The 72,089-nt window shown below is 34.9% G+C and overlaps 2 long non-coding RNA genes across 2 annotated transcripts; both read left to right on the top strand.

Annotated features, from left to right (window-relative positions):
- The first annotated feature begins 1,544 nt into the window (after positions 1-1,544).
- Positions 1,545-22,071, top strand: LOC119867281. Its single transcript, XR_005383030.1, has 3 exons — positions 1,545-1,919; positions 21,492-21,569; positions 21,906-22,071. It is a non-coding gene; the product is annotated as an uncharacterized LOC119867281 (long non-coding RNA).
- Positions 22,072-23,357: 1,286 nt separating this feature from the next.
- On the top strand, positions 23,358-27,892 carry LOC111093711. Its single transcript, XR_005383031.1, has 3 exons — positions 23,358-23,469; positions 24,992-25,086; positions 27,514-27,892. It is a non-coding gene; the product is annotated as an uncharacterized LOC111093711 (long non-coding RNA).
- Positions 27,893-72,089: the final 44,197 nt, after the last annotated feature.

Below are 72,089 nucleotides of genomic sequence, written 5' to 3' on the forward strand. Positions count from 1 at the left end.
CCAAACTCAAAGGAGATTTTTTCTGATGCCACAAAACTATTTCCAATAAAGAAAGCTAATTTAGCAAATCATGAACATTTATTTTTATAAATAAAAAATAAATTAAGAAGTTTATTCCATAGATTCTGAATCTTAATTTGGCAAACTTTGATTTGTATGTAAAACAGAATAAAGCAGTATACTGTAATATTATATATACTTATAGCTACTGTGTAAGATGCCAAGACAACGCAGCAGAAAAAGAAAAAAAAAAAAAACTAGGAAAACGGAATCAATTTAAAAAATTCTTGAGAATAAATGAGGCATTTTAAACTACTCTGTGAATGATAGAAGTTTTATTATTAATTTTTTCCAGATTTTGAAATAAGAATTACATATTTTAAGTGATAATGGTATGCTTATGAGATTTGACTTGTTTTAAATGTTCCTTTCTGATGAAACCTAGGACATATATTTGTTCAGGTAAGTTTAAGAAAATATGGGATTAAATATTCACAATAATGCTCTGCTGTAAATGTCTGTTATATGAAGTCATATTTTTAACTGATTAGACTGCACATCTAAAGCAATATTTTAAAGAATAGATATTAAATATTTAAAGCTTTTAAATAAAATTTAACTATGTGTTCATCCTTAATTTATAGTCTAAGGTATTTGCTATGTTCATATATTTCATATACTTAATGAATTGAAACACATAGTGATTTCTTAAAAACTTTCACAAGAGGCATGGGATGGCATGGAGGGACTTCATTAGGCAGGTATAAGAAATCAAAAGTTAAATATAAAATAGGAAAGACTGTGGTGATTTGGGTAAGTAATTCAGTTATCCAATATTGAATCTCTCCTCTTTGTCTTCTTACTCCTTCTCTTCCTTCTCCTTTTTTGGCATAGTTTTTTTAAATGTAAGAATCTGGGAAAAAACATTTACACTTTTTATGACAAGTGAAACCATGCAATCTCTGTAAGTGATAAATTAACTAAAAATAATACCAACAAGTATTTTGTTTTAGAAGCTACAATAACCTGAGGTATCTACTGTTTAGGAGATGTTCTACATTTTGACAAAAAAAGTCTATTTTTGTTTGCCAAAACTTACAGTTTATTTGGCTCAAAAATGCACACTCTTGGAGGAAGAAAAGAAATAAATTGAAGAGAAATAACAGCTTGCTAATCAAAGTAAAACATATTTAAAACCTAGTGAACAAAACTAAATGAAATGTTCTAAAGGACTTGATACTCATTCTGGCCAGAAACTTTTGTAGGTACCTGTAAGAACAAAGTCTATTAGGGCAGACACGATAAGCAAGCATTTATCCGCACTCTTATATGATTTCCAGGAACCTGGAGTTGTTCCATGAAATACAGAAATGAGATATGAAAATGTATTTTTAGATGGCATGAAAGAGGAAGACTCTGTCCAAGTGCGTGTTTCTTCTATGGGGGCATGGGCAGGTCATTTGTATTTTGGGGGAAGGAAATAATTGAAGTATAATAAAGACTTCTGTGATGGCACCAAAAACAGAACGATATGATTGTCCAGATTCTAAAGCTATCAAAGGGGTGGGGGACTAATCCATGGTAAATATAAGACATGGTTCTTTGACTCAGAAGAAAAGAGAAACACAACGTACCTGACCATGATTATTGAGATGTAAACTATTCCAGCAGTAACATTATCAAGTAGGGCAAAAGAAATATCAAGATGTTCATCAATGAAATATTTCCCAATGTTCTCTGAAGCCAGATAGCTATTTCAGAGACAGCATTTACATTATAAAAGTGGAAGAGAAAACCCACAGATCTAATTTACACCACTAGATACATCCATGGGTCAGGCCAAGGCAGCATGACGGCAACTGTTCACCAAAGATGCACCATCCTGACTAATATCAGAGGGAGATGTTTTCCCAGGCAATGTAAGTGTTTCCATATGAATTGGGGGGGAGCAAGGAAGATTCGTATACAATGACCACATCACTCTTTGGCATTTTTCTTGATTATAAGTAGAATAATTAGACCTCACAAGCCATTACATTACTGATATGGAATGGAATACTCTGGAGTATGTACCAAAAAAGAAAAAGACTGATCATTGTTCATTAATGAGGCTCCTCCAAAACCTAGAAAAATTCCAAAGCTCTTTTTTTAGATATTTCAAAAGCTCCCCTTGGAATAAAGGGAGGCCTTTATCCAACATTCAGATATCTTCTGGGGACATATTTTAGAACAAAACATTAGAATTGGGTTGAGCTTTAATACATAACAGCATTCACTCAAAGTGAATAGACAAAAAAAGGCATTGTGACAATATTCATCAAAGAAGCCTCAAATGACACAGATCAACGGCAACTGTGGTTCCAAATACCTCCCGAGAGTTCTTAAGAAATGGAGTAAACCTCCTGGATTTTCCTGATCAGTTCTTCACCCACCTTTCTAATTAAAAATAAAGTATCATGCCACGGTTGTGTTCCTTGTCAATAAAGAATGCAGATGTGGTCCCAAAGAGCCATTTGGCACAGAATTCAAGAATTCAATGGAAGATTCCAAACAGAATCTAACTTCAATGAAGCTGATTTCATTGAATTAGGTGAAAGTCCATTTGCAAATTTCACATATATTTGAATAAGAATAGACTTCATGGTCTTACATCCATTACCGGAGGAGGATGACTTTCTTTACATTTCATGGAGGGTTAGCTAAAAGAGGTCACTAGGACACTTTCTTGAATGGTGAAACTAAGAGCTAGAAGATGCTCAAATTCTTCCTTAAATACCTTTGTTGCTAGCACAGACCATTTAGAAACATATGTCTAAGTAGAAATTGGTTCGTAAAGCAAATCCGAAAAGAGTGTCTCATAACTGACAGAGGGGATGCCCCAACAGTTACAGAGAATGCACTGTTTTTTTTTTCCTAGCTAGCTTCTGTGTTTAAAAATGTTTAAAAGTCCAGTATAGTTAATATACAAGTGTTATATTAGTTTCAGGTGTACAATGTGTTTTGAACCGCTCATCATGAAGTAGAAAAGAACTCTAGAACACAGGTGGAATTTCTTTCTGCCTAGATCTCCTATAAGCCCCAACCTAACCAGCATCCACACGTTCCTGACCATGTTACATATTATTTTAAGTACATCTAGAAGAGAAGGATGTGATTATTGGATTCCCCGGGAGTGGAGAACAGGATTCCCAGGTGTTCAGATATTGGCTTTCCACTGTGTCAGGGTTCCAGCTCATCAGTGAGATAGAAAAGGGTTACTTAACAAAGATACAGATTTGTTTACTTTCCCAAATACTCAAACAGATCAGAAAAGAATCCTTTTGTGGGTTTTTTGTTTGTTTGTTTCAATTCTTCTGGGTTCTTAATAGTAAGAACAAAGTGAAGTAAACCCAAAGGATTGAGGGAGACATTATTTTAAATGTCTCCACTCTGTAAAAGGAAGATCTTTTGTCAGCGTTTTCATTATTCAAAAATTCTTCACTAAATACTTGCTTTTGAATATGTTCTTCAGGTAGAAGTTGCTTACATCCTATGTTCTGAGTACTTTTCCATTTCTTTGAGGGCTTGGCTCTTTTTCTGACTTCCTTGGAATCGTAATCTTTTTAAATGAATTCTCACAATTAACTAGTTGCCACTGCTTATGACATAATGATGTTCCAAACACATTATATGTTGATGCTTTTATCAAATACATTTTTACTATTTATTATATTCATAGTCGATTTTTTCTTTCCCTTATTGTGCTGAAGTAACTGAGAATGGAAATTATGATATATAGATATATATATATAACCATTGCAGTTGAAATAATGCTTCTTTTCTTCCTTATCTCCAGAATTGTACATATTTCTTAATATTTTATCCATTACACAAATAAACAATTTATAGCTCTATGTAATATAATAGAAAATAGAAACAGAATTTTCGTTCATACATGGGGTATTCATAATTTCCCCATTTCTCTAATATTTTCTAATCAAATCCTAGTGTAATTCTCACAACTAAGATTAATAAGGATACAGACACATTATGCACCTGCTTAAGTTTAAAAAAACCATTAGAGATACAATCAATGAAACGCGAATAACTTATATAACTTTGCTCACACTACACATTTGCTCTTTCTTAGAGTCAAACTAGTCTTCCTATGGTTACTTAACTGCACCAAACCCGTTTCTTATTTTAAAATGTCTTTGACAAATTGTAAAGTAACAACTGACAACATTGAGCATTAGTCCTTTTGAATAAAAGATCTTATTTGTTTCCTTTCTTCAATTTTATTTTTTTATATAATTGTATTTTTGAAGTATAGTTGACAAGCAATGCTATATTAATTTTAGGTGTAAAAATAGTGGTTTAAGGAGCAGTTCTATATGTCATGCTATTTTACAAGTGTCGCTACCATCTGTCACCATACAGCACTTTGACAATACCATTGTCTAGTTTCCCCATGCTGTATTTTTCATACTCATTATTCATTCCATTATTGGAAGCCTGAAGCTCCCACTCTCCTTCACCACTCTTACACATTCCCTTCTTTCCTTCACCTCTGGTAACCATCACTTTGTTCTCTATATTTGATTTTTTTTTAAGATTTTTAAATTTATTTATTCATGAGAGACACACAGAGAGAGACAGAGACACAGGCAGAGGGAGAAGCAGTCTCCACGCAAGGGGCCTGACTTGGAACTTGATCCTGGGTCTCCAGGATCAGGCCCTGGGATGAAGGCGCTGCTAAACCACTGAGCCACCAGGGCTGCCCCTCTATATTTGATTCTTTAAATCAATGGTCAGCCAGTGATGACCTAGGGACAAAAATCTAGCCAACAGCCTGCTTTCATACTACTCACAAGCTAAGAATGATTCTTATATTTACTTTAATAATTTTAAAAAATCAAAAAAGGATAATATTTTATGCCACATGAACATTATACAAAAATCCAAATTTCAGTGTTCAAAATGTTTTGTTGGAACCGAGTCATAATCAACCACTTACATATCATCTCTGTTCTTGGCTACAACAGTAGAATGGAGTAGTCATGAAAGCAACTGTGTGACCCTCAAAGCCAAAAGTATTTACCCCCTAACTCTTTACCTAAAATATTTTCTGAGCCCAGTTTAAGCCTATGCTGTCTCATTCAGGTAGAAGATATAGATAGGATTGACTAGTCTCATAAGCAGCCAAGATGGAAGCAGTGAAAAGGATTTTAGGTTGGAGCAAAAAAGCCAGTTAGAAAAGTTTCCACTAGATGAATTGTTTCTTTTGATTGAACAGAATTTGTTCCACTGTGTTGAATCACTGTAAGACGATTATCATTTTGCTCATAGTTAATTGAGTAACCCAGACCATTTAGCTGGAACTAGACAAGCCAAAAACCAACCACTTTTTATTTATAGGTTTAGTTTATCCTTTTTAGTGTGGAAAAGAGCAAAAAAAAAAATTCTGTATTTTATAAATCCTCAGTTTAACATCATTGGGAACCATAAGGCTGGGAGATAGAAAGAATGTAATTCTCAATCAAAGCCTTTCCTATTGTCATGCTTTTGGGGATCACACACTACGCACTCCCATTGGCTCATGGCTGATAAGTCTTATAAATATGTGAGTGGACTCATTCCTCTAACATGGCTCTGGTAATGGCATTTAGCAGCTCTTTCTTCTATGTTCATTGTCTTGCTGGATGATTGCCCAGCATCCAGTCTGTGGTTCCACCGCACTTCTTGAGCATGGAGACAAAAGGTAATGCCCAGAATAGCTGCATCCAGTGTAGATTCTTCTCATATTGGCAAAGCAGTAAAAGCTTAAGCATGTGGACATATTTTTTCCCCCTATTCTTCTTAATAGTACTGTTACTCTGGGAAATTTATTTTTTGGGTCTCATGTCCTTATCTCTAAAACGTGGAAAATACTGAGCAGGATCAAGGAAGGAGAGTTATATCTAATATGCCCAGCACACACTATTGTAGCTATTTCTCTTATAGAACTGATGTACTGGAAATGTAGCAGAATAAAAATCTGTATCTTTATCTATATGAAAAAAAACTTTTTATCACATTGCAGCAAAAAATAACATTTTTTTGTTATTGACATTGCGGTAAATATCTACGCAACATAAAAGTGAACCCAAGCTCTAAGTCAGATTTCCTGTGTTGAAATCCTCCTCTAACACTTTCTAGCTGTTTTAATGTAGACAAGTTCCTTCACAGAGTTGAGCATCTTTTTTTCTTTTCTTTCTTTCTTTCTTTCTTTCTTTCTTTCTTTCTTTCTTTCTTTCTTTCTTTCTTTCTTTCTTTTTTTTTTTTTTTTGCATTATAAAGCTGGGAAGATATCATCCAACACATACATTTGTTGAGAGAATTAAAATACAAAATGTGGAACAAAATAAGTGCTCCCCAAATGTGAGCTATATTAATATAAAAGTAGCAAAACATTCTACATCTTCACTAGACAGAGTTAGATTTCAGCATTTAAGTGTGTTAACTACTTGAGGTGACAACATCACAATTTATTCAGCAAAAGTCTGGCTCACTACAAGCATACAGGTGCTCATCAGGTACCTGATCTCAAGCTTGCATTGATCCTGGGGTGGGGGTGGGGGGACAAGCCTGGAGACTGACCGTGATCTTTTTTAGAACCTAAAAGGTCCCTTCCAGACAGCACTGTCCTTGCAGTTTTGAGATGCACCGTCAAAATGTGGCTTCTGACCAACTCTGTTCTTGCCTTGCCACGCCTTTGGCTTTCTGAACACTGAACCACTTCTTTGCTTCCAGTTGTTTGGCACCTGCAGTCCTTTGTGTTTAATTTTTTTTTTTTTTAAATTCCTCAACTAGAGAGTCTCTCTCCCAATTTTTTTTTTCCAATGCCTTTACAAGTTGCTTAGACTCCCTTTTCCTCAGTTAGGATTTACTAAGTGGATAAACCATCTGGCTAACTTGACCTTTCACGTGACATCCAGCTTATGATCTATCTTCATACTCTAGCATGCTACCAGAGTTAACTTTGTATATGGTTGTTAGAGGTATTTGTAAACAAATTCCCTATTATGAAGAGATAATAAAGACTCAACGGAGATCAAAGGCCAGATATCATACTCGCCACAATACATCCATATACGGTACATTAAAATAAGGAATTAAAACATTAGAAATAAAAAATGTCTTCTTTTTGGGAAAAGATACATGTCTCTACACAATATTTGGAACACAAAGGAATTATAATGGAATTCCAAATACAACTGTGACCAAAAACTACAACATAAAATTTTTAAAATGCAAGTAAAACACGATTTTAAGTAATATCTACTAGAGTGAATACAGGACAAAATTAATAGAATTTGTCCTACTAGTTCTCCTGCATTGTCTCCTGTAGAGTTTAGTGATATCCACATCAAGGGTTTGGTGATGGACTTAATTCAACTGGGGAAGGGATAATAGTCCCTGCAGGGGCATGAAGAGACCCGGGGCACTTCCCCATTGCTTCACATCTGCTTGGGCCTCATCCCTCATCGGATGTCAGCCACAGCTCTAGGACACAGTTTTGTGCGGCCTTTGTCCCATTTGGAGCTTTCATTGCCTCACCTCAAGTATGTACCATACACACTTTGCCCATGACCTGAGAAGTCTATGATTCCAGACAGGTGGATACCTGCTGGAGCTCACTTGACCTTCACGGATTTTTAAACTGGTTCTAAGAAGGATGAATTTCCTCCTCCCCTGCTCCAGGGCAATCCTTAATCAGTAAGAGTTAAGAGCCAATAGATAAATGATTCTCCCTTTCATTGCTCGGCAGACAATTCTGAAATGCATTTTGTAGGAGTACTCAGACGTTCCCAGTAGGATTGTACACCATTACCCACAGTGGTAGCCAACTTTATAATAATCCTTTATTGGCTTTTACTAATTGCCTTTTCCTCCTTCCCTATTTCGCTCTGCCTAGTTATGCAGGCCTGCTGCCTGTGATTGACTTCCAAATAAATTCCCCTCAGGTGAGCTCTTGCCTCGAGCTCTGGTTCTGTGGATTCCAGACATGGTTCATGGTATATGACTATTTTGTTCAGCAGTGTGCTAGCACTGCAATTATGCAATTACGGATAGAAACAACTCTGTCTTTCCTGTTTACAATTATGTTACTTAGTTTTGGGTATTATCATTTAGCTTTATTCAAGGGGTATAAAGTATAAATAAAATAGTCGCGATAACTACTTCAGTTAATACATGATCTAGGTATATTTCACTCATAAATCTATTTCTTCCCGGAAGAAGTCATTTTTCTTTTTAAGGAATCCATTATATCCTGCTTCATATTTACACATTAAATTTTATTTTTTATTTTTTCTTCTTTAACCAGATACTGTTTCCTATGTTACTAATAAGAGAAAAAATAATACTTAATGATATTGTATTTCTTTATTTTATTTATTTATTATTATTTTTTTTTTTCCCACTACACCCAACACTCTCCTAATGCTCTCACACAAGCTTTGCTTCTTCTCTCTTTTGGGTCTTGAAAATTCTCTTTGATGTGTTTTCTTTTAAGCAACACTTCAAATCTAAGAATAATATTGGCTGTATCCATGGGAAATACTTTCAGAAAAGTTGGACTTTTCTTAACTTTCTTTTGGAGAATGTCAAGTTAAACTTCACATTTACAAATACTTCCTATTTATAGACACAAAACAAAATTAAAATTGATTTTTCTCTTTTTTGCCAATAGTTGGAAATGTTATAGAGCTGTATTTTCCAGTCCAAAATACTTCTCTATATATATTACACCAAGACTTCAATAGCTACAACAGCAAACATGTCAAAAAAACAAAACAAAACAAAAAAAAAAACCCAAAAAACTGGGCTTTCACATGTTCACAAAGTTTGCACTTTGCTTTTAATCCAGATACAGATATTATATCCACAGCCCTCCTCTCAAATGTTATAAATTCAATAAAACAAATTAAAACAAACTATTTCAGATCAAAGAGTATCTTAAAAAGGCAATTAGATTAACATAGAATCTGGGATCCCTGGGTGGCGCAGCGGTTTGGCGCCTGCCTTTGGCCCAGGGCGCAATCCTGGAGACCCAGGATCAAATCCCACGTCGGGCTCCCGGTGCATGGAGCCTGCTTCTCCCTCTGCCTATGTCTCTGCCTCTTTCTCTCTCTCTCTCTGTGACTACCATAAATAAATAAAAAAAATTAAAAAAAAAAGAAATCTGTTAGATTAACATAGAATCTTACTGTATCAGAATTCCTTATTGTTGAGTTGACTATGCTTCAGGTCTAGAATGTTCTCTCTCTACTCACCCACCTGACACATCCCTATGTATAATCTGACTCCACCCAAACAGATAGAAAAGCCTCTTTCACTTTCTCAGTACTAGTCTCAGTTTATTTTTATTTTTTACATGTTTCTTTGAAATTTGCAAATAGTTCAATTATAGCAATCCCCAGAGACTACATCTTTTAAAACATCTAAACATGTTACCCACTGCCCAGTCATGCTTCACATACTCAGGATCTCTTGCTTAGAATATTGCAAGTCCTTTTCCCTTCCTATAATAGGACCAGAGCTATTTCCATGACACAGATACAATTCTATCGGTACTTGACTATCACATTGGGTCAAAAGTCCTAAGTTGGAAGTCGGCAGACATTACAAACATGTTAAAAGAACTCGATTACATTATTTTTTTTCTGCCACTTTGTAGTTGCAAAGTTTTATTTTTCTAAGAGTCCTTTCAAACACACACAAAAAAAATCTCCAAATGGAGATATTTATCTCACAGGGTTCTCATGAAGATCAAATGAAAAGACACCTGCTAAGTGGCTGGCATCCTGTCGGACACATTTCCACCACTAGCCTTCTACTTGCTACATGCCAGCAACTGCGCCTTATGTATGGTTTCCTAAGCAAGCTGTGTTGCTAGATGCTTCCTTTTTTTTTTTTCCCAACTATACTCACCAGCACTGAAGGCCTTGGATTTCACAGAAATATGAGTCACCGCAGCTTTCCTTGAACATTTCTGGCATTGCCCCATTACACTTTATCTTACTTTTTCCATTTTGCTAATACTCCACCCTCTAAGTTCAAAAACTCATTTGAAACCTATTTACTCCAGTAAGTCTCTGCTATTGGAAATAATATTTACGATTTATATTAGTTCTCTTTTTTTGGAGACCGAAAGACCAAAGAGAGCCATGGAAACATGCATGTTATGTAAGTATTTTAGGATGGAAAAAAAATTCCTATCGGGGAAGAAAAATGGGACCATCATAAATTCCAAATTTTAAATTAAAGGAAATCTTCTTCCTAATATATTTTAGCTTATTTTGCCCAAGTCACTGAAAATAAAGACCTTTGAATTTCTTAAAATCCAACAAATTATTAGGCCCTGGTGACATGGAAATGTGTCTGGGATAGTTATTTGACAGCACCGCAAAACACTTTCCCAGAAAAGGAAAACCTGAAACAGCTGATATCTATCCTCTGTGCCACCACATTTTACAGCATGAAATACTTTACATATACATAGGAAGAAAAAAACACCCATTTAGAATCATTCATCAAATGCTTAAAAGCAAAACAAATTAAAGAGTTGGGGTCATAGCATAGTCATAAAAACTGCTGCAGTCAATGTCTAAGGGATTGCTGCTTATTTTTCACACAATAAAAATGAACCAAAGCTCGAAAGGAAGGTTGATTAAGAAAAAGACAATTATTTGGTAAATGGAATAAAGAGAATGAAAAACAGCCTATTTATGCCATTTTCTGTTGGACAAAATGGAAAAAAATCTGCAATAGTATTTCAACATTCCCAGATCTTCGGAGAGCCACTCAACAGCTTAATACAGCAGCCAGGAAAGAAAGTGCACATGATTACAGGGATTTTTTTTTTTTTTTTTCTGCTGTAACTCTTCAGTCAAGAATACATGATTTGGGGATTAGTAAATAACAAATATTATACTTTATGTAAATTAGTGTCCATGACTGCATTCACAGGGGTAAAATACTGGTATGTATTTATGTGCTTTGAAATGAGCTATCTTTGGCTGATATCTACGGGAAAAAGCACATTCGCAGAGCACAGTCTTATCAACTCAAACCAAACTAGCCCAAGAATCTGAGAAGCCTGGAGCTCCCTGTGGCGGACCTGGGAGTATGCTGTTCAGAGGCACAAACTGGGAGGATGGGGCTGGTGGGAGTTCTGCTTCCTCACGTCCTACATCCATTTCCAAGTCAAGGCCCTGTTGTTATTCTTGGATCCTGCTCAAGCCAATGACTCAGCAAGGTATTAGTACTTGAGAGGTCAGTCTTCCTGGCCGGTGAATGACCTGCCAGCCACAGGGGGTGTGATAGATGGGAGGACACTGGCACTGGATGGTGGTACTAGGCTGTAGGAAGGTAATGAAGAGTTTAGGGTCATTATCACACAATTGAAAACCCATTAGTAGAGACTGAGAGTTGCCCTGAAGCTCCAGTGGCTTCCAAAGAAGCCCCCATCTTACAGGACAGAAGGCAGGAAGGGCTGAACCTTGACTCTAGGGTGTAGTGATCAGGATGTTGGAATTTCCAAGGCAGTTGAGTGTTCAAAGGTGATCTGTCAGAGTGAAGTCAGGGACTGAATTGTGAAAACCTGGAAACCGTACAAAAGACATTGGGAACATGTTGGCATGTTGGAACTGTTGTTATCGCTAAGGGCCCAGTAGCTCAGCTACTGAGAGGTCCCGGAGGACACTTCTGAATAAGAACACGTGAAGCAATGACCATGCCAAGGGGACATATAAACTACGAATACCCAGAGTTTGTAGGGCTAATCAGCGTTCTCTCTGCAAGATGACCCTTTGCAGTTTTAAATAGTTCTCCCAAGGAATTGAGGGCCGTGTTCTTCCAGGAGACTCTACGGGGCAGCCTGTTTGCTTTTTCCAGCTGCTAGAAGCTGACTGCATCCTTGGCTCGTGGTCCCTTCCTCCACCTTCAGAAAGCACCACTTACCCTTGCTTTAGGTGTCACGTCTCCACCCCTGACCCTCCTGCTTCCCTCAAAGAGGGATGATCATGGTGTCATTGGGCCCACTTGGAGAATCACCCCAACCCAAATTATTAACTTGATGTCATCTACAATGTTCCTTTTCCCAAGTAAGGTATCATATGTAGTTACGGGTTTCAGAGGATAGGGTAGGGACATCTCTGAAGGTGTTATTCTGACCCACCACAAAATTAAATTTTCTTCAGCCTGTTAATGATTTTTCAAGATGTTGCGGCTTTTACTGCCTCTCACAAATTTTGAGAAGGTGGGTTTTCATTTTCATTTAGTCTAGTTTTTAAATCACGTTTGAGATTTCTTTTTCGACTTTTCCGTCATACAGAAGTGTGTTGTTAATCGCCACATATTTCACGATTTTCCAATTCTTTTTCTGTTACTGATTTTTCGTTTAATTCCCTTGTGGCCTTAAAGTGGACACGGCATGATTTCTATTTTTAAAAATGTCAAAAGACATGTTTTATGGCCCAGAATGTGGTCTAGTTATTTCATGTACACCTGAGAAGAATGATTATTCTGGGGTTTTTGGACAAAGTATTATATAGATGCAAAGTGCATCCACTTCAGTGATGGTGTTGAGTTCAACGATGTCCTTACTAATTTTCTCCCTGCTGGGTCTGTCCAGCTCAGAGAGTCTCCAACTATACAGTCTCCAACTATGATCAGAGATTCATCTACTTCTCCTTGAGTCAGTTTTAGCCTCTCATAGTTTGATGCCCTATTGTTATGCACATACATGTTAAGAATTGTTATGTCTTCTTAGAGAAGTGACCCCTTGGTCATTACATCATGCCCTTCTTTATCGGTGACAACTTCCCTTGCTGTAAAATCGGCTCTGTCTGAAATTGATTAATTAATTGACAGAAGAACCAGGGTAGTGTAGGGTGATACTGTATCCATTATTCCTCAAAAGATCTCTTTATTTCTCCAGTTCCAGAAAAAAAAGGCTTTTTGGGGGGGATGAGGGAAATGTTGATCAGCTCATTGGGGGAGAAACTGGAGTCTCGGGCAGCGAAGTGTCTCTCATCAAAGGGTTTTGTCCTCTATATCATCATGTTCTCACATTTTAAGGAAATGTCTCAGATCTGTAAACTGGATTGAAGATCATGACTTCACAATGTAGCCACTGAGCTCAGCCTTTTGTTCATGAGGTCTCGACCCTTTCCCTTTATACAAGTCACATAAAATCACCACTGGTGGCAGTTTTCACTGCCTTTGGAATACTAGGGTCTATCAGCCACTGTCACAGGCCTTCGTGATTCAGAGCTTCTTGTTCACAATCACAGTGAGGAGTGTCCTTCACGAGGAACATATCCACCGTGCTTCACTGGTATTGCCAAGGGGCCTCAGTGGCCCTGGAGTTCTGTCACCATTCATTACAATAGAGAGCTTATCTCCCTTAAAATATCTCCTATGTACACTCAATCCAGATCTACAGTGGATTGATAGCACTGTCTTAATTATTTGTCCTTCCCCATCCACCAATAGGCCATTCCTTATTCCTTTAATAAATGAAATGTGTTCATCCCCCAGGGAAACACCGTCAGCCAGTGAGACATCATACAGCCACTAGGCAGTTGTACATTTGAGTTTGGATCTCACACAGGAGTACCAGTCTATCTCATCCTCCCTTGTAACTAAGCTACTCTAAAGTCATGGGTGGAAGGTTCAGACCAGTCTGTCTCCAATCATAGAAGTCTAGCTTTTCAAAAGCCTCCATACGTGCTTTCTGGTTTTCACCTCATGTCTTGCCTTGGTGGTTGGCCAACTGGAGTCTGTCATTCCCTGTCTTCACTGTTTGGGTTACACTGAACAAATAATCGTATTATGTAACTCAGAGAACTAGAGCTACTGCATGAACCAATATATCCCCCTGTTACCCGTATTCTACCCTAATTCCTCCACCTGGGAAAATCTTACTAATTTCAATGCTATTGCATGATAAATACTATTAACTCTCTACTTATCAACAGCAGTAGCTTTCTTGTTTCCATTTCAAAATCTTATGCTGGAGATCTGTTTTTTTCTAGGACCACTTCTGGTAATGACTGTATTAGTACGAGGCCACCCACATGCTGACCATGAGACGAGAATCCACGTGAATCTAGGTTTGGGGAAAATGACCCAGGGGAAGGAAGGGAGGAGGGATTTTTCATAAACCAGTTTATACCATAAACAACTAGAGATTTTTTCCACTGACTTTCTAGTACTTAGGTAAACACAAATGAGAACAGGGGAATAGTTACACACCAATTCTGTGAGTCATCGTGGAGGGTTGTTTGATTGATTACTAGCACACCCAGCATGCCACGCAGGAAGTAAGGAGGGCTTAGCCATTGAAAGCCACAAAGAGAACTGTAGGTGTAGCTTTGGAAGTTGAGCTTGTGTACACCACGTTGGTGGGGGTGGGGGGGGGTGGCAAAGTATAAAAGAAGAGTTTAAACAGCTTTAGCTATGAGGTGTTTTACATTTTAAACCTAAAAAAGAATCCCAAGAGATGGGTACTTCTGTAATCCTTAGAAATTAGATCCAGCTGGGTTAGAAAATTTTCCTAAAAGTAATTACTAAATAGTGGGGGTGTAATTCGAAATCTAGAAGCGTCAGGCCAGATTTCTGAATGTAATCTCCACAGCTAATATCATTTCTATAGATTTTTGAGATGCAAAATATATCTCTGGTAATTGTAAATTACAAATAAACAGTACAATGCTACAGAGTAAATGTTAAAGTATATTCTTATTGTGATCAGGGTTAGCTTTTGAATAATGTATTTAACACCCGGAAACCAATAGAAATGATTTATTCTTAGTTGTTATTTAAATATTCTTAAAAATTGAAGTAATCAATATTTTAAAAATACGCATTACTCTTCATCAAAATACAGTTCTCTCCATGAGAGAAGTCCCTCTAGCAATATTGTAGTATTTAAAATATATCACTGGCAGAAATTGCTCTATTGTACAATAATATTAATAGGATAGCTTCTTTAGATAGAAAAATACCACATCTCAGTAATTCTGCTACAGATTAGGCATTCTCAGTGTGTGGCCACCTCATGAACCAATCATGAAATGGCAGTATTTTAGGCAAGTTAAATGGACAAACAGAACGAGTTTTGTTTTGTTGTTTTCTGTTGTTGATGTTGTTGTTTTTTTTTTATCTAATCGATGCCCTGATCTTAGAATTCTTATGTATGTCATATGAGTGTATAAAATCTGCTTTTACTGTTGCTGATTGATTTAATATTAGCTTGTTGACTAAAATGCCGATCTTTGAAAATGACAAATATTATAAATTCTTGCAATAGTTATACTTGGTCAAGTGAAAAATTGTTTATAACTAAAATCTTTTTTAATTTCCATTGCTAATGGCCGTGCTTCTTCATCTCATAGTGCCTTTGTTCAAGGAATGGTTTTCATTTTAATTAGCTCTGTTTCCATTTGCTGAATATCTTGCTATCCAGAACCAATTGGATTTATGCTTTAGCATTTCCTCACAGCACTGCTCCAATCTATACTAATTAATAATTTAAAAAAAAAAAAACTTTAAAATTTAACCTCTAATTTTATATAGAGCAGCACTTGCACATTTTTTATTCTTTCTCCCAGGGCACTTATTAGGAAAAATGGCCACTAGTTCTTTAAATGATGCTAAATTGCCAATTGATTCAAAGGAGATTGGCTTTCTTTTCACATTTTCCTAGCTATCTTCCTTTTAACTGATATTTAATGTATGATTTCACACCTTTATTTACATATATTCCTTTGTGTTGCTTTGAAGAGTAAGAAAGATCAGCTGATGGATCCATAAGAATGGAATAATGGACTTAAGTTGACTTTTCTTGACTACTCTATTTAAGATAGGTCTGTCTGCGGATGTAGGATTTATTATTATTCAGGTATGGTGAAGCCAGCAGGTCAGGAAATGATTGCCATTGATGACTCACAGTTCGGAGGAGCAGGAGATCGCTCCACTCCACGCAGGGCCCTGCAAGAGAACACCAGTATTAGTCACAGGCTGAGAGAGAGTAGGGAATTTCCAGGGAAAGACTTTATAATGGTTTTCCTGGGAAGGAATGGGCAGGGCAGGGTAAGCAATCCAATCAGATTCGGGATTAACAAATTTGAAAAATTTTGCCAGGCTCTAGAGTGAGGGGATTGCCTTTAGCTGTCTCAGACCAGCCCTGTGAGGAGATTAGGGCCAGGGATAGAGGCCCCAAGTGAAAGTCCAATAAAGAAGGAAGGAGAAGGAACGCCCGGTGGATGGCTTACTTTGCGTATGAATGGCACGCCCGCTGGAGAGTCTGATGCTGTCTGTAGGAGTTAGGTTAACCTTTTGTGGTCTGGAGGGCCCAGGTATCAGAGACAGTAGAAAATGCGGTTCATACAAGGTCTACACTCTATTTTTTAGCAGTTTCTGTGTGAAATTCAAGCAGAAATTTTCACACACTGCCTTAAGTTTTACAAATGTTCTTGAGTACATCTGTCCTATTTTTATGGCTATATTTGTGTGTGTATGTGTCTGAGTGCTTGTGCCAGTGTGTGTGTGTGTGTGTGTGTGTGTGTGTGTGTGTGTTTTAATACATCTGTCCACTGGACAATGAAATTTGTTTTGGTGTTAAATATAAATATTTATCTCACATGTTTTTAATATTTTTCATAAATAATTCTTTATTAATAAATTATATGCAGAACATGTGAGTGCTTTTAAATTCATTTATAACTCCAGTATCCCCATGTGTTCCAATCTTTCATGGTGATCTTTACATCCAGTATCTTAATAACTTATTTAAGAACCCATTTTCATTTCCTCCCTTACTAATGTCTTTGAGGTCTTGAAGGCAGGAGAGAAGGGGAGCTGTGTTACTCTACCCTCCTTTCTCACCACAATCCTGCTTCCTTTGTATGTTTGATCCTTCCTTACTCTAAACTGAGTATGGGACTCAGCTTCCTTTTTATTACCCGAAATAAGAGATACACAATACTCTTATGATCGTCTCTATTGAAAGTTTGGTGATACACAAGGGTGAGTACTCCACATAATCAGAAACCACTTTGGGCTAAAAGGCAGATAACGTTGTTTTTCAAATTTAACTGGTCATTTAAACATAGGACAGCTTAGGAAATTTCTCTTTTCTTATCTCCAAAGAGTCTTTAATTGGACTCTGAATTGTCCATGTCTTCAAATTTCTGTCCTTTTCTCCTCCCCACTTGCTTATTTTAGAAGCACAATATTCTATCATTTTATCATGCAGATCAAATTAATTATTATTATTATTTTTCTTTTTTGCTAAAGCCTCTCCCAAGGTAATTGGCCATTTGAACTCTTTACCAACAATAAGACTGTCAACAACAACACAATAACAAGGACGGTAACAAAAGTCAAAATGTTTTCATAAAGCCAAGGCCTATCTCTTCCAAGCTGGTGATTATAAACACCTAACCAAACTCCAGCTAGTTTGTAAAAACCCTCTCACTCCCATCACAGTATATATTACATAAAATTTGCCCCTGAAATGCAATATCTAGTACTAGAGCACAAAGTTAACCTAGAAAGGATTCACAAATGCCACTTTATCACTGTTCAGGGACTTGAACAGGAAAAACTTAATTATTAATAAGTTTATCAAATGAATCTGGTCCTCGAAGTCCTGGAGCACTTATCCAGATTTGATCTAGTATTCCCTCTTGGAGAGCATCTTGTAATCTTTTCCTTTCAGGACTTTCTGTGGCTGTGCAAATATAATTTTGTGTTAATATTTTTTAAATGTCTCTCATTTGTTAACTCTAAGCTCTATAGAGCAGAGGTAGCTTGTCCTATCCGCTGCTGTATCCCCTCGTGTCTGGGGAGTGTGTGGCACTGGGAGGACTCTCTTATTAAATGAATAAATGTAAGTCTGTGGTTTGAAGGATGAATATACTCATTCAACTACAGTTTGTTTTTTTAAAGGTTTATTAATTTATTCATGAGAGAGACAGAGAGACATACAGAGACACAGGCAGAGGGAGAAGCAGGCTCCATGCAGGGACGCTCCACCACTGAGCCACCCGGACACCCCTCAACTACAGTTTTAATCAAAGTTACTATATACTGAGGCCATAATGCATGCCAAGAAATATGTTAAGTTCTTTACACTCATAATGCGTTTTAATTTTGACAACCTCATAATTATTAGCTCAATGTGTAGCCAGAACACAAGTAGAGTTAATACAATATTTTCCAGGTAGTGACCAGGCTGAGACTTGAACCATATTGGCAGAATCCAAAGCCCATTCCCTATATTTTCTCTTGCTTTATGTATATGTTTTTTAAAGTTACGTACATACTGTTGTAAGAATTTGGATATTAAGTCTTCTTTTTACTCTCCACAACAGAAGAGAGAGAATATTTCCTATTTCTTTTTTTTTTTTAAAGATTTTATTTATTTATTCATGAGAGACACAGAGAGAGAGGCAGAGACACAGCAGAGGGAGAAGCAGGCTCCATGCAGGAAACCCGACGCAGGACTCGATCCCAGGACCCCAAGGTCACGAAGTGAACCAAAGGCAGACACTCCACCACTGAGCCCCCCAGGTGCCCCAATATTTCCTGTTTCTCATGGAAAGTCCCCCAGTATAAGCTGAACTCCCAATCAGTCTATGAAGACTCTTTACAAACTCTACAAAGCTTAACATCATTTGTTACACATGCTTCTGACTCCCTCTAAAATCCTCTCTGCAATTCATTGGTAGAGCAAGCAGACAGTGAGTCCACCACCTGGTCCTTTTATTTTCTTTGTACTCAGAATAGGACTCTCATCATTACTCTTGTGATCTCGTGGCTTTGGGAAAGTAATAAATAGGTGATTTCCCCAGAAAGACCAGAATCACTGACAAAGAAGAACCGCATTGGGTAACTTTGACCAAAGTTTCAGTAAGGGTATCCTGTACTCAGTGGTGCTGTCAATAATGTCATAATGTCACGTCCTAACATGGATTTCAGACTTAAGGAGCCTTGGATATCCTCTGGGAAATGCTAAAGTGAGGGGTTAATTTACCCAGCTCCAAGGAGGATGGGGTCTTCAACATTGTACTTTCTCTCCTGAATAATTTATATGATTAGGTTTCAATTCTCTTTTCTTGACTAGAATACGGTTACCAGTAGTGGTTAATTTGAAGACTCTTATTTTATTACTATATAAGTGTATTTTATTTAAAGATAAAATGAAATTTTATTTTGATTTTTTCCTATTATTAGAGACCATTATCCTAAATTCAGTCAGTATCTCCTAATAGTTTTTGGATGGTGTAAACATTTGACTCTTTGAAAACTCTCTGTGGTCTGGTAAATACTGGTGAGGATCCTGAATAAACAATATTAATTTGTTTCTTTTAAATTACATTAAATTAATATTTACTCCACTTAATTTATTAATATTAAATTTCATTTAAGTTTGCCATGCTCTTATGTTTGCATTATGAATGATGGCACAGTGTGACTTACATTCTTAGCATTAATAGCCTATATTGTCTTATAAGAAAACATTATAAGATGGAACACTTACTATTTAAAATGGATTTACAAATTCAGTAAAACTTTTTAACAATAAAGCATGTGATCTTCATAAAGATAGGCTGTTCTGATATATTAAAGAATCCCTCAGCAGCCATATGGCATAAATCATTCATATCATTTGGCAAAGTACATTATTCCTAAGTAATTAGCTTGAATGGCCATATGATGCTACACAATCTATTTTTGCTCATTTTCAATCTCAGTGGCTTTATTAAACATTGTCACTTTAAAAACTATTATAAATCCAGTTTTGAGAAGCCAGATTACTTGATGATGCCATAGTAAAGCTATTTCAGAAAAAAAATTACTGAAATATTTGGTTACCAAGAATACATTATTTTGATCAATGTCTGTTGTTACCCCCTCACTATTCTTCCAGTCTCTGAAATATTCATTTGTTTTCTTTTCTACCATAGAAACAATCTTAAATATTTTTAAGCCAAGATGTTTGAGACTACAGAAATATTTAATCTCACCAATTTAATACTTAAGTATTACCTTAATATTCCTCAATTTTTATGACAAAAATCTGCCACCTGCACAAATCTGGCCTGAGGTAGGCACTAAATAGTCTTGGGTTTCAGCTATTACTCCCTATTGTAAAGATTGGCCCATCAGAGCTAGGACAAAACTTTGTCACATGAACTATGTGCCTTTAATGAGCTTTAGATGAATCATGCCAAGATACCACACGGAGATTTTGTTTCAAAACCCCATAAGAAATTCGTGAGGAAAGGATGGATTCTTAGACCCTTATGAATCTCATCTCTACAAACATTCCTCTTCATGGAAGGGAGATAGTAAATGTCTCGTATACACATATACTTCCTTGCTCACTTGCTCCATCTTAATCTGTGTACTTTCATTTCCTTTGTTTCATTCAGTCATACATGGATCACTCCTGAAAACTGAGTAGGCATTGGGTCAACAAAGAAAAACCTAATTAATTCCACAAATTTCAAACAATAAAAATAACATTTCTGTGATCATGAAGCCATGAAATAATGTTAATAATAACAACAAAAGTCTTCCTATTTGAAATTTATGATCTCTTTACTAAGTGACTGGAACAAACATTAAACATAAACGAGATAGAAGAATTCCTAAATATATATCTATATCTATATCTATATCTATATCTAGATATAGATATAGATAAAAAGGAAGCTACATGTCAGAATTTATTAGGAACATATAAGGGAATGATGTGAAAATTCATGATGTTAGATAATTTTTGATAATTAAATTTATATGTGGAATAAAGAAATTAATTTGAATAGTTCTATGCAAATAAATGTTAAAACCTAGATGAAATGATTTAGTAATATCACCCCCAATGGATGACATATTAATTATAAGAGTAAAATTATATCTTTGAAATGGAGAGACTTGTGGATATCACCTTAACCAAGTGATCAAAATTTAGCGTTGCTGGTAACAGAAACCATCTGACATTCGTGTGCCTTCTAATATGATGCAATGGAAAACACAAAACACCTTGTTTAGAATAGTCTTGCAAAATGCATTTGTGTGTGTGTGTGTGTGTGTGAGTGTGTATTCTGAATTTAATGTTGAAACAATCAAGTAAGATGAAATATGCTACTTTCTGTAAGGCAACTGACCTAGATTCTTTAATATTGTTAATGTCATGAAAGACATTAGAAAAAGAAAAAAAATGAATATAGACATATATATTAACCATATACTGAACGATTATATAAATATATATATCATACATACATACGTATGTGTGTGTGTATTTATTTATTTATTTATTTATTTATTTATCATTCTTAAATTTGGGAAGAGTGACCATGGTATTGTGGTAATGGAGAAATGTATTCAAATTTTAGTGGAGAAATATAATGAGATCTGCAACTTAATCTCAATTTTTTTTTACTAAGGAAAGAAAACAGAGAGATAAACATGAAATGCAGCAAAAAATCTGACAAATTGTTAACAATTTGTGAACTACGTGAAAGGTACAAGTGTTCAATGGTACTATTCCTCCAACATTTTTGTAGGTATAGAAAAATTTCAATTTAAAACGTTGGGAAAAACTGAACTGTCTAAAATAAGTAAAAAGTCAACTATTGATTCCATTTTTACGCTATATTGAAGTATTTTTCTTAAAGCATACATTACTTCTTAGAACCATAATCACGATATAATTTATGGACTTAATTGGCCGTATTCTCTTTTTCTCTCTCACTCTCTCTTTCTGTATACACGCTCGTGCACACACACACACACACACACACACACACCATAAGACAACCTGAAATATGCAGCACTGTAATCTTGTTTTCCTTTCTCAGTCTTAGGGATATTGATTGGTCCTGATTGGAGAGCAGAAAAAAACTGAATGATTTTTTACCTTAATAAAGAACTCCTACGGAGTAAAAAAAATGTGTACTATCAGAAAGCTAAGCAGCACATCTAAAGGCAATCAACGGGATTTAAACTAACAACCTTCAAATATAACTAATGGTATAATCAACGTTCTGAAAAGTAGGTTCATTACGGAGTGTTTGGATTAAGGTCAATGAGTATAGGGCAGCATTTGTGTTATTGTGACAATGTGCAATCCTGTCACTCAACCATTCCATTAGAAACAAAAAGTATGCAGGGGTTCCCTCCACTTACTTTTTATAGTTGGAGTTATTATCGGTCCATATTGAGGCTAAATGCTTACCCACTTGAGTTGTTCGTTTCAATTCCCAAATGCCCACACAAACCTTGCAGTTAGCAGCATGATTTGACATTGAAATGCAAAGATCTCAGAAGTCTTCTGAGAGAATTGATCTTACAGAAAATAATTTTTGATGAATTTAATACATAGCACTTATTCTTTCTGGAACCCATTTTGCCTCTCTTAGGGTTCATGGGGTGGCACCATTATGCAAAAACATCACATTCTAGACCTCAAATTGTGTCAACGTATGTCACAATACTTAAAACCAAAAACACGGGTCATTTAAAAATATTGCACAGCAACTGAGGACATTATAAATATTTTAAATGCTGTCATCTCCCCTATTGTATGCAATTTCTCTTTATTCTGAGGTAAATATTCTGCCTAGATGATGCCTATCAATAAATAAAAAGGAACTACCAAGGAAAAGGGATATAGAATTAGATGAGGTCAGTGTAGATGATTAAAAATTTCTTTCAATCATAATACCTTGAATTATAGTGAGATTTTTTTCCACTAAATATTTTAGAGTATTTCTGGTTAAATAATGAAACTTTTCAAAGATATTAAATGCCAGAAAATACAGCTATAGTGAGACTCAACAACATTCTTTTTACTACTATGTTGCAGCTTAGAGCCTTTTCTGATTTTATTTTTTATTTTTTTTAAAGATTTCTGATTTTAAATCATGTCTAATTTTCAATAAAGAAGTCTAGGGGGATCCCTGGGTGGCTCAGCAGTTAGGCACCTGCCTTCAGCCCAGGGCGTGATCCCGGAGTCCTGAGATCAAGTCCCACATTGGGCACCCTCCGTGGAGCCTGCTTCTCCCTCTGCCTGTGTCTCTACCTCTCTCGGTGTATCTCTCATAAATAAATAAATAAAATCTTAACAAAACAAAGGATGAACTCTAGGTATCTAGTAAACTCTATGTTTACTGTGATATTACAGAAAGAGAGGAAAAAAGAAAGAAAAAAGAAAGAAAAAGAAAGAAGAAAGAAAGAAAGAAAGAAGAAAGAAGAAAGAAAGAAAGAAAGAAAGAAAGAAAGAAAGAAAGAAAGAAAGAAAGAAAGAAAGAAGAAAAGTAACTTTGATAGGCCCTAACATCAGCATTTCCAAGATGAGGAAGCCAAAGTTCACAACAAAAGAACAGCCGGCATTACTTCCTATTTGAAGAAACCCTACTACAGGTATATAATAAGTATTGTCCAAATCATGCAAAGAAATCAAACGTCACTAAAAGATTTAGTAGTTCTGATTCAATGTGCTCCATTTTGATGGGTCTAAGAACTGGGAGATCTAGAAATATTGTAGCAGACTTAATGAAATGCATCCAATATCTTTGATTGAATCTTCAGGTTTCAAATCACTTGACCAGATACATGCAACATGCTCTAAATGGTACTATATTCATAATGCTTAATTAAAATCATATGAAATTCTAGTAGTCCATTATTATCATACTAGTGACTCCTGAGCTGTTGATGCCAACTTTGTTTTACATTCAGCTACCTCTCTTTCTTTCAAATTTTAATTATCTTTCTTAGAGGACAAGTCAATTAGTCAATTCAGCTGTAAAATTCACTAGAGAGCGTCTTGTGTTAGCTGTAATTTCTGAAGGTTTATGTGATCAGTGATGATAAAGCATCTAGGATCTACATTCTTTTTATCCTTCCCCCCAAGAAAACTACAAATTTTATCCTCTGCATTTATTTGACACTTTGAACATATGAGCATATCTTTTTAAATTTTTTTTAAAGTTTTTATTCATTTATTATGAGAAACACAGGGAGAGAGAGAGAGAGAGGCAGAGACACAGGCAGAGGGAGAAGCAGGCTCCATGCAGGGAGCCCGACGTGGGACTCGATCTGGGGTCTCCAGGATCAGGCCCTAGGTTGAAGGCAGTGCTAAACCGCTGAGCCACCCTGGCTGCCCATGAGCATATCTTTTGACTTATCAGTTTAAAAGTCATTGCAAAATAAATAAATAAATAAATAAATAAATAAATAAATAAATAAATAAATAAATGTCATTGCAACACTAGTTGTATTTCAAAAATGAAATGCTGCAATTTTTATTTTGATAGATTCTAAAATTACTTCCTCCCTTAATTATGTCTCTGCACTGCCTCTTTTTCTTTAAGTTATCAAGTGAATGATTTCTGTCAAACGAAGTATAAAAATATATCTATTCATTTTTTATTATTTTTATTTTTTTAATATTTTATTTATTTGTGGGAGACACAGAGACACAGGTAGAGGGGGAAGCAGGCTCCCTGAGGGGAGCCCAATGCAGGACTCAATCCCAGGACCCCAGGACCATGACCTGTGTAATCAATTTTTTATTCACATCATCTAGTTTTGTGCCTGCTACATATGAGACACTAAACACATGTTGGATAAACAATGGACTAATGTTTTCTCTGATTTCCTGATAACTCCCACCCAGAACTTTCCCCTTTTTTATAAGCACTTATTTTTACCACTTACAACATTTTAATATGTTGCTTTGCACTAACTTTAAGCATATATTTTACTATTATTCCTACGGTCATTATGTTTACCTCAGAGTGTAAGATCCACAATCATCACTCAATATCACTTTATAAATCATAGTTGATAGTTATGTGCACAAAGAAATAATAGAATCTGAGTTTAATAAATTGCCTCTATTTCTTTATAGAATAATAAATATGTATTCTTATAAAACCAGGCTCCTGAGTCAGAGTTTATCTGGATAGAGATCCCAGAAAGCACTGGTGGGGATGACGCAAAGTGAGTTGGGGAATGGAAGGAAGACAACGAAAGGTATATTATTAGCAGATTACTACTATATGCATCTGAAGCCTGACTTAATACGAACATTTGGGAGACACGTAAAAGATGCCTTAGCATCATGCTACCCTGAAGGAGAAAATTGGTATATTCGTCCTCCAAATGTGGCACACACTAGACTAAAGAATTGTAAAGGGGTATTATGGGTGGAGCACCAAATGCTATCTGGAATAATACCTAAAGAATGAAGAACAAACACTTCATGCTTTCTGAAGTCAATACAAAGTACACTAATTTAAAAATAGAGGAAAAGAAAAAAGCTGTGGTTCCAATGGTCCCCCAACAATGAGGACCTTCTAGTCCATAGCAGTAGAGCCAACCTGCTTTATCCACAAAGATAAACAATCAATGTAGAAAGTTAATTGCGATTAATAGCAGCTAAAATGGGTAAAACTTACTCCTGTCTGATCATCTTTGTATTTGCCTATTTCTGTCTTGAGACAAATTCCATTAGAATTTAATTAATTGAATATTAATTAATAGTAATTTGATTTCAATATTAAATTAATCATTTCATTTATCCTCAAAAGTTTCCCCTTGATGATAATGGATTAAAATACAGAAAGAAGTTGACCACTGCTCTGAGTTACATTGATTTTAATTGCTTTAAAACCACAAATCTGCATAATAATAATATTGAAATAAGTGTCAGTTAACCATCTTCTATGGTTAATCTTATCTGCTTATGTGATTTATTAAAAGTGACTTCTTTTTCCCCAAATCTTGCTAATTTTTATGGCTTCACTTTAGAACGTCTCTGAATGATTGTACACATTTTGTTCTGAGCTCTGAATGCTTTTCACAATTAATTTAAAAATATGTGTTTTAATAAATAAAACAATAAAAATGAATGAGCTAGTTTTTTCCATATTTCTATTTTATAATTTTTACAAATGCTTGTATTATTATCATATAATACCACATAGCATTATAATTATCTCTTTATCTACCATCCATTTTTACTTGACAGCAGGTGTCTTTAGATCAACATCATTTATTATTATTCTTTGCAACACCAGCTTCTGAAGTAGTTACATTTTTCAAATAGGTAATGGATAAATAATTGTTAAATGATATAAAGAACAAATAACTAATGGCCACTGTAAATCATTATTTGCCAGTTAAGTATTTTATGCTTTTATAAAAATAGAGTAAAACATCTGTGAAATTGGTTTGAGAATTATTGCCTGTCTGTGACCAAAACACACAGCCTAGCATCTATGGTGAAAAATAAATCATTTTCCTGTTTAAAACACAATTTAAATATATAGACTGTCCAGAGAAGCCAACTCAAAGACAATGCAAAGCATCTAATTGAACACAATGGTTTTATGGTCCCCTGTAGACAAAATTATTTAGGAGTGTAAAGTAGCAGCACACACACACACACACACACACACACACACGTATAGCCTGTAGAGTGCTTACTATTCTTTGGATTTAAATATTCTTTGGATTTAAAAGTCTTCTTTGGGATGATGTACTTCAGGTTATTTCCAATGTACCAGTCTTTATTGGAATAGAAATTCTAAAAGCTGTTTCATAGGCTTCTTTCCCTACTTGGTCATTGCTATCAGTTTGTAATTTTATAAACAACTGAATACTATCAGATGCCAAACAATTATTTACTACTTTGCTTCAGTCTTTCTTTTTAACAGACTTCACCTGTGGTTTTCATGTCACATAAAAAAAGACTTACTCTACAGCATTTTCTTGCAAGTTTTGTTTGAAGCTTATTTCATGTCATGTTATAGAAAGCAATTTCACAGTTCAAAATAAAATATATGTGCTGCAAAAGTAACTGCAATACAGAAAATATTTACCAAATACAACTGAAAACCAAAAACAGGAAGGTGAAATTCCTCGTTTTTAATGTATCTTACTTATCCAAATATTTATAGATATTTTGTTTCTCAACTGGAATGAGTTTGCCCCCAAGAGGACTTTTGGAAGGTCTGGAGACTTTTTGATTGTCCTATCTGAGAGGAAGATGCTACTGGCATCTAATAGGTGGACACCAATAATTCTCCTAAATACCCTAAAATGCACAGGACAGACCCTTTTCCCACCCTAAAAAAGAATTATTCAGCTCAAAATGTCAGTAGTGTGGAAGTGAAGAAACCCTGCTGTAGAATAAACAATATCAAGTTATTTGTTATATTTGCCAAGTGTCTAACCCTCCACACAGTGTTTTGAACCAGCAAAACTAAACCAAAAGTATCTCCTTAAAACGACCATGTTTCCCAGAATAAACCCATAGGCAGAAAACCATAAGGCAATCATTCAATGCAAACCAAGCAGTTATGTTGAATCAGTAAGGTAGAGTTAGCTGGCAACAAAGCAAAGCTAATGTTGAGAACCTTTAAACACATTGCATCTTTTTCTCTTTCTTAATAATAGGAAGCAGGAAAGAAGAAACTGCTGGTATTGTCTTAGCTGCTCAACCATGCCAGCACTTGGGCACCGCCCTGCACCTTTGCTTCACGGACTCAGGATTGCTGATGCTTCTTCAGGCAGGAAGAACGATGGGGGTGGGGAGAAGGCAGAGGTGGTGGTGGTGGTTGTGCCAATAGTAACCATTTTCTTTTCACAAGAAAAACAAACAGTTTTCCAAGAGCCCCGAGCGCACTTCTGCTCACAGTGATCAGCCATGTGTGTCCTGCCTGATGATAAGGGAGGTTGGGGTTGCCATCACTCCCATTTTCAACCTCAATAGTGAAGCCAATAGCGGAGATTGTGTGGAGTCAATCACCCACAAATCTCTGCTACAAATAAAAATATGTGCACCACCATTCATAGAAGGAACTGAGATTATTGCTTTCAACTGAAAAAGAAAGTGAATTTGAATTATATTAAAATGCTTATCCCAAATGGATAATATTGTGGATAAACACAAGGCCACTTCCCACACAAGGACTACAGCCTCTGCTTGACAAATTTGTAATCATAGAGAACACTGTGGCTTTGTTCTTAATCTAAAGCAAAAGTAAAATGCTACATATTTACCTTAAAGTGAGTCCTGGAATTGACTTAATCAATTTAACTTTCAAGCAATGTTTTCATTTTCCATCATAAGCCACAGAAACATATATTTTACAGTAAGATTCCATCAGCTGCCAATCAATCTTAATCAATCTCTTAATCAACTGATTATTTCCTGTAACTTATATGAACTATGTATGTGAATTCTATTGCCTAGCATATTCTCTTGATTAGAAAAAAAAATCAACCCAAAAGGTTCTAGGGCAGCATATAATTCTCTATCAAGTCCTTTGCTTATAAGAACCAACAAAATCTTATGTGTGCATTTTGCTGTACATCTGTTTCCTGTTTTCTATATCCCGGGAAAAAAAAATCTTGTCTCAGGATCCCACTGGCATGGTTTACAACTCAGTGGAAAAACAGCTGTAATGACTTCAAAGAAAAATAAAAAAAGAAGATGATAAAGGTCACAGCCACTGTTAGGAGTCCTACTCCTACAGGCAATGCAGGTTCTATAATGTCAATCAAAATTCCCTGAGAGAGTCTGCATTACTGATGCCTCCTTTGGTGTTGCTATGGCCTTTGTTGCTAGGGAACTACCCAGTCAAAACCATTTCCTGAAGGAATGGCTTGCTATCAGTGCTGAATCATGACCTGAAAAGAGTAGTAATATTATTTAATACTTCCCAAAGGCTCCAAGTCCATGTTCTTTCAGCTCAGTCAGATTAAAAAAAAAAAAAAAAAGTTTTCAGAATAGGAGATGTCAATTTAAGATGGCCTCAAATAAAGAATTTGTGTGCCAAGTTATTACAACAGTTTGTATTTTTAGCACTGTCAATCCTTGTAAATCTTATCAAGAGACAATTGTCATACTCAAAGATCTGAGGTCATAATACTTATTTCAAGAAGTACAAAATCTCTTCTCAGAACCTTATCTAAAGGAAACTTATATCAAAACTAGAAGCAGGGGCACCTGGGTAACTCAGTGGGTGACGCACCTGCCTTCAGCTCAGGTCATGGTATCAGGGTCCCGGAATTGAGGCCTGGGATTGAGCCCTGCATCAGGCTCCCTGCTCAGTGGGTTGTCTGCTTCTCTCTCTGCCTCTCCCCACCACTTGTGCACGTGTCCCTCTGCCTCTCACAAATAAACAGATCACATCTTTAAAAAAGAAAAAAAAAACATAAATGGACAAATAAAATTAAAACTGTAATTAGTTACCTTATAAAAATTTAGGTAAGGGGCGCCTGGGTGGCTCAGTTGGTTAATCATTTGACTCTTGATTTTGGTTCAGGTCATGATCTCAAGGTCCTGGGATCCAGCCTTGCATGGGGCACCTTGCTCATTGGGGAATCTCCCTGCTTGAGACTCTCTCTCTCTCTCTCTCTCTCCTTCTGCCCTTCCTCCCCACTCACACTCTCTCTCTGTAAAACAAAAAAACAAAAATTAAAAAAAAATATATATATATAAATTTGGTAAAATTTGTTGATTATAGATCCATTCATTTTAGGTATAAGAACTTTTTCACTGACCCTCCATAATATAAACATTAAAAAACTAAAATCACATTTAAGAAATCTATGCTCTCTGATCATATAACATTTTCGAATGAAACATGGTTCCATCTCATGTTTTATATTTTACCGTGAAATTGTCCACTGTGTATCCTTTCCCAGCAGAGAAATAAATAATCATAGCCCTAAGGAATCATTAACAATTGGTCATCTGATAACCAGAATTCAAAATAACATAGCACACTTGGTAGTACTGAAATTCAAACACTTTTTCATATAAATCATGAACATTAGCATCTCAACTAATAATTCTTCACATTTGATTACATTTAATGACATTTTAAAAATCCCATTTGGATTTATATAATAGTCACAAAGCAACCTCAAAGACCAAGGTATTCTGATTAAAAGGCATCTGTCATCAGAGCCTCTGAATTTTATTATAGTTTCTACAACCAGGAGACTTTTAATTAACAAGGCCATAAATTTACAAGAGCACAAAATTAGTTTTTTCTATATCTTAAAAAAACCCCAATATGATATCTGAAAATCATGGCTATTTAGTGCTTTTTTTTTTCATTAATATAGTTGAAAAACTAAGCTATTTCATGGAGGGATAATATCAGAAAAAAAACTCACAACTGACCAGCTTTTAGCATATGAATAAAATGTAAAAATGATGAATATTCTAATAACTCTAATAGTATAAAAATTCTGTGTTTCAGAACAGATTGAAAATTATTTAATAGAATGAACCAGTTCCTGTGTTTTGTTTGTGTTTATGATTTCAATGTCTATTTTTCTTTCACCTTCTTTTTCAAAGTTTCTAAAGAAATGGAAAAGTTCATTTTCCCCAAAAAGAATGTTAAATAATAAAAGGAAGGTTATATATTTAAATAATTTACAGGGAATTTAATATTTGTGAAAGATCCCCAAACCCGGGGAAATAAAAAATGTTTTCAATAAAATTCAAATATTAACTAAATTGCTGGTATATGTTCTTTGTTAATGTTCACTCGTAAGTTACAGTAATACTATGGTATTGTTATGTTAGAGGAAGCACCAGTAAAATATTTTGCCCAGAAAAGGTATTGTACAAATGAATTTATAATTCAAAATTTAAAAATGTTATCATTAAGCTTAAATTACAGTGTCAGTCTCCTGACAAAGTTGCTTAGAAAAATGCCACAAAAATCTTTTTAAAGTAAACTAGAAATAGACCCAAGAAGTTTAAGTTCAACTTTGAAGTGGTTTTTGTTTTGCAAATGTTCTTCTATGCTTACCTTGCTATATTAATGTTAATCCCACTCTTAATTTCTCTTGTGATGCTAATAAAATTCTCAAGTTAGGTAACTTTAATAAAAATGTGCTTATATAGCATCAGCTCTTCCCAATTTCTCACTGCACTGCTCTTAATGAAACAAACCTAACTTTTTTTTACACAAATCACAATGGTGGCAAGACTGTCACCAAAAATGCTTCGTACAGCAGAAATGCTAAATGTGTATCTTCCTGTGAAATAAATGATTTCAAATGATTTATTTTTTAACTTAATTTTTTTATCACTATGTTTTTTTTTGTTTTTTTTTTTTGTTTGTTTGTTTTGTTTTTTTTCTTTCCTGTATCCTAAAACCCTAATTCATCTCCTGGGTAAAAACTGTTCCTGTTTAATTATGCACGACTATCATTTTGTATAAAGTGTGTATCACCACAACATAATTTTATAATATGCCACAATTTTTTCCTATGGTATTTATCATGAAAGTAGTCATTTGTAGAGATATAATTCCCAATCAGTAGTTCTTCTGCATACTTCTGGTAATTTGGGTGGTGCCAGAAGGAGAATAATCAGCCCCAAACAAGAGATTTCTCTTTTTCAGATAAGTCCTTATAAAGAAGGGAATAGATCACATCTATATATCAGCATAAAGTATATTGTGCTTTAATGGGTTTCTTCCATATCCCACTTGCTGAGGGACCCACGTCTCCCTTTTTAGAGGTTTGTGAGTTGGAAGAGATTTATACCATAATCAACTAGGCTTCTTGGGTAAAAAACTTTTAGATCCAGTGATTAGTAATGTACATTTATATACATACATGATTGGATGACAGATATATTGTACTGAAATTCTTAATTCAATAACTTTTTAAAAAGGTGTCATTGAATGGGATCCCTGGGAAGATCAGTCTGTTAAGCTCCTGACTGGGTTTCGGCTCAGGTCATGACCTCAGGGTCCTGAGATCCAGCCCTGCATTGAGTGGTGAGTGGAGGCCATCAGGAGCCCTACTAGGACCCCCTTCTAGAGCTCCTGGGTGGCTTTGAGCTCAGCATGGAGTCCACTTGGGGGCCGTTTCCTCTCCCCCTCCATCTCCCTCTGCCCCTCCTCCTCTCTCTGAAATAAATAAATCAAACCTTAAAAAAAAAGGTGTCACCGAGTGACTGTGCAAGTAATAAAATACTAATTCTTTGAAAATTTATAAATTGACTTCAGTCAACACCTATTCATTTCTTTTCTTTAGAAAATAGTACTATTTTTATTATTATTTTTTTTAATGCACTGCTTCATGATACACATATATGTACTGTTATAGACATATTTTTCTCTATGGTTATTTCCCTGCAAAGGAAATTTTGTCAAGAGAGGAACACAAATGATTAGTTGATATTTTATATTAAAAATCATTTTATGATACATATTTTATAGAACATTCAAATGTATCCCAAAGTATCATGTAGGAAATACTGATATAAAAATATATTTGAATGTGGCAGCTTAGTCATTTTATAGTGATAGAGTATATTAGCAAACATTTATTTTTAACTTGGCCAATTTGAAATTAAAAAGGAAAAAAGGAAATGTTATCCTATCTTACACTGAATAACAACAACTACCATACATAGCAAATGAAGTAGAATCAATAGGTGAAACTTCTTTATTAGTTGCAAGTGGTACAGCATGTTGTAAAACCTCCAAGCTACATGACATCTAAATCATGAAGTTACCTTCGCATTCAGAAATTTAGTAATATTTAAGGCATAAGTAAAGATATTAAGCTTTGGTAAAGGTAATTTGTATTAATTCAGTAAGCTTACCTAGCGTGATTAATCTTGACAATATATTTTTCCAACACGCTATTTGTGAGAGAATAATCAGCCTAGTGATTGGATTAGAAAACACTAATAGCTGAGCTTAAGATGCCTTCCTGTTCCATTTCTAGCCCTCCAAGCCAACAGCCCCTATATACATGATCAGGAAGGTGTTTCCTGATAATGTAACATTACTGTCTTTTGACAACAAACTTGCTCAACATTATATCTGGGTCTGCAGGATAAGAGTAGCATTTGAATTGTAGGACCCAGGAGTTTGCCCTGCCCTGTGGAGGGGCATCATCCTATCCTTTGAAGGCCTGAATAAAACAAAAGGCAGAGGAACCCGCTTCTTTTTCCTCCCTTACTGAGCACTGACTGCTGTTGTTTCAAGTACTACCTCTTAACCTTCTGTTTTTTCATTTCATCTTATATAATCCAATTTTCCAAAATAAAACACAGTCTTATTCCAAATGTCACCTTTTTACCAATATTTTTTTTTTTTATTAAATGATGAACGCTGCTAACAAAATACTTCCCGCACATTGTTTACTGATTGACAGGACAATCCGTCGTGTCTTCTGCTGCTCTCAGTTGAGAAGTGCATCACCTCCTCCCTTGGTTCTCAGGCTCTGGAATCCAGCTGACTTATCTCTGGCTTTCCTGGGTCTCCAGCTTGGGGACTTATCAGCCTCCTTAACTGTGTGAGTCATTTCTTCAAAATAAATTTCCTTTTGTGTGTGTGCGTGTGTGTGTGAATATATATCCTATCGGTCCTGTTTCTCTGGAGAACTCTAATACATAATATGATACAGGAATCCGGATACATTTATTTATTTTTTTCATATGGCTATCCAATTGACTCATCATCATTTATTTTTTTAAAGATTTATTTATTTATTTATTTATTTATTTATTTATGATAGAGGAGGTGGGGCAGAGGCACAGGCAGAGGGAGAAGCAGGCTCCATGCAGGGAGCCCCACGTGGGACTCGATCCCGGGTCTCCAGGATCACGCCCTGGGCTGAAGGCAGCGCTAGACCACTGAGCCCCCCAGGGATCCCCATCATTATTTATTTAAATAACAACAACACATCCTTTCCTATTACACACCAATGTTGACTCTCCAAAATCTCCAAATCTGGAGATTACATATACATGGGTCTGTTTCTGGACTCTCATTTATATTTCATTATTCAGTTTTGGACCACCTTTTTAAATCTCTTATATCCCTCTGTTTCCTCATCAAAAAAAAAAGAAAAAAGTGGATGATAGGTAGCACTTATCTCCTAACTTGTTATGAGGCACTAATCAGTTTAAACCACAATTAAGATTTCCTGAAGTAATTGTTAAATGTGTTAGTAAGATTTGATAATGATGATGATTACCATCATTATCATCATCCTCATCTGTTTTCTCTCAATCTCTCTTCCTGGGCTCTTGAAGGTATTCCTTGTATCTGCTATCATAGAAGCAATTACTTAATTATATAAATTTAATTCATGGCAAAGTTTACCTCACGTTTAATCTACTCTGTAAAATTGCATTTTCTTCCTGTCTGGGGAAACTTTTTCTGCCATATACTTATTTCTTTTGTTGGACTATCTTCTTTGTCTAGACCTTGTACTGTTTCCTTTTTAATGCCTCATCATTGCATGATCACTTGGCTTTTAACCGGCTGATAGGAAGATGTCCACTGGGGGAGGGATCAGCACATTATTTCAAGCCACCTTAAAATTTTTCTTATAATCTAGGCTAAGGTATGATTAAAATTAGCTTTCAAAGGTTTCTTCCCAGATAAAGGGCACCAGCAGCTGAGCACCTAGGGATTGTTTGCAATGTAAATACTCTCTTATTTTCTGCTTTCAAGAGACAGAGTTCTTATACATACATGGATATATGTGTGATTCCTGGTTTATTACTCCTAGGAGCCGAGCTGGATCCAAGAAACTCCAGGTATAACCCTGTTCCTTCTATTCCAAACAGGGGATTTAATGTCCATCTCAGGAATCAACACATCATAATGACATTTGTTCTGAACACAAAAATCAAAACAAAACAAAACACAGATAGTGGGCTACCACCAAATCCCCTTTCCATGACTTCTTATTTTAAACTTCTGCGTGCTTTCAACACTACTACTGCTTTAATATTTTGTGGGATATTTATACGTATATATTTATCTAGGTATTTTATTTTGTTTAGTTAAATTGTGTTTTGTTTTCTGTTTGATTTCTAGACAGAAAAGGAGCATGTTAATTTTAGGATCCCATGTTCAGAAATATAACTAATTTTACATATTCTAACCAGAGTAAAAAGAAAACATAGTTTTTCTCTCTTTTTTAAATTTATTTATTCACAAAAGACACAGAGAGAGAGAGAGAGAGAGAGAGAGAGGCAGAGACACAGGCAGAGGGAGAAGCAGGCTCCATGCAGGGAGCCCGATGTGGGACTCGAACCCAGGTCTCCAGGATCACACCCTGGGTGGAAGGCGGTGCTAAATCGCTGAGCCACCCGGGCTGCCCAAAACATAGTTTTTCAACTTGAGTGAGATGATGCCATTTTAAAGGTTTATACTGAAACAGGTACTCACTTTTTCATCAAATGCCATCATCTAAATATCTAAGTTATTTTTGTATCTGAGTTTACTGTTCAAAAAGATGCCATAAGTTATGGATGGGTATACATACATTGTGACACCTGGCACCACCTGTAGGTTAAGATGTAGACACTCTGCATGAGCTTAATTTGTTCCCCGTCCCTTATATATTCATGAAATCAACTGGAAATGCAAAAAGGAGCAAATTATACTTTATACTACATCCCTGTTAAATTATGTACAGTGTAAGCATATTATAGATTTTGAGATTAAGCTACTTATTTTCTGTAGGAGACCTTGCATAATTTTTCTGAATTTCAACACCTTGTCTCACACAGCTTATCAGAAGGAGCTGCCCTTGCCTAAGATCATGTAAGACACATCACAAACCCGAGACACTTCTCTATTTCACCAGAATGAAAACTTTTGAAACTCATTCTCCTTGTGATAATGGAATTTTAGTCTGACTTACCCAGTTCTCTGATGGTTCACAATGCTGAAAATTTACAGTGGTTGATTGAATTCACTAGAATTAGAAACAGTGTAAAAGTAACTGGCCCCAAAAGGGACCCAGGGTTCCACCATGGTCTCTGCACCAAAAGCCTTTCTCTCCAGAGTTGGAGAGACTGATAAAACAAACTAAAAAAATATGGCCTATGTCTTTTACATGCAAGCAAACTATACGATACTTGAGGTGGTTTAAACTGTGTAATGCAACAATCTACTACCTGGTGCAGATAGTGTGACCCCAAAAATTCTAGGACTATATTAATAACCTAATTAGGTTTCTGGGAGATATGCAGTAAGTAGCTCAGTGGTCACTCATTGGACCATTAGGCCTCAAAATCTATAACCTCTCATCTTTCTGTATCAGATTACTACAGAAACAAAACAAAGTAGATTCAGTTGAATTGTGAAGCAAAGAATCCTTTCTTTAAAAACGGAGCCCACAAAAATATTCATAATTGCTTATAAACTTAGGTGGAAGGAAAACAGTGTAAATCAGTGAACCATCGGGGAGAAAACTGTCCCTTCAGTAATACCAGAGAGGGCGAGAACATTCCATCTTGTAGATCTATCAGCTCTAGAATTAAACAACAATAACAACAACAACAAACCAATGAAAACTAAAGCAATGTAAACACATTGCTATTTATGTAAGTATTTTATTATTAAGGATTCATTGTTTTTATTAGAAGCATAATGTTAGGAAGGAAATACAAGAAATACTAGAATTAGGGACAGGAGTAAGTCTGTAATACTAAGCCACATCTGACATCCGTTACATCATAACACATAAGTGATAAGTAATTCTCAAAGTTGTTTTTATATCAAAGTACAGTCATCTGTGTCAAATAAAGCACCATGTTTTTCTTCAAGACACATTTGCATCAGGTTTCACTCTGATTTTTAATTTAAATTTACATTTCTGAAACTTAATTTGAATTTTCACTAAAACTTATTCTTCAAAGGGAATTCATTTTTTCCTTATTGCATAAAAGATAAAACAATCAGCACTAAATCTTTAGATATTTAGAGAAGAACACTTAAGTAATTACTTCTAATTCTTTACCTAAAGTGAAAAGGTAAGAGTTGTGATGGGAATCACTATACTTCTAGAATTCTGTTAACGTTATTTGTTCAGATTGAGTTTATTTTAAGCATGAGATTTTTTTACATTGAAAGTTATTTTGCTGAAAAGTCAAGGTAAAGCAATGAATCTAAGAACTGAAAATATAGTACGTTAAGCACACTGAATATTTTAATTACTTTGATATAAAGACATAATGGGAAATAAAGATTTTAAAATAAAGTGTAATAAAACGCTGTGAAGGTGAGTGCTAAATACAATTCAGGAAAAAAACCACACAAATCTTTATAAAATTCTCCATTTAACATCTTTCAGAAAATTTTTTTCTAAGGTTGTAGGAAATGAATTTTCAAAACAACACTGGGTACTTGATATTAAGTAGTCTGTACTCTTGATTTTGCCATGAACAGACTGAAACCTAAAGCAGGTAAATCACTGGTGTCAACTGCCCACATTGTAAATTCTATTTTGCTTCTATGATTTACTGGCTCATTTCAATTACTATCTTGCTACTGAATACTTTTATTTTCACTTTATAATGAGTGTCCTGATTTCTTGTTTTAGCTCCAACACGTGAAGAGCTTAGAAGCTGTTACTCAGGTTCTTACAAGAAAAAAATATTTTGAGAATTGAGACCATAGGGCGAATCACCATGTGTCCTCCTGACCTCGAACAAAAGCATTAGAGCTGTATAAATGGGTAGGATCCCTTAAGAGGTTACTTGGAGGAATTGCTGGAAGCTGAATGTGGACTAGCTTTAGAGTGAGAAACTCCTGGGGGCCACTTCCAAAGTCTAGGTTCTAAACCAATGGGACACCTCTCTGAGTTCAAAGAGACCTCATCAAAGCAGTTATACCTTCTCCTAGACAGAGTTTGAACTCCATGGAGCCCTTAAGTTCCTAAATTTTATTTTTTTAAAGATTTTATTTATTTATTTGATGCAAAGAGAGCAAGCACAGGTGGGACGGGGGGTAGTGACCAGCAGAGGGAGAGGGAGAAGTCGACTCCCCGTTGAGCAGGGAGCCTGATGAGGGGCTCCATCCCAGGACCTTGGGCTCATGACTTGAGCTGAAGGCAGTGGCTCAACCGACTAAGCCACCCAGGTGCCCCAAATTCCTAAATTTTAATAATTCCCTCCTTTTAACCTTTTTTTTTTTTTTTTTTTTAGATCTAGGAGGTTATCTACTCTCTGCAGTTGCCATCTCTATGATACCTTAGAGTTCTTTTCTCATTCTTGAAGTTACCTGGTTAACAAAACTATACCTAATTAACATTTAAAAAAAATACTAACTTGTGTTGTCTCCTTTTCCGTGCTATCCGTGACCACAGAGCACGCTCTTATGGCAAGAGACTGTGCAGCTGAGAATTAAAATTGGATCTGACTCACTCTACGACTGAATTCTTTAAACCATACACTATCACATGAGTCATTGCAAAGACAGGGAACCTAGACTAACAGTATTTGTGCAAGACAAAGCAACCAGGTATTTGACATTGTAGGAGTTTATTCGGAGATGTCTGGATGCTAGCTACCCAACCACGGTTGGGCATTTAAAACAAGCGAAGTAAAATACAAACAAAGAAACATTAATGAAAGAAGCTCATGTTAGAGCCTTTATTATAAGAATTGGGGTGCTCATAAATGTGTTAATATCCAACAATCATTTTTGAGGCCTTTGTGAATGCTGAAGAGAGCACTGTTTTGAGACATTACACAAAGAGAACCAAAGGCCAAGCCCGACAGTGTGACTGAAGAGTATTAAATACCTGCCATTTAAGTCAATATCATTGCAAAACCTAGACATGGAACCGTGAGTGCAAGTTGCGTAGGATGCAGAATGTCAAAGCCATCTAAGTTTTGAGAAGTATTTTTTAGGGAGATGGAAACCTTATTGGAAATCTGAAAGTTTACTTACAAATAGTTCAAAGAAACCAAATTTGTTGTATCCTTAATTTATTTTATCTTTGGGTTACTTCTTATCTGCAGAAAAGATAGATCCCCCTTAGGAAAAAAAATAAGTTAAATAAGCATCATCCTTTCTTACAAATACACACAGGGAGTATGTTTAATTTTAATAATTTAATAAATGATGTTAGTATTAGCTTATATATGCAAGAGAATAATAAAGAAGCCAAAATGAGACTCTGAGTCCTTTCACATGGAGGAGAGTCTGACAGCTAATTAAAGATCTGTGAGGTCTTTTGAGGGTCTGTAACCAGCCACAGCTTTGCTGCTTTATCTTAGATGCCAACCCCTTCATCAGTACTTGCTGAATAAAATTATTTCTTCTCATTTCTTCTCAGGCTCTGCTTGTTGATGGCAAATTTTAGTCATCACACACATTGGAAAACACTTATTTCATTTAGTGGTCTATTAAATTTTCCAATTTTGCAGGCCATGTATTTCTTATGTTAGAAGCAATCATGGCTTACTTAGCACAGAACTTTGCACACAGTCAGACTCAATGTATATTAATTGAAATTTTTCTTTTTGAGGGGAGATGGTGGCTGTGAGTGAGCTTGAAGGAATCAGTGAGATAATTTGCTAAACTATATAATCCTATGGGACAAGAAGTGCATTTTAAAGAAAATATTGTGGTATATAGTATGTAGTTTGTAATTCCTTTTCAGAAAATATTGGCTGGCTGACCACGTATTATTTTTTAAATTTTTTTTTTATTTATGATAGTCACAGAGAGAGACAGGCAGAGACAGAAGCAGGCTCCATGCACCGGGAGCCCGACGTGGGATTCGATCCCGGGTCTCCAGGATCACGCCCTGGGCCAAAGGCAGGCGCCAAACCGCTGCGCCACCCAGGGATCCCTGGCCTCATAGTCTTAATCCCAGTCCAATGACATGCAGATTCAGTCAACCGTTATCATTAGCGTGTACACTACAATAAAGCTCACCTATGGGCCTATGTAAATTTTTACATTTACAGTTTAGTGTATCCTTCCTCCTTAATCAGGTAACTCTACAGTGATTGTAAGTGAAAATGAGTTAGAATTTCAGATTATGTATCTCTTAGTACTCTATTTTAAGATAGATTTTCAATATTCATACCTTCTTGAAACAGTGGAAACAATTTCAAACCTGTGAACCCTATTGTTGTATGCCGGTCCCAACTAGGAATATTTATACAACAGAAAGACTACTTAATGGAATTAAAACCTATTTGCAGCATGTGTGTTAATAGTAACCACATTTATATTTTTCTCTTTTCAAAATTTTCTTATTTGTAATTAAAATAATGTACCCTTGGGGCGCCTGAGTGACTCAGTTGAGCCTGAGTCTTTGGTTCAGGTCATGATCCGGGGGTTCGGAGGATGGAGCCCTGCATCAGGCTCCTTGCCTCAGCGTGGAGCCTGCTTCTCCCTTTCCCTCTGCCTGCTGCTCCACCTGCTTGTTCTCTCTCTCTGTCCTTCTCTCTGGGTCAAATATATAAATAAAATATTTTAAAAATAAATAAAACAAAATAATATATGCATATTGCTTTAATGGCACTCAAACTTCACTAAGGAAAAAAAATGTTAAAATTGATGTTTATGTCATATACATTATTTTTAGTTCCAGAAAAACAAGATCAGCTTTACATGTTATTTTACAACTGGATTCTTTAAGCTAAAATATAACTACTTTCCAGATCAACAACTGGAGGTAAATTATTTTCTGAAAATCAAGTCTCTTTTAATTGTATTTTTCTCCTTGATTTAAAATCTGTTTCAGTAAATATCTTAGAAACTGCAATCTTATTACCACTACTTTTTCTCTGATAAATTCCTTTCAGGGAAATTTCTAGGTCAAAGTGTTTTCCTGTTTTAAATTTAATAAATTCCACCACACTTCATTTCATTAATATTATCAATTCACACGTTTGTACCGGGATTTTTGATACACACTCATTAAAGTTATATCAATCTTTGCAACTTTATAAGCAATTTATACTTTTATACTCTATTACCAAGATGTTTGCACATCTTTTCTTATGTTTACTACGTATTTCTTTTCTATGAATATTGTTTATATAACTTTCCCAGTCTTAATTGATTTTAATGGTTTTATCAATTTGTAAAATTTATTTAGGTACAAAGCACTCACACAGTCATGCACCCACTCTCTTTTCCCTATACAGGCTTGAGGCGGAGGAGTTCAGTGACTTTGAAATCCTCTAAGATGAAAGGAGCCTACACCCTTAATCACTGCTTGAGGGAAAATCATCCACTAGTCAGGCATATCTGCACTGGGATCAATGTGTACAAGGATACATTTTGTTGTTTTAAAGCACTAAATATTGAGCTTTTTTGTTACTGGAGCTCAATGTCCTGCCTGACATATTCAAAGTGCAGAATTTTAAAAATCAATCTGCCAATGCTTTGCTTTATGGCATCTGGGTTCCTGATTAAGTTTTTCACTTCTGTGAGATCCTAAAGAATGTTCTCCAATAATATCTTCTATTTGCATAATTTTAATCTTTCATATTGATTCCTAATAAAACCAGATTTAGGTTTCTTTTTAATATGATATGAACATGAGTCTTATTATTTTCCTTAGAGAAAGAGTCAGTCATGCCAACTCCATGTACAACTAATCAAATCTACTTCCAAGTAACACTATAACACTTTATGGGTAGTATGAGTACCTAAGAGTAAAAAACATATTCCTGATTTCTTCCTTCTCTCTTGGTAGCAATTCACTTATATATAAGCACACATAAGCATATATACATATATATATATTATTCATAAACATACATAGTTGAATACATTTTTGTTATTATTTTGAACAAAATAATTAGATCAGTTAAAGATAAATAAAACTTTTGTTTTTGCAAATATATCACTAAAATTTGGGAGATCTCATCCACATGTTATTTATAAATGATATAAATGATATACTAATACTAATATTATCTACATTATAAAGAAGAACTTAAAATAGAAAATAAAACAAAGATAAAAAATAACTCTAAGTTGTGTCATCAAAATATATAAATACACATATATAGACATGAGTAAATATGTAATTTTATGTGTTCAATCATATTTTACAATCAAATTTACAGAGAGATGCAAATACATATTGCTTTTACTTAAGACTAAAAATACAAATAAATATGAAAAGGAGGAACTCAGTTCAGAAAGAATTTACTTTTGTTATTTTGTAAAAAGGCAGAAACAGTTGAGGTAAAAGACTTCAATATTGTATGCAAATGCTTTAATCTTTCTTTTTCAAAAATCATTACTATTGAATGATGGATTGTTTAAGCTGTAAAATAGCTTGGAGGTCACAGAGCCCAACACTCACTGAGATTCAGAAATTTTATGTAACTTTTGCAAGTCACAATTAGTTAATTTAGTTGTTCTATAAATCTAGTGATCAGTAGAAGCTAACTAAACAATTTGGTTTTTATTTGATCATTACAAATCTCTATCTGTATTTACATGTGGATGGGTGTGTGTGTGTGTGTGTGTGTGTGTGTGTATGTGCTTATGTGTATGTTTTAAATAACCTGTTTCCATGAGACTTAAAAATACAAATCATATCTTAGGTGATGATTAAAATTTAAGTCATCTATGATGTGCAAATAAATATACTTTACTGGAGGAAGGCAAAACTGTGATAAATGTTACCAAATATTTGCTACAGGGAAATCAGTTTTAAAATATTGATGACTAAAGATATATTGTAAATACACACTATTTAAAGGTTTGCTATGTTTTTTCTTGGTATAATTTTACGAAAGGATTATTGAGGATTATTTGTCATCTACATGAAATGACAGATTGGCAAATTTGCTCTGAAATATCTGTTCAACAAATAACATATTCGTTGACTATCATAAACCATAGTCATTCATCTTTAAAATATTGAGCACCTAGAATATATATAAATACACTAGGTTTGAAACTAAGAATGATGTGCTAATAAAAAGGCACGATTACTGTCCTTATGAGTTTACAGCTATAATTCTAATCACAAAAATGAGCTTAAAATTGCAATTTAAACATGAACTTATTGTTTAATTTGCATTTCCATGTTGAGCACATTTTTATATGCCCATTGTCCACTTGGAAGCCATCTTTTGAAAATTGCCTACTCATATCATTGGCCCAGTGAGTTTTAGTGTCCCCTGGTCTTTTTCCTGTTGATTTATAAACTTTCCCATGCATATACTCAATAAAATCTATTGTTGGTTACGTATGTTTCTGTAACTATACTAAATTTTTGTTTTTTTATAAAACATGTTTTATAACATGCCTCTCTCTCTCTCTCATCTCTCATGAATAAAAAAATGAAATCTTAAAAAGAAAAAATGCCAGACAACCTCCAAAGCATCTCACCACCATCAAGGGGCACCTCTTGGGATCTCTGATAACCAAAAACTGTCCAGGAAAAGAGTGTGGGGAAGAATCTGTCTCCACCGGTCTGAAACTTCTCCTGCTCACCACGAGCCACATGGGTGTCTAGGCAGCACAGGAAAGAGAAACTCACCACAAGTCGCCCTGCGTGGGTAGCCTCTTTGTCCTTATAGGCAGACTCAGAACTCTCCTCTCCAATGGGGTAACACCAGAGATCTGGTCAGCCTTGACAAAGAAGACTGGGCCCAAATAAGGAAGGAACCCTGCCCACGATGCCTTTTTGTCTTTATAGGCATATAAAAACCTCCTCTCCCCTGCCCAGAGATAGAGAGTGGCTGGGATACTAGTAGGGACAATCTTGTCACAACAAGTGCCTGGCACAGCGAGCACTGTCTCCCCCACAGACAAGGGAATTCATCATGACTAGAGACTTCATAGGGAAGCCTTTTCATTCCTGCCTGCTTGGAACTCAACCCACCGAGAAAAGAGATAGTCCTTCCCCCTTGGGACAACCACAGCAGTACCAGATAAACCAAGGAGACCAAAATAACACTGCAAGTTTCTGAAAATTGAATGTTGTTGGAACCAGGGCCTACAAAAGTAGACCAGGAGCTGTATATTAAATTTAAGCAGGGTATGTGCATGATAAAATAATGAATGTAAGTAGAACAGAAGGTCTCTTGCATTAGAATAGATAAAATGTCCCAGAATATTATAGAAAATCACTCAGAACCAGAAAAATCACAACTTGGAGGAAAAAATAAAAACAACTGATACCGACACCAAGATATATCAAATGGAATTAATCAATAAGGGTATTTCAGCAGCCTTCATAAAAATGCCTTACCAATCAATCAGAACTTCTCTTGAAACAAACAAAAATAATGAAAATCTTAGCACAGAAATAAAAGTTATAAAAATAGAAGCAAATGTAAATTATGGAACTAAGAAGCATATTAAAAGCATGCTGGACTGAATAGTACAATTAGACAGTACAGACTCAATAGTCAAGAGACGATGGGATGAAGGAAGTTGAGGACAGATGAATAGATTTACCCAATCTCAATAACTGAGAGGAAAACAAAATGGAATTAAAAATGAATAGAGACAAAAAGATCAGTGGGATAATAAAAGATCTTATACTGTGTCATCAAAGTCCCAGAAAGAGAAGAGAAAGGGAATTGGGTTAAAAAAGAATCTGAAGAAAATTGCTCCAAACTTCTAAATTTGGCAAAAGATGCAACAGACTTAAGAAACTGATCAAACCACAAACAGGATAAATACAAATAATTCTATGCCAAAACACAGCATAATTGAGCTTTTGTTAAAAAAAAAAAAAAGACAAAAAACACCTTGAAATGGAACATTTAAGTATAAGGGACACCAATTCTAATGACAGAGGGTTTCTCATCTGAAAGCAAGGAAGCCAGAAGGAAGTGACACACCAGTTGTTCAAGTCATGAAAGAAAAGAACTTTCAAACTAGAATTATCTACCCAGCAAAATAATCCTCTGGAAATGAAGGTGAAATAAAGACATTCTCAGATGAAAGAAAGCTAAAAGAATTTGTCACTAGCAATGTAAAAGTTGACTATTGGAAGTTGTTCAAACAGAAAGGAAATGATAAAAAGCAATCTTAGATGATCAGGAGAGAAGAAAGACGAATTAAAAGAAGAGAAGTACGAACACATGTATATAATCATCTGCCTTTTTCTTCATGAGTCATCCTTAAGGGTGGAAACAAAAATAATAAGTCAACACGCAATCACAAGACCCACAGATATGTGATATTTGACCTGAATGTGTAAAACAATAGGAAGCATGCGACATCCTCCATTTGTCCAAGATCCCACATTTCCAAAACCTCCTGTTTCACACCAAGCCTAATTCACCCAATCCCAGGGTCAACTTTTATTTAAAAGAAGACTTAAAGGATTGGTAGAATTTGCATGAGTGGACTGTTGGACAGTACTGGGACTCCAGAGAACCGAGTTGTATAAATGGCACTTGGTTTTTCAGAGCAGTGATTTCTTGTTGTCCTACTTCTGAACGTTATAGAAACATCTATAACATTTTCTCTGTGTTTTAGGAGCTACAGTGTTTTAGAAAACATAAAAATGTACCTTATAATATGCAAAATGTGCTAATAAAACCAGTGCCTTGTTGTATATCAAGTTAAAAGCAAATACGTTTATGGGAAATTGAATATTTTTGCTTTCTCCTTTTCTTTGGAATATGACCAAAAAAAAAAAAAAAGGTAGTAGCATTGTATTTTTGCAGAATTGAAGAGTGCAGACATAAATATTTTTGTAAAGGACGATAGACTGTGAAAATACTGCCATTTTCTCTTGATCTTATAAATAGCTACAACACAGAAGGAAATAAATTATTCCTTTCTTACTGGAGCTTTTTTGCCCGTTCACAGCAGATGTTGTTTCCACAAATTAGTTTATAATTCCTTTCATAACTCAGACAGAACAACCCTTCAATTTATAGTCAGGAAATAGATATAGTGCTGCATGTAATTCCGGTAATTATGTAACAAAACTGCACTTTGCTATATGAAAACCTTGGCCATCGATCATTCCCTTTAGTGTTGGGGCAACTTCATCTTCTGTTGCAACAGCTGCGCCAGACAGCCACAAACACAACAGATTCGCCAGCCTTCACTGAGTGAGACGTAAACGATCAGTGTGGACGATAATGGATAGCTAGACACCTAGCCAGCTAGTTAGATAGAGCTGGTCTGTACGCAGGCGATGAATACAAACCAGGGTTTTGTGTGTTTTTTTGGAGAGTAAGGAGGGATGGGTACATAATCCATTTTTACACGGCCCAGCACTCCCATATACTTGTCACCTGGCTCACAGAGAAACAACAACTGTGATGAAAGTGAGGCATAAGGACAATATTTGAATTCGATGCCCTGACTTCGAGTCCCGGATTAAGTGGACTTTATTTAAGACAACCACGGCTGAGAATAAAAGTCATAGCTTCTAAACAGTGGGGAGATCCTACATGAAGCATCATGTTCAGGGAAGTTATAACCCCTAATTTTAGAGCCCAGGGTTACTTTCCATGGTTTCTCAGTCTATTCAGTATAATGTTCATTTTACGTCCTGTAGATACGTAATAGGATTTCATGAATGAAAAAATGATTGCGTAGAATGTACTAGAAATCTATTGCTCATCTTAATATTTTACATCGGTTAATAATTTATGTTTTAACAGTATTTTCTATTTATTATTTTATTTGAACCTTAATTTTTTATAAAATAGCTGATGTGAGCTCACCGATCCCACTTTATGGGACATATTGCAATGCAGAGAAGGAAAATAACCATCCAAGTCTCCCAGTGTATATAGGTGAAAAAATTCAAAAAACAAGTCAGTTCTACAATCTTGACAATTTTTGTTCAAGGGCTACATAAAAATGGATATCCTTTTTACTTATCCATATGTGTATCATCTTGGAAATACATGTTTCCAAAGTATTTTACATGGCTATTCAAACTTCTATAAAATATAATAGTTTACTTTGTGTCCTAACAGTGAGCCTGAGGAAAACAGAGAGAAGCCAGTTCCCATGCTGGGTCCCTAGGATGGAGAGAGCATAATGCACTGAGAGACCAGTGACCAAAATCAACATACCTATGGACCTGAGCAGTTGAAGATTAGAGTTTCCATGGCCCAACTGATCCTGCTTTGTGTGGGAAATGAAGGGTTCAAGCATATTTCTGTATAGTCAGCGGGAAGCAGAACTTTTAGATAGATGAATGATTGATTTTAGTCAGTCAAAAGACCACCACACATTTCCTCGGAAGGCAAAAATCCCAAAAGCCAGTGAGCTGAAATTAAATTTCCTAATAATCAGCATGTGACTTTAGACGGGCAGGCAAGAACGTGTCAGGATCTAGGGTAAGGCTATCTCCACGCAGAGAGCCAAGACATGCGTTGGAAGGATACAAAGTCCAGGTTGTGTATCTTGGTGAGGCTAATAGTTGTAGTAAAAGAGAGCTGTGAGGATGAGGTGCTGCATCCTGTGATGACAACAGCATGTATCTGTGCGCCCTCTCCTGTACTTGTACGGGATTTCTCTCCCGGGGGCCAATGGTGCTAGTATGCAACTGGCGCCCCAAGCAGGGCAAGGACTTTGCCTCATCAGAAATGGCTCCAAGTGGGAGGAGAAAAGGAGGACAGACACAGCATAACAAAACCATGGCTTTTAACCTTGAGGAGATAATGAATCTAGTGCAGGGGACTCTGCTAACCTAAAAATACAGTAAGGCCTGGAGGAATGGATCTCTTACATTATTGTATCTCCTGTGGCACCAGTGGCCAGCTTACAGGTGCCTATTCTTGGCTAGTGTCTACAGAGCTAAACTGCAAGCCTCATACAGGATTGGATTTTTAATTTCAAACCTGAAACACTAAAGACTTGAGAAAAACATGATACACTATTGTTTGAAGTTTTCCAGTTGGTCAGTTCTCTGTACATACAGAGTGAGAAATAAAAAACTGATGGAATTAATCATATTTTCAATAAAGCTCTATGATAGTTATGTACTGAAAAAAAAACCCTGAAATTTTAAGCATTTTTATTAAAAAAAAAAAAAACTTTTTAAAGATTTTATTTATTCCAGAAAGAGAGCACAGAGGCAGGGAGGAGCTGAGGGATGGGAAGAAGCAGTCCCAACATGGGACTTGATCTCACCACCCTGAGATCATGACCTGAACTGAAACCAAGAGTCAGATGATTAACTGACTGAGCCACCCATGTGGCCCACGTTTAAGCATTGTCAACATTTTGTTAAAACCAAAACAAAACAGGATTTGTGTTTTCTATACATATAAATGTGTTTTATTTGGTAAAGATCTTTCCCTGGTTTACAACAGAGGCTTAAGAATTCTTAACACATAAAATTAGGGAAATATACAATTTTTCCTTAATGGAGCTGATGTGTTTTCTTCACTCATTGTTGTAAAGTAAAAATTTTAAATAAACATTTTTGTTTTACCACTTGTTTATTTTGCTTTTGGTGCCTGAGCTTCTGGTGTAATATCTAAAAAATCACTGTAAAGACCAATGTCGAGGAGCTTTTCCCTATATTTTTAAATTAGTTTTATAGTTTCAGGTCTTGACATTAGTTTTTAATCCATTTTGAGTTGATTTTTGTGTATGGCACAAGGTCAGGGTCCAATTTCATTCTTTTTGCATGTTTTTCCATCACCACTTATTATAAAAACTATCTTTTCTTATGATAGTAACAACATCTTCCATGACATATTAAAGAGAAGGAAAAATTAATTATTTAAGCCTACCTATAACTTTTCTTCAAATGAATATAATTATGTGTATTGGGTTTAATGGAAAATTGTTGGAAATGATAATCAAATAGTATTAAAATCAGAGCTTTGGATAGCAAAGTTTCAGAAGCTCCAAAGATGTAAATTAATTGTGCAGAATTTGTGCACATGATATAGGTAGACTAATAGGTGTGAAGGGAGTTTACCTTTCAAACGAAACTAAGGTCTCTATATTCCTAAGGCAAAGGAACTGCCACTTCTTGGGCTTCTCCTTGTTTTTGATAAAAATCAGATCACCTTAGCACAACTTACTAAAAGTGAAAAGATGACACAATTTATATGTGATTCATATATGCCTCGTTGAATAAAACAAGAAAGCATAAGAGAAATGCTTGATTTGGAACTTAATTTCACATTAATTAAAACAAAAAAGGTGTCATGATATGGTGTTGTTTTCTGATTAAAAATTATATAACCATGACTAGATTTTTTATTTAAACTTTGAGTAACACTACATATGACCTTAGACGAAAGTCTTATCTTCTTAAAATATTCTTAATTTAAAAAAATATATATTCTTAATTTATCTGATCATACAGGATGCAAGACTAGTTCTAATAGTAAAACTGTCTTATAATAACCAGCTTGGCATTTATTTCGCTGTCAAACTCAAATTTTTCCAAATACACATTTTCCTTCAGGCACTATGGTTATAACAGACTATGTTGATATTTCTGTGCTTCTTCCATGGGAATTAATCAGGATTCTGACATTGTGAATAACTAAAAGGCATAGCAATGTAAAGTAGCATATATTTTTACATGATCTATGCCATACATAAAAATATTACTCAGTGTTTTTCACGATATATTCAAATACATTATTGATAGAAATGAATGCATTTTCTCTTTTATGCTCATCATTGGCTTTAATAGTTATATGTGGCTCTGAAGTTAGCCAGAACTTAGTTTGAACTTTTGTGTTTCAGCAAGTTATTTAATCCCTCTAAGCAACAATTTTCTCATCAAATGGAGATAATATTAGTTTCCATCTTTTTAACATTAGATATAAATAACTACCAGTATATGCATACATATGTACATTTATAAGGAAATATTGTTATATAGTAAGTATAAATAACCACCAATATATACATATATACAATTGATCGATACCTACACACACGCACAGTATATATACTGTTATATACTAAAATATATATGTGTACCCGTATATATTGATGGTTAATATATAACAGGACTATATATGTATATGTGTATATATATATATATATACACACATGTGTAAGGGTCAATAATCCTGTTACATATATATCATATATAATACTGTTATTGACAATTAGAAATTCCTTGGGACTAGTTGTGCTATTGCCACCAATATCCTAGTTGTCATCAGTTATTTTCAAACTTTTCTCTCAATCTCTTTGGTTATTAGTAGACTTAATTTTAATTTAATGTATACATTGGTATGTGATTACTTATGGAAAAATCTAAATACTCCTTCGAGAAACTGTTAGAACTAATACATAAATCAGTAAGGTGTCAGGATACAAAATCAATACATAAAAAATATGTTGTGTTTTTATACACTACTAACAAACTATCAGAAAGAGAAATTAAGAAAACGATCGTTTTTGCAATTGCATAGAAAAATATCTAAGGAATAAATTTGACCAAGGAGGTGAAAGACCTGTACACTAAAACTATGTATCACTGAAGAAAGAAAATGGAGACAAAAATAATGGAAATATATTCTGTGTTCATAGATTGGGAGAATGAATATTGTTAAAATGTTTATACTACCCAAAGCAACACAAATTCAATGCAACACCTATCAAAATTCCAATGGAATTTTTCACAGAAATAGAAGAAACAATCCTAAAATTTGTAGGAAATCACAAAAGACTCTGAGTAGCCAAAGATGTCTTAAGAAAAAAGAATAAAGTAGGAGGCTCCATGCTCCCTGATTTCAAATTATATTATAGAGCTATAATAATTAATAATTGAGACAGTATGGTATTGGCATAAAAACAGACACATAGATCAATGGAATAGAACAGAACTCAGAAAAAAGCTTATATATGTGTACATATATATATATATATATATATACATATATATAGTCAATTAATTTTTGACAAAGGAGCCAAAAATATACAATAGGAAAAAGACCATCTCTTTAATAAATGGTGTTGAGAAAATTAATTTCTCCAACTTTAAATTCATATTGAATACAAGATCCATATTTGTAGCTTATTCATTATATGAATTTCTGAGTTTGAGATTTAGATCTCTTATCTACTCATTAATAATAATAATCCCATACCAATCCATTATACTATGGTGTTACATGAAAAATTAAAGTGGGGCAGATAAAAAAAAAACTTTCTAAATTTTAAATCTATAAAATTTTAATAAAGGTTACAATTTCACAAATTTAGAGACATAAAAAAATCCATTAGTCTAGCCTAAATAATCCCCTTGTCTTATTTTAATTTTATATTTATTGGAATTTGAACAGGAACAATTTTAAAGCTATAATACCTAGAGATGATATTCAAAATATTCCATACTAATCTATAATACTCAAAATTGTAAGTTACTTTGTCAAATAACCTATTATAGAACTTTACCTAATGAGAGAACAATTCTTTTTCTAATATACTACTAGCTTAGAAATCATATTTAGGTCACCAACATAGCAACAAATAAGCTGTTTCCCACTCGTCACTGAAAACATCATGCAAAATGGACAATGGACCACCCCTTGAATGTGAAATCCTGTTTGTTTGTTTTTTTAATAATAAATTTATTTTTTATTGGTGTTCAATTTACCAACATACAGAATAACACCCAGTGCTCATCCCATCAAGTGCCCCCCTCAGTGCCCATCACCCATTCACCCCCACCCCCTGCCCTCTTCCCCTTCCATCACCCCTAGTTCGTTTCCCAGAGTTAGGAGTCTTTATGTTCTGTCTCCCTTTCTGATATTTCCCACTGAAATCCTGTTTTAACAGCGTGTTTTCTTAAGACAAATTGCTTTTTTAAATTTCCCACCTTTCGGAGAGTAGGTTAGAAAATTTTGTGTTAGATTCAAGAAGAAAAAAAAAAATGGTCCAAGGCAGCCTCTTCCTTCCATATTAATTGCCAGATGCTGAACAAAAAGGGCTGTGGGAGACCATGAAATAATGCTTGATTTTAGCAACGTGCTGTTGTTTTCAAAATGTGTACCATCTGACTATTTTGATTCCACAAAAGTAGGTATCACAATGGTTTTCCAGTTAAGGAAATGGGCAGAAGGAAGGTCATGGACAGAAGGAAGGTCACAGGCTAAAAGCTGGGGCTAAAGTCCCAGGCTGGTGACTTGAAGCTCTGTTCCATCAGTATCACTGTCGCTTCATACAGCAGGTGCATTCACCGTGTTGGTCACACTAAGACCAGCCTAGGAGCACAGCAGTGTGCAGCACAATTCCAGCATAAATGTTCCACACCAGTTTGAAACCCTGCAAGTTTTCATACTCCTGCCGAATATTCAGAAACTAAAAAAATTAAAACCAGATAAATTAAATAGTATCTGGTAAAAGTTTACTGTGCACAAGGAACAGTTACCAAGTTGGGTGTTTTCAAAGCCAAAACCAATATAAAGCTCGGAGTCAGGACATGGAAGGATGACTTATAAAGTGAAAATAAGGACGTTGCTTAAGCTTTACCATGATTGGCTATTACCAAGGGTGTTTCTATAGCAGGGGACTGGTTAAAGGTGACCGTCTGCCATTTTTGGAAGATGACTTAAGTTTCATTTATGATTATCAGATGCATTTACAAGAAATAACAAGTTTTGCTTATGTTTGTGAAACACGTTAGACTTAGTTACGTGGCCTAAATGTAGATTTCTTTGTTTGCTCGGTCAATTTTCAAGCCTGGTAGCCATTTTATTTTATTTTAATGTATTATATCCAAATAAGTGACTTAAAAAATCTAGTCCACAAATTTGAGTCTCAGTTTTAAAGTTTATTATTCACTAACACTACATTTCAATTATAAAAATAGGTAATGACAAAACTGGTTTGAAAATTAGGGGAATATGCAGAGATCAGGGTACTAGAGAATTGCATCTTCTGCAACAGTGGGTTGAAGAGACATATTTATGGAAATCAGCACCGTGATTTCTGCAAAAATTGTAAGTCTCCGATTGAGTAATATCTCTACCTCCCAGGTGCAACAGAGGCCGCCACTACCAAGAACCCCTGGGACAAACTGAAAGGGCAAGTAGCAAGTTGCTCTGAGACGTGCAAAGGAGGCAAAGTTTTAGGCTGATATTTAAGTATTAGATTTGAAGTTATAGCACCTGTGTAGCGCGTTAACCTTTGCACTGACTTGTCCATTTACCGAGTGGTTTCTACCAATGATTTCCTGCAGGAAGGCAACCATGTGTACCGTCGAGATATCCTGGTGTACGGCTGTATTAGAAATTCTGATAAGGATAATCTGAGGCTCCATTGACCAAGACACTAATGACCAAGTAATTGTTCTATATTATTATAATTAAGTATGATGAGCCCTGATAAATGCCATTTATTAGTCTACCGTGGCATTTAATTGATCTAATACTGGGCAGAATTTGGAAAGATTGAAAATAGGAGATAGTGAAGGGCAAACAGTTTGAATCATGCCTTATGCTTTAAAAGTACCTTAATAGGAAAACCATTAACATCCTCATCAAACAAATGAAATAGGCAAGGGATTCTTCAGGGTCATACATGCATAATTGTTGTTTGGGGGCAATGGAGATATAGCATCATCCTATTTTGAAAAAGGATATGTCTGCCACTGAACTCATTTAATAACCACAAAGTTCTGGGTTCACTTTGATATGTGTAATAACATTACAGAGAAACTGACTGATTTCTAAATGTAAAAAACTAGCATGTTATGAGGGTAGGACACTATAGCCTGTAACAAAAGTTGAAGAAATGGTAATTATTTAAAACTTAGAAGATAAATCTTGAAGGACACAGATCTGTTATCTTCAGATAACTGACTTGTTGGCATGAAGAACTAAATTCAGATTTGTTCTGTATTGCTTATGATGTGATGTCCTTGTTCAAATGACAGTGTTCCTGTGACAACATTATTCAGCCTCAGTTGTACCATGGTTATGCTAGTTCATATATGTGGATTCATATATGTGGATTTTTTTAAAAAATCTTTTTAAAAAAGATTTTACTTATTTATTCATGAGAAACACTTAAAGAGAGGCAGAGACATAGGCAGAGGAAGAAGCAGGCTCCCTGTGGGGAGCCCGGTGTGGGACTGGATCCCAGGACCCCGGGATCATGACCTGAGCCAAAGGCAGACGCTCAACCACTGAGCACTCAAGCATCCTTATTTATGTAGATTTTTTAAATTTCTTCCCATCTCAATAACTTGCCTAATTCCCATTTCTCCTTGATGAATTCTAGAAGGCCAGTACAGTATTTGACAGGCAGAGTCCTTTCTCCAAACTCAAGAGGGATTACAAGAATATCTTAATCATGAACAGGCAATTAAAACATTATCATTATGGCCATCCAAATATCATCTGCCTTAATTATCCATTTCTGTGCCCCACTCACTTTTTTAGATGGACTATTCAATTTTGCCTTGTGTCTCTGAAATATATTAGAGCAGATTATTATTTGCAAGAACATTGTAGGCATACTCCAGAATCTCACCAGCAATAGACTTCAACATTTGCTCTTACGTTGCTAGTTAGTCAACTTCTGGATCCTCATCTAACACATCCAAGTCACAGTCTGCTGCTATGTCATCAAGTTGCGTTGATGAATCTTCAGATTTCACAAACATTCTGAGTGTTTCCTTTGAAACACTACCACTCTCATTTTTGTTACCTCTAGAACTAAAGTCATTATTTCTGTTTCCAATAGTTACTCCATGATTCTTTTAAAATTGGAAAATCTTTTGTATTTTTCCATTAGGAAATAAAGATTGATTGTTTTTATCAATGTCAATGCTTTGCATGTCTTAAAGTACAAGTTTCCATGCTAATTCTATCTCCTAGAATAATTATTTTTCATTACCAAAAGTCTCTGGTTGTCAAGAATATGAGTTTCATAAGGAAATTGGGGAAAAAAGTCTGAAAGATTTGCTGAAGATAAATAAGTGTTGTGACATTTCTTTTCTAGTTCATTTTTGAACTTTCAATAAGATCTTTTTAATTAAAATATTCAGTAATTTTGTCATAGGTAATTTTATGTTTTGGAAGAGAACAATGCATTTTTATTGTTTTAAAACAAAATGTTTAGAGTGTAGACACCAAATATAATGTTAATGCTTCATATTTTCCTTAGGACTCAAGATTTTCTCTACTGAGCTAAAACAAAGTATAGAATTTTTAAACCAGACTCATAGACATCAATATCTAGTGTCACTAATAAACTCAAGAACATATAAAATCAAACTGCGTGGGCAAAGAGGTCAGCTATTCTGAGTGTGGCTCCTCAGGTCCTCTGTCCCACATCAGATGGGAAGAGGTTTCTATGACAAGTGGGAAGGTTATTTCATGCTGCAAGAAGAATTTTAGAATATGACAGATCTCCATTTTATGTTCAAGTAGTTTTTTATGTTACATAACACTTTCCAAGAGTTTGTGGATGCCAATTTTGTTTACCAAAAAGCAATTATAAGCCAGGATTACCATCTCAAACACATTCCACAGTTAAGGAATCTCCTACTAACAAATATCACTAGTCTGTATATTAGTGGATTATCATGATGCTTACAGGGAGTTTAGACCTAATCGCCCACTTTCATTCTCAGTGTGTCCACGATAACACGAGAGAAGTGGATCTCAGGCCACTAAAACAACTTTGCTCTTCCACCTACAAAATTTAACTTGATTCTGAAAACCATAATTATAGTGCACGAGCAGGTAACATTATCGATTTTATAACCCTACACTACTCACCTCATTTTGATGGAATTGGGACAATAACGAGGCTTGCTGCCAATGATACATATTTTTTTCCTTTTCATTGCCTTTTACAATCCACTCTTTTGAATTACCTCCAGTGTGAATTTTAAGGGTAACTCTTATGCCATGACTTGATGATTCTTAGCAATTTGTTATAAAAACACAATTTATAAACTTTTTGGAAAAAAAATCTTAATGTTGGACTCTAGCAAGGGTAGAGTTCTCAATTACTAGAATTAGGAAAAGTAAGGTAAAGTCCTAAATTCATGAAATCTACTTACAAGAATAAAAACTGTAAAGAATTCAAAGAATCAATCTTCAAAGAAACAGGAATATCCTTATTTCATTTGCACACTTTAAATACAAATATATATATATATTTTATATATAAAAAAATATAGCTCCTATAGAGGTCTATTTCTCTTGTCCATTTAGCACACAGTAGACATTCAGTGAATACCCGATGCCTACGTGACAACGGTATAAAAATGAAAATAGAAAAAGAAAATTATGATGCAAGTGTTTTATTATTCATAATATTGAAGAATGAACTTATTTCTAATTTACTGGTGTATGATACATTGGAAGTCACAGAAAGGGGAATTGGATAATACTTATAAATTGTAAAATGCAAGGGGTCTCAGAGTAGTATTAAATCGAAGGGGCACAATTTTCAGAGCTCATGAAATGGTTCAATTCCTGCATTTCTCTGAGAACACCCAAAGATTTCTAGTTTCAATAGTAAAGTAATACTTAAAATTACCATTCTTAATGAACCAATTTCTTTATAGCTTTCCTTAGCAAAATCCCAAATGTTATGCCTAGATTTAGCCATGAATAATATCCTTTTCTCCTCATTTCTTTTTTAGGAAGATGTATTTATTTATTTTTTCATTCATGATAGTGGGGAGCACAAGCAGGAAGAGGAGCAGAGGGAGCGAGAGAAGCAGACTCCCAACTGACCAGGGAAGCCAGAGGCAGAGCTCCATCCCAGGACCCTGGGACCTGAGCCGAAGGCGGATGCTTAACAGACTGAGCCATGAAGGCTCCCTTTTCTCTCACTTCTTTTTTTTATTTTCATGCACAAAGTCTCTTGACTCTAAGAATAAGGTTTCTTCTTCCTGCGAGGCTGAGATGTGGTAAGAAATCCACTGGGCAAATACAAGGTGCTATTTAGCTGATAGACGGATGGGAAAGGTAATTATACTAAAAATTAATATCCTGTTATTTTGGCCCTGTCTTACTTGAAATCTACAATGTTCTAAAATCAATTACAAGAATAGAAATGAGAAAATTATAGGTTTGTCAAATTGAGTGATTTAACATAAAACCTTGATTCTTAATGAGGAAAATTCACAAAAATATTAAAATAGTTGGATTCAACCTGAAACTTTAGAAATATTTCACATTTTTATTAAAATTAAAATGAGTTTTAGTTGATTTTTATTTTATATAAAAGGTTAATCCTGTTATAAGAATGTTTATATGAAATATATTTTTGACAACACTCAGCATGATCTGAAGTCCAAACTATTGGGTTTTTAAACAAAGTGTAGTGTTTCATTCATACAAAGAAAAATAAAATATTACATTTAAGGAACTTACATCATTATATTTTATTTATCTATTAATAAAATTTCATATCAACAAAAAATGAAATTTAGCTCCATTATATAGGTGTGTAACAAAATTACATAAAAATAAAAAAAATTCTAGAAATTTCAGAAATTTTATGTAAGCATTGTACAGTAATGCTTATGAGTAAGAAGTGTGGTAAATATTTTCAATTGATTCTCTTTCTTTGATAACCTGGAGCATGTGTCCTCATCACATGTGTCCCCAGACACAGAGACAGAGAGAGAGAGAGAGATATCGAGAGGCAGAGACACAGGCAGAGGGAGAAGCAGGCTCCATGCAGGGAGCCTGACCTGGGACTCGATCCCGGGTCCCCAGGATCAGGCCCTGGGCTGAAGGTGGTGCTAAACCAATGAGCCACCCAGGCTAACCTTGATTTTCTTTCTGTAAAAAATTTTGTGAAAAGTAACTCTAAAACTTTGAAGTAACTCCATGTTGTTGTTTTTTTTTTTTAACACGCAAATAGAGGATATAGGCAGCAGAAAGTTCATAGCATTTCTATATTTTTTTGTACTAACAGCAGTGGGATACTGATGAATTATTTATCATTTCTGTGCATATATGACCTTCAGTTCAATGTTTATGTATAAAAAATAGCACATTATCAAATGTTTTGATTAATTTCTGGAAATACTCCATAAAAATATTTTGATTTACCTTATGGAATCCCTTCTTAGTTAACTATGCTTTTCAAAATAAGTCCATATGTTATATGAGTTGGGAATGAGCAAAATTTGAGTTCTGACCCTGTATTTTACACTAATAATATGCTTGATACATCATCATTCCATTTCCTTTCAGTTTTATCAATTATTAAAGAAAAAGATTAATTATGTCTAATATTCATTCTAGGATGATGATTGGATACTTCTGTTTTGTTTAATTGGAAGCTTTGGATTCCAACTGGCATTTCATGAATTATTATTTATGGTCAATAAATACATAATGTTTGGTAGTTGAAACTCAGTCTTCCTATTGCAATCCGATAAATGTTAATGGAGAGATAAAAGCTTTTTAGCATTAATATTGAAGTTGACTACATCTTGTTTTGTTTTGACAGTTTTAAGGGACACTTCATTAATATATATTTGCTCCTCTTGTTTATTTATTTCCTTAACAGCTACTCAGATATTTTCTTCTGAGCATACAGACTTTATAGAAACACCTATTGCATAAGTATGCAAATAGTAACTCGCGATCAATGTATTCTCATCTGTGCATTGAGCTTAACTGTGGCAAAACAGTTGAATTTTGGAAATTTCAAGTTCAAAATAAAAACTTAGAATGTTTAATAATCACAATTTTTCTAGAAAAAGAGCATGCTACAAACAAGCAACCAATGAATCGACCAAATAGTTCTCTTTGAACACACTTCTAGGATGATCTTAGCTCTAGGGTGTTGAATGTGAGGATGCATTACATGAAAGCCATTTACAGCTTAAGAAAAAAGAAAAACTATCTGAAGTAAACATATCTTTACTATCTCTTCAGCCTAGAGCTGGTCTAATGAGAAATAGAGGCTGACTCTAGAAGGGTCATCATTAGGCATTTACCGATTAAAATACACATTTGTCATTTTCTTGTTATTGTATTATGATTTGCTTTTGTGGTTCTTACTTACTAGGAAGGAAGTTAATCTGAAAGAATGAGGTGGAAAATATTTAAATAATATTTAATTTTTAAAAAGGTGAACAAAATTGTTCTTTTAACAGAATGTCACTGACAAATTGAAAAATACATCTAACTTCCAGATAGAAGAGATTTATTCTCATGCGGAAATTTTTACAACAGGGAGTAAGTATGGAAAATTGAGCCCCCCACTTTTATCATTTCCTAATTGTGTCCTACACATGTCCTATTAAGTACAAATGGTTTCAAATTATTTGCAGCTGATCTCTGTGAAATATAACTTTTTACTACTCTATTTAACACAAGGACCCTCTTACATATAAGTGAGCATCTTCTTAGATCTAATGCTGTGTGTGTGTTAAGGATTTTTAGAAGAGCCTAAATTTTAAGTCAATTGTATATAGATCTTTATCCTTTTTAAAAATCTGGTTTAAGAGGCCCTGCTTTAAAGAAGTAAGCAGTGGTATTTTTTGTGTGTGTGTGCTTCATTTTATTCTCAAAAAAAAAAAAAAAAAAACCACAACAGTAAAGCAAACCTAATTATCTCAAATTGTGTACAAGGGTTTATAAAAATAACAACCATCATGGAAGTTTAGTTTATATTCTTAACAGATGAGAAACAATCGATCTGATTACTCTTTGAATAGAACTGCAAGGCTATTTTCAAAAGAAAAATCTTCCTAAAAACAAAGCTAATTATCAGTAAAAGAATTTAATTATTCCAATGTTAAACTCCCAGTTCTGACAAAAATGAAAATCTATTGAGAACATAAAAGGATAAAACATATTTTTCAATATAATGAAAATAAACTTTAGTGAAAGCCTTGTTTAGTCTCAGTCTGTACTAAAAATATGTTCCAATTCTGATTTTATTCTCCATTTATCAGGTACTGAACAGCAATGCATTTTTGTTCTGGCATCAATTCCCTTGACTGCTACATGTTATATATTTATTTATTTATTTTGAAAAGGAAATGGCAAAATCAAAACAGTGAACAAATGTTGAGAAGTTGCAGGTGCACTATTCATCAAGAGAGGAGACATATTAGAAATACTTATTAGAAGTCTGGGCTTACCATTCTTCAGCGTTTTTCCCTTAGTTCTCAATGTTGTTTGCAGTTAAAATAAAATATCATAATAAACATTAAAGGATGCTGTCCTTATGAAATCCTGAAACCACAAAGGAAAGTTATTTTCAGAAAGATTAATCTCATAATAAAATTACTACACAGATGCATATTTTGCACACTTTAAGCAGAAGACAAGTTGTTGTGTACGATCATTTTCTAAGATAGTTCCTACAGGAACCAGTCTTTAAGTTACTCTGTGGTGACAAACTAAACAGGATTTCCCAATAGTTATCCATGTCGGTTGTGGGATGATTGCTGCTCTGTACCACACTTTTTTCCTATTCTATATCCCAAAGTGAAGAAGCAGTCTCTATTAAGGACATGCTATTCTTGTGTCAGAGAAAAGAGAAAAGGAAGAAAAATGGTAAAACAAAGAAATGACTTAAAAGTCAAGCTCAACTGTGTGCGCTCATTTCTGCTCCATTCCATTGGTCACATTAAAAATAAAAAGTAAATGGGGTAATAAAAAATGACTGTACTTCACAGAGATTCTCTATAAATAATTTAGAACAATGATAGAATCCGCTACACTCCACTCATTTGTCATTCATCTGATGTACAAGAGGAAAAGTAGGTGAAGATTGCAGAGACAGGTTTTCTCACAAAGCAGAGGTCTCTGCATCTTCTTCAGTAAGAAGGAAAATGAGTATTTACCAGAGAGGAGTGAACCATTTCAGCATGCCCAGATGGTCTGGGAGAATCTGAAAACTCAGAATCTTGGAGTGCATCAACTCACGTGGCCCTTCCATAATTGAGGGTCCCACTCTTCCCAGTTGGGGCCCTTACTTTGGCATAGCAAATCTATTAAACTTGAGAACACAAATTCGATAGAGTCCATTCTTCTTATTCTTTGGCTGGATGCACAGCTTTTTCTGCCTTCCAGCTGCAGGAGATGAGAGTGCCTATATCCCTGCCAAGGAGGTGCTTAGGCGTTCATTCTTCACTGTAAATCGCTAATCAATCACTCTCAGCCTTTCACTGTCTTTCTCTAGAGCACTGGCTATCCTCAGCTCTTCCATGGCTTATTTTATTTTATTATAAAGATTCTATTTATTTATTTAAGAGAGAGAGAAAGTAAGAGACAGAGCACGAGAGGAGGTGGAGGGACAGAGGGAGAGGGAGAAGCAGACTCCCTGCTGAGTGGGAAGCCCAATGTGGGGCTCCGTCCCAGGATCCTGGGATCATGACCTGAGCTGAAGGCAGACACTTAGCTTACTGAGCCACCCAGACACCTCTCCGTGGTTATTTTAATGCCATTTTTCCTCTCTTTTCCGAATGCCGATATACTTTATGTGTAAATGCATTCTCTTACACTGGTAACCCATTGTAGTTGTCATTTTCCAGATTACCATCCCATAAAAGTCTGAACAGTTATTACCACACGTCAGGAGATAGCTGTATTCTACCTACCGTCAGTAACGGGGTCCATATCCTCAACCAGGACAATTGAGTCAAATCCCAAATCCCACTTTAGAGTCCACTTTCTCAGACCATGCCCCGCATAAACTAGCATCAGTCAAATTCCCCAGGAAGCAGACCCTATGGGGGAAATGAAGACAACATATTGGAGAGTTTTCTCAAAATCACATCTCTATACGTGAGGTAGGATGCAGGGTTGGTCAGAGGTGAGGTTGAATCGTGATACAATCACAACACTGATCTCCGCCAGTCCTGTGAGGAGTTCTGGAATGTCTGTGGCTCTGCAGAGATGTCCTAATTTCCAGGAAGTGGCCAGGCCTTAACGCTTCAGCATCAATCAGTCATTAGAAGTATGTTGTCTCTGAGAGGAAGTACAAGCGTGGACAAGGTAATTGCCAACGGTCTCAGCACCCTGGAAAATGAGTGCTTTGGTCTTTGAGGTGAGATGTGTGCAGCACACACACCCTAACTTCCATGACACCATCTTTTTCATATTAGACGTTTTGATGCATGTGCAGTTGTATCGAATTATGGTTTTAATCTGTGTTTCCCAGATAACAAATGAGTTGGAGAACTTTTTAAAATTTTCATTGGCCATTTGGATGTTTTCTTTAGTCGTGTCTAAGACTTTTTCCCATTTACTACAGAATTATCAGTGTTTTCACATATAAAGCAAGAGCTAGAGCAAGAGCTAGAGTCAAATACATCATGTGTCAGACAGATGTGTTATTGAAATATTTTATCTTATTTAATGCATTGCATTTTTATTCTTTAGTGGTGCCTTGTGATAAACAGAAGCTTTTTATATCAATATAGCTCCATGAATAATTTTTTAAAAGTTTTTGGTAAGAATATTTTGCATTTTTGTTTAAAATGGTGAGGACGATGCTCTCATATGTTTTCCTCTAAATGACATATTTTTTCACATGTATACTTGTATCAGCAATCTGGAATTGATTTTTCTGTACAGTGTGAGATACGAGAAAACATTTCTCCCATAAGGATACCTTATTAACACAGAACCACTTACTGAAAAGATGAATGGGTGTTTTTAAAGGATATGCTTGTTTCCCTCAGTATTGTAGAGTAGAAGGAAATGGATAATGTATTAACTTTTTAATATAAAATTTAAATGACTATAGCACAATTAAGGCTGAATGCCAAATATAATTTCCAAGATACAGAACTTAGAATTGCAGCACTTACAGTTGTATTAGCCAACTTCCCACTGATAAAATAAACAAATAAATATCAAAGAGCTGCTGATTAGGTTGTTGAAGTGTCCTTGTTTCTAGTATAATTTCAAGTATTATATATCTATGTCATGCTAGGACAACAGGTAAGCCTTTAAGGAAAATTGCAAAGTTTATTGGATACCTATTGAAAAGGAAACATAGAGGAGGCATGTGTGTTGAACACCTGCATATTAAAATCTTAATAGTTTATAAGCCATGAATGATTGATTAGCGATGAACTGATGAAGCAGCAAATCAGAGTCTGCCAAATACACAACCGATAAGCTACACATTGCAACCTGTCTTCCTCTCTCCCTCTCATCTAGTCATACTTGCTTTCTTTTTTTTTTTTTTAAGATTTTATTTTTATTTCTGAGAGACACACACAAAGAGAGAGAGAGAGAGAGAGAGAGAGGCAGAGACATAGGCAGAGGGAGTAGCAGGCTCCTCACAGGGAGCCAGATGTGAGACTCGAAACCAGGACCCCAGGATGATGACCTGAGCCAAAGGCAGATGCTCAACCACTCAGCCATCCAGGCATCTCCATACTTGCTTTCAATATACACTCTATGATGGATTTCTTTTATACAAAAGATCCATGCAATTATTCATATGAAAAATAATGATTTGCATAATAAGTATATGCTGCTATGATGATGTTCTCCTAATTTAAACATTTACTAGCTTTTCTATTAATTTTGAGAAATTATAATTTTAATATTAAAAGATTTGAGAATTATTTGGACAATATAACTTCTAGTGCATGCAGTGACTGACAGTAAGCAATTAAATACATATTTTGTGGCTGTTTCAAAAATAATGACAAATCATCTAAATATCCTAACCTACCCATTATTACCTTGTTTAGGTGAATTACTTTGAAGTCTCATCACAATTAAGACGTAATGATGGTTCTGTGGTTCCATCATGATTTACATGATGAGCAAAGAATGCCTTTCTTTTATGACTGTTTGAGTTTAAAAATCTAGGGATTAAAGTGATTGATGTAAGATTATAGTCTTGCACTTATCTCTAATATTCTTTTCTATTGTCTTATATTGAGATGGAATTCCTAATTCTGAAAAGCTACACTAAATTAAAGAAAATACATATTTATTTAGCTCAAATAAAAATGGGTAAGGCCTAATAATATTCAGTATATATCTAAAATTTATAAATAAGTATTTTTTACAGTTATTTTAAATATTCTGATGTATTGTGAGTGTACTTATCCACCCAGGTCAAATGAGCCGATATTATTCATTTGGCTTAGTACTAATCTCTTTCAATCACTGGAGTAAATCTTTAAAAATAACTGTATAATGTCTAAAAGCCTGATAAAAGTATGTATAAATGACCAATTTGATTTCTATCTATTGAGCGCATTTTCCAAATACAAAATTGTTAATTCACCTTTTGATTGAACCTTAAAAATGATAGCAATATGTAGGGAAAATCTTCTATAGATATACAGGAACTAATCAACAAAAACTGTTTTAAATGTTCCTTCATGATTTTTTTTTAAAGATTTTATTTATTTATTCATGAGAGACACACAGAGAGAGACAGAGACACAGGCAGAGGGAGAAGCAGGCTCCCTACAGGCAGCCCCATGTGGGACTGATCCCCAGACTCAGGATTGGGCCCTGAGGGGAAGGTAAGATGCTCAACTGCTGAGCCACCCAGGTGCCCCCTTCATGATCTGTTTTAAATAAGAATATCCTTCAAATACTTTGTCAGGACAATGAATCCCAAGAGCTATAGACAACATCATTGTCACCCATACTACAGTAGGTATTCATCCAAATTTTTGACTAAATCTTAACCTATAGCCATCTGCTCTGAGGCGCACTTAAGACTAACTCTTTAAACCATGCCAAACCATCTTTTAGGATGACATAATGTGCACAGTGAGAATTTTTTAAAAGAGTGATTATTTTGTTTCTTTGGATAAATAGTCATATGATCTGGAAGTGACTACTATTTTCATTTTTCTTTAAAGAATATGTTTCAAATACAAGATTAAAAAATAAGAATGAGGGATCCCTGGGTGGCGCAGCGGTTTGGCGCCTGCCTTTGGCCCAGGGCGCGATCCTGGAGACCCGGGATCAAATCCCACGTCGGGCTTCCCGGTGCATGGAGCCTGCTTCTCCCTCTGCCTGTGTCTCTGCCTCTCTCTCTCTCTCTCTATCATGAATAAATAAATAAAATCTTAAAAAAAATAAACTAAAAAAAATTTAAAAAATAAGAATGATAGGTATTTAAGAAAATATATGATATTTATGAGAAAAGTTCTAATATCACAATGTGAAAATAATAAAAATTCCAAGTATAATATAGATTTGGGCAGTAACATAATTGTTCAACAATGTAGAATTATATTTTTTCCAAAGGCATGGTAATGATAATTCTTCCTTACCTTAAAAGTGTGGTTTTATCCAATAAACTCATCGCAAATTAAAAATCTCATAGGTCAAAAATATGTTTAATATATATCTAACCAATCAAACATCATAGCTTCGCTTCGCTTGCCTAAAACATGTTCATATTAGCCTATGGTTGGGCAAAATCATCTAACACAAAGCCCATTTTATAATAAATCCCTGAATATTCCATGTAATTTGTTGAATATTGTACCGAAAGTGAAAAAGAGAATGGTTGTCTCAGTACAGAATGGCTGTTAGTGTATCTGTTGTTCACCCTGGTGATCATGTGGTTGACAGAGAGCTACGGCTTGCTGCCCCTGCTCAGCTCATATCATACCACATATCGCTATTCTGGGAAAAGATCAAAATTCAAAATTTGAGGTATGGTTTCTACTGAATGCGTATCACTTTCACACCATTGTAAATGCAAAAAACTCTAAGTTCAACCATCTTATATCAGGGACCATCTGTATTTATAATTAAGCTGAAAACCTTTAGAAATGAACTATAATGTTTCCAAAATATTTTAAAATTATTATGATAATGTTAACAGGCTGTATATAAAGATTTACATTAAGGGTAGTAGACTTCCATTTACCACATAAATTGAAGTTTATTTTGTATTCATTACAATGACTTTTTTTTTGTAACTTTTGATGATATTGCAGCACATATTATAAACTGGCTTGTTCAACTAGCACTCAGTAAAATTCCTATTGCAGGGAAGCTTAATATCATAGTTTCTAGATTTCTTTCCAGCCTGAGAGTCTATCTTGACTTAGATCCGTCCTGTCAAATCCTATTAAACGATACTTCACTGTTGATTGGCATTGTGAGGGAAAAGAAGCAGGATACCTGGTGTTCATTACATGTTGATTACCAAACAACCAAAGAGGCCACAATTCTCAAACTGTCAATTATGGGACAGTTTTCTGACTCAGTAGTTGTCTTCCTAATTTTATAATTTCACCATAGCAAAGTTCTGTGGTCCTCAAAAGCTTAGGAGGTACTTTGCTCTTTATGCAGCTTCCAGTTTGTAGCAGAGTCATCAGCAACCCTGATGGCTCAGTTCCATTTTGAGGTGAATGAAATTATCTCCAGAAGATCAGCCTGGAGAAAGTGTCTTTGGTCTTCCAGATAACCATGAGCTCTCCAGGTTCTTTAATATATTACTTTTTGCTTAAACCAACTCAAATATTGTATGCAATGAAGAATTCTATGTAACAGATAAATATGGCATAATTTCCACTCGACATCTCTCCATTGATGAAGTGAGAGGCACAGTATTATGCAATATAATATAAATATATAAATATTGGGAGTTGCTGAGCTTATATTTTAAGCAAAAGTTTGACAGGATTAGATTTGTGCTTTAGATATTAACCCAAACAGTAAGATTTACACTGCCCACCCACTGAGTAAATGCAATAATCCCTTTAACTTGCTCATATTTCCATAGCATTTTTCAACTAAAATTTCTTTATTATTATGTTAATGCATCACTAAAATGTAAGCTCCTTGAGGCAGTATTCTTATTTTTTGGTTTATTACTACCCCTAAGACAAAGACTATCTCCTCTCCACACTACTGAATGGATGAATTACAAAGAAAATGTTCTTCAGAAATTTTGGTTCAGTCTAGTTACAAAATTTTGTCTCTTGTTTACTTATAGTGAACACAGCCCCAAAGAGATCGGAAATAGGCCATATAAGCAGTTGTGTTTAATAAGTCATTGAAGGTTGCCCATCTCGGATTATTAGTTATCTCAACCTACTAGAGGACATAGAATGATATCGAGAAATGATATTCAAAGACTAAGCCAAGGATCAGAGTTATTTTAATGCAAAAGGGGTTTATTGGAAAATAATTTTAGAGCAAAGTTTTGATTAAAGAGCTTCTATTTATATAGGTTTATCTGTGTCTTTGCACTATTTTCCTTTTTAAATTCTTGTTTCAGAATACATGTTTGCATGAATTTAATATGAAGATGTAAGTCATGTTTAGTCTATACTCTTGTCATCTGAAACAACAAGTTTTTTAAGACAAAAAGTACAGAGATGAGTCCATTAAAAAAGACCGGCATCTGATCATGTGATGATCTTGGAACCATCTCTGCCACAGATTATTGATGACACTATCTTGCTTACATAAAATACATGGCTCAGTTGTATCCAGATACTCCAGACATTTTGAGGAACTCCCTTATATTAAGACAATACAACGTGATTCACCTATCCCACCGAAGAATGTAAACCCAGCCATGCCTCCCATCCCCAGGCATCTCAGAAACTTAGTTATAGCTATCCTAGCGATCTCGTTTTGATGTTATACTTTCCCCAAATCCTTCAGTTCACCAGTCTTGTCTCCTTTGGCTGGCACAAATATTTTTACATTTCAAAAGTTTTTTTTTAATTCTTTTGAGATTTATTTATTTACGAGAGAGAGAGACAGAGAGAGAGGAAGAGAGACTCCCCAAACTGAGCAAGGAGCCCAACACAGGGCTCAATCCCATGACCCTGAGATCATGACCTCAGCCAAAATCAAGAGTCAGTCACTTAACCAACTGAGCCACCCAGGGGCCCCAACATTTTTATATTTCCTCAGTTAGCCAACATATATAAACCAAACAGTGAACAGTTCTCTGGATTTTTATAAAACACTACCAGAATCAGGAAATTTTTCTGTAGCAAAATTTTAATGGAGTTTATGCTAAAGGAGGACTTTCATAGAAGCACAGAATAGCAAACTAGTATCATGAGTCTGTTTTCTTAGAAGTGCTTTACTACTCCTGAGCTCCCCCATACAAAACACTTAACAAATTAACTTGCTCTTCAGGCAAAGTGTTTGCCTTCTTGATACTCAGGCCTTTTCAGGCCTCTGCTCCTCCCCCCCACCCCCCCTTTTTGCAACAAGGATGCAGGCCTTTCCCCTTTCTCCCTTGGGTTTCTCTCTGAAATGCAGAAATTCATTCATTCTATGGGGGCCATTGACTTGTTACCCAGTACCCAGATCAAGGCCTATATTTCCTTATCCAAAAGTAAATTAAAGTATTGTGATCATGAAAAGGCCAACTATTTACGTTTTCAAAGCACTTACTAAAGCAAAAAAATTAGCAAAGGTTTTTCAATGTCATTCTTTCTTTGATTTGAGCAAATGTTTAATTCAGGCTTTCTTCATCTCTATAAAATGTATTCTTCCCTTTAGAAGAACTTCCATCTACAATCACCCACCTATCTAGCATCATCAGCTACAATTTTTTTTTTTTTTGGTTTTAAATATCAATCTGTCTTTTTTTCCAGCTATATTTCTATAATCTATGTACCATCACTGCATGGTATCAGCTTTAAGAAACACTTGAATAAATCTCAGGAAGAAATAAGTATCTTTCTAGAGCATGTCTATGTCAAAAATAGAAAAAAAAAGCCTGAAACAAAATGAAATAGAGTAAGTATTAAAGTCATTTTGACTGATACTAAAAGGAATTTAATTGTGGAAATACCAGAAAAAAAAAAAAAAAAAAAGAATCACATTGTGTGGACTCCACAATATCATTTATACTGGAGTGTGGTTCAACTACATTGATAGATTTTATGGTCTAACACAAGAAAAAATGGAGTACTCACAATCTCTCAGAATTGTTTTTAGTTGCCCATTCCCAGTTTCTTCTAAGAGTGTCAGAATTATGCAACGAATCCTTGTAAGACTTAGTCTCATTTTAAATCCATAAAAAAACACTATCCAGATCTTCAAGGTTTAATTTCAAATGTATTTTCATATGGAAATTGCTCCACTCATTGAGATAATGTGACACCAAATTATAAGCTGTGTGCAGCTGTCACTCTTTGCCAAGCATTCAGAAATATAAATGAAAACTGACATGCCATTTATCTGACGATTCAATGTCAGCAGTAATAATATCACTGGGCTTTGTACATTATCGGTTCCAAGGAATATCTGAGTTAGAATGAAAATTGAAAATAACTTTTGTGCATCAGAATAAAAGTGTACAACTGATAGTGATATTGGTGATATTTTAGTTTGCAATTGGGATAAACTAAGGCTCTGCGTGCAAAAATGAGTATTATACTGGAAGAAGGAGAATCTTTTTCCCAGTGAATGAAATTTATGACAGTTATAATGTGAACATTGCATTTCTGAAAACAATTGAACTTTTAAGTTGACTTCTCATATTTGTTTAGTGCCTTATAGCATACAGAGTATTATACATACATTATTCCACTTGATTATCTACAGCTCACATTAGTTTTATAGGAATGCTATGTATTTCCATTTAACAAATTGAGAATTTAGACCTCAAGGCATTAAATAACTTCTTCAGATTCTCCTGTCTCACAAATGTTAATCCTAAAACTAGAATATAGAAATGTCTTTTTAGCTCAATATTCCTATTTTGTATTTCCATTTTAATTTTCAATCTTATTTCATAAGTATTTCTTACAAACTTGGAATCACAGGTTGATTTTTATTTTAATATATAATAAAGCAAATTAAACAAATAGAATAAATTTCAATATCACAATTACTTTTATTTTAAGTAGGCTCCATGCTCAGCAGGAAGCCCTACATGGGGCTAGAACCTACAATCCTGAGGTCAAGGCTAAGCTGAGACCAAGGATTGGACGCTTAACCAACTGAGCCACCCAGATACTCCTCAATATCACCATTTCTAAAAACAGTCATTGCACTTATTACTACTTGTATTTATGTGTCATTTCTTGAAGACAAACTTCAGACATGGAAGAAACAGTCTTTACTACAGGATCAATAACCTCTAGGTAAAGGTCTAGATCATAGTAGTCATGTTATAAATATTAAATTTGCCAAATAAAAGAATACTCCCACATGAAAATCAGAGATAATTTAAAATATAATGGATGTTCTTTCTTTTTGCTAATCAGTCCTCTCAATCAATGTACCTGAATAGACATACAAAAAAGGAATATGATTTAATAAAAACCAAAGTAAAAGTATCACAAATTTAAGTAATTCAAAAGTATTTGAATTTAATTCAAATACAAAATAAATATACTTCCTATATGGTGCTTTATTTATAGAACCAGATATCTTAACATTTTATTAAGAATTTTTAACGTTTCAAATGGAATCCACTTTTGTCTAACATAGTCTAAACCAGATGACTTTCATGCACCATTCAGAACCAAGCTTTTACTCAAAATTTTCCTTGAGAGGATGTGACTATCAGATGGATAAGGTTAAAGAATAATCTCTTTTTTTTCTTCACAAACTAAGCTGACAAATACAGTAAGGCACACATACAAAATGGCTACACGACTTTATACACTCCCCTTAAGCCAATTAGTAAGTTAAAAAGATACTCTCAGAGTTACAAGAAAGCTGTTTTAAGTGAGCAATTACAGTTCTTAGAAACAAAGAAGTCACCTAAATAAAGAATCAGATCAGAATACTATATCCCAAATGCCATCAAGAGAGGAAAATGGATGATAATTTTACTTTAATCAGCAATGAGAGAAAACTTCCTGGATTGAATGACATTGAGGATTGACCTTTGTCTTTTTTGGAAGAACTAAAAAGTGACAATAGGTTAAGATGGTTGATTCTTTTTTGTTATTATTATTCTTTATGTATATTTTCCCTTTATTGAATACATACAATTCATGACATTAATTTAGAGGCCACAGATGAAAAAATAATATAGTCTCTGTTTAGAAATTCACAAGCAGTTTTATTATTTTTAACTGTTATTTGTTTGTTTACACATAAAAGGTTGGTTCTTATTTGAGGAGAACAAGGACACCTGCATTTATATAGTTCAATTCTGTTCAATCAGAAATTCTCTGATTACTTACTATATTATTATAGTTAAATGGTCAGCAAGTGCATATTTGTATCCATACAAGTTAATAGATATAAGAACAGCAGCTACCTCTGATGGGGTTGAGGGAGAGATAGACTCACATGTGCCATAAAAGAGGCTTCCAAGGTGCTTGCTAGTAATTACTATAACTTGATTAGGATACTGGCTACACCGATATGTCAACTCTGTAAAATTATAACAAAGTATGCACTTAAAGAATTCTGACCTTTATGATATATTTGTGTATTAAGGTTCAACAATTCTTCAAAAATCTTTAGGTAAGATTACTAACCTCAACAAAGAAAATAGTACATTCATCGATATAAACTTGTAAAGGGGCATTAACTTATTGGAAAGAAAAAAAATGTGGGACCTCTGGGTGGCTCTGAGATTGAGGATCCATCTTCAGCTCGGGGAGTGATCCCAGGGCTCTGGATCCAGTCCTGCATTGGGCTCTCCACAGGATGCCTGCTTCTCCCTCTGCCTGTGTCTCTGCCATTCTCTCTCTCTCTGCTCTCTCTCTCTGTGCCTCTCATGAATAAATAAATAAAATCTTTAAAAAAACAAAGAAAACAAACAAAACCCACAAACACACACACACACACACACAAACATTAAAAAAATGAAGATAGAATCCTACAGGATTCTTGATGGATGATGACAGAGTAGAGTAGCAGTCACAGATTATAAAGGATGAAACAGGAGAGGATATTGGAGCCTGATGATTGAGGATTTTGTCGGATATTCTAAGCATTTTGAATCTATCCAATAGGAATACAGATTCAGAAGCTTAAGAGTATTTTGTCCAAGTAAAAGAAAGAAGCCATTTCAAATTAAAAAAAAAAAAATCTATACGGTTGAAGGACAAAGTAACTGAATAGACAGATTGGTGATCAGTTCTAAATATTTACTAATTATTTTACTTTTTTTTTCCATAAGGCCAAATTTTAAGATGTCAATATTAAAGCTAAAAGTCCTCACTAATATTGATAACAAATGTTTGTGAAAATGAAACTATTACTAGTTATTATTAAATTGTTCAGAATTTTCAAAACTTTGAAGCATTTATCACCATTTCTGTTATTGCAACAATATGTATAATATATTAAAATAGCCAAGGCCCCCCATCCCCAAAAAATTTCCTTTACAAAAACAATGAGAACAATTAATGAACATTTTATACTTTTAAAAGTGGGATATAGAAACTAATACAAA

This window comes from Canis lupus, chromosome 33, assembly GCF_011100685.1.
Source record: "Canis lupus familiaris isolate Mischka breed German Shepherd chromosome 33, alternate assembly UU_Cfam_GSD_1.0, whole genome shotgun sequence".
NCBI classification, from domain to species: domain Eukaryota; kingdom Metazoa; phylum Chordata; class Mammalia; order Carnivora; family Canidae; genus Canis; species Canis lupus.